Here is a 72,089-nt window from a genome sequence, read left to right as displayed (position 1 = left end):
GCATGCCTGAGATGAAGCCTACTTGGTCATGGTGGATGATATCTTTGATGTGTTCTTGGATTCGGTTTGCAAGTATTTTATTGAGTATTTTTGCATCAATGTTCATAAGAGAGATTGGTCTGAAGTTCTCTTTTTTTGTTGGATCTTTGTGTGGTTTAGGTATCAAGGTGACTGTGGCTTCATAGAATGAGTTTGGTAGTGTTCCTTCTGTTTCTATTTTTTGGAAGAGTTTGAGGAGAATTGGTGTTAGCACTTCTTTGAAGGTCTGGTAGAATTCTGCGCTGAAGCCATCTGGTCCAGGGCTTTTTTTGGAGGGGAGACTGTGAATGACTGCTTCAATTTCCTTGGAGATATAGGGCTATTCAGTCTTTCTACCTGATCTTGGCTTAATTTTGGTAGATGGAATCTGTCAAGAAAATTATCCATTTCATTTAGATTTTCAAATTTTGTGCCATATAGGTTTTTGTAGTATGACCTAATAATTGTTTGGATTTTCACAGTATCTGTAGTTATGTCCCCATTTTCATTTCTGATTTTGCTGATTGGGATAGTTTCTCTTTGCTTTTTAATTAGTTTGGCTAGGGGTTTGTCTCTCTTGTTGATTTTCTCAAAGAACCAGCTTTTTGTTTCATTGATTCTTTGGATAGTTTTATTTGTTTCTAATTGATTGATTTCAGCCCTGAGTTTGATTATTTCCAGCCTTCTGCTCCTCTTGGGTGTATCTGCTTCTTTTTTTTTCTAGGTTTTTCAGTTGGGCCATTAAGTTGTTTGTATGTGATGTTACAAATTTCTTCTTGCAGGCATTTAGTGGTATAAATTTTCCTCTGAGCACTGCTTTCAATGTGTCCCATAAATTTGGGTATGGTGTGCCTTCATTTTCATTGAATTCTAGGAAGTCTTTAATTTCTTTCTTTATTTCTTCCTTGGCCCAGCTGTCATTGAGTAGTAAGTTGTTCAGTTTTCATGTCTGTGTCGTTTTTTTTGTTGTTTCTGTTGTTGTTGATGTCCAGCTTTAGTCCATGGTGGTCGGATAGTATACAGGGGATTATTTCAATCCTTTTGTATCTGTTGAGGCTTGCTTTGTGACCCACTATATTGTCTATTTTGGAGAAGGTTTTATGTGGTGCTGAAAAGAAGGTGTACTCTTTTGAGTTTGGGTGAAAAGATCTGTAGACGTCTATTAGGTCCATTCGATTTAGGGATTCTGTGAGTGCTTTTATTTCCCTATTTGGTGTCTGTCTGGTTGACCTGTCCCTTGATGAGAGTGGGGTGTTGAAGTCTCCCACTATTAAGGTATTAGGATCAATGTATGATTTAAGCTTTAATAAAGTTTCATTTACGAATGTAGGTGCTCTTGTATTTGGGGCATAGATATTCAAGATTGTGATGTCCTCTTGGTGGATTTTTTCCTTTGATGAGAATATAGTGGCCCTCCTTATCTTTTTTGATTAACTTTGGATGAAAGTCTATTTTATTAGATATTAGGATGGCTACTCCAGCTTGTTTTCTGGATCCATTTGCTTGAAAAACATTTTTCTAGCCCTTTACTCTGAGGTGGTGTTTATCTTTGTTGCATAGGTGTGTTTCTCGGATGCAACAGAATGTTGGATCCTGTTTCTGCAACCATTCTGTTAGTCTGTGTCTTTTTATTGGGGAGTTGAGTCCATTGATATTGATAGATAGTAGTGACCAATGCATGTTAGTTCCTTTTGTAATGGTTTCAGTGATCTTACCCTGTTTCATTGCTTGTTTTCCTTTCGTTTTTGTTGGGATATTATCTGTATGCCCTGTTTTCTTGGGTGAAGTTGTTTTCGTTGGATTGGAATTTTCCTTCTAGTATCTTCTGTAGGGTTGGTTTGCTGTATAGATATTGAGTAAATTTAGTTTTGCCATGGAATATTTTGTTTTCTCCATCAATGTTGATTGAAAGCTTTTCAGGGTATAGTAGTCTGGGTTGACATTTGTGATCTCTTAGAGTCTCCATGATACTTGCCCAGGCCCTTCTGGCTTTCATAGTTTCTGATGAGAAGTCCGGTGTGATTCTCATAGGTCTACCTTCATATGTACTTGGCCTTTTTCCCTGGCTGCTTTTAATATCTTTTCTTTGTTCTGTAGATTTAGTGTTTTGACTATGATGTGACGTGATGTGTTTCTTTTCTGGTCTAGTCTATTTGGAGTTCTGTAGGCTTCTTGTATATTTATAAACATCTCTTTCTTTAAGTTGGGAAAATTTTCTTCTGTGATTTTCTTGAAAATATTTTCTGGACCTTGGAGCCTGGAGTCTTCTTTTTCATCAATTCCAATTATTCTTAGATTTTGTCTTTTCATAGTGTCCTTGATTTCTTGAATATTTTGTGATTGGAACTTTTCTGATTTTACTTTTTCTTTGATAGAAGTATCAATTTCTGCAAGTGTGTCTTCAGCTCCAGAGATTCTCTCTTCCATCTCTTGTATTCTGTTGGTGATGCTTACTTTTGTGGTTTCTGATCTTTTCTCCAAGTTCTCCAGCTCAAGGGTTTTCTCATTTTGTGTTTTCTTTATTGATTCTAATTCTGTTTTCATGCCTTGCACCATTTCTTTCATCTGTTTGAATTTGAATTTCTCTCTCTCTACGATGGTCTCTATTTCCTTGTTCATTTCCTTTTTATATGCCACTAATTTTATCTCTACCTGTGCCTCTATTTGTTTGGCTATGTTTGCCTGTGTTTCTTTAAGGCTTTTGTCTATTTCTTCTTTCTTTACCTCTAATTGACTGGCCAACTCTTTGAAAGATTTGTTCATTTCCTCCTCATGAGCCTCAAATAATTGGGTAAGCATGGCTTTAAGGTCATTTTCCTGTGCTTCTGATGAATTGGAGTAGCCATCTATTTTGGGGTTTCCTGGTGAAGTCAGGATGTCCTGATTTATGTTGGAAGTGTTCTTTCGCCTACCCCTGGCCATTGGCTTATCTGAAACCTTCCCTGTTTGTTTTTGGATTCTGCAAATCAGACTGGTGCTGTCTCTCTCTGGCGTCTGGAGAGTTCTTCAGCAAGCTGAGAGCGGTCCCTTGTCATTAGTGTGTGCTGAGTACTAGCTGTACCTGTGGGAGAAAAGTACGCAGGCGCAGACAGGGCAAATGCAAGTGTGTGTGTGTGTGTGTGTGTGTGTGTGTGTGTGTGTGTGTAGGTGTGCGTGGACGTGTATCTCGAGGGACAGAGTGATGGCTAATGTTGAACCCTTGAGTGTGTGGGAGATGCTCTGCACTGTATATGTCGCAGGCGCTAGTGATGATCACAGCGCAATTTCTGGCATTAACTGCCTTAACTCCTCAATTAGACCCACAGAGCAGGAACTTCAATGTCCCAAGTGCCCCTCTGTTTCCCAAAGTGGATATATGGGTGGGAGGGGGTTTGATGCCTGGCTTCTGTTTTAGAAGGACCCAGGATCTGGGGATTTGCAGATTCTCAAGGGTGCACTCACTTACAGGCAGGTCACTTGGCAGAGATCAGGGTATCTGGGCTCTCTGCTCTCTGGTTTGGCCCTGCTTCTTTGATGTGCTCAGCCAGCTCCATGCTGCTGTCACTGCCAGGTTATGAGGTCTTGCTGCAACTAGAGATTTCAAGGTGGTCATGTCAGTAGGAATTGGGGTAAACAGACTTTCTGTTTTCTGGTTTGGCCCTGGTTAGACTTAAACTGGAGGGCTGATGTGCCCCGCCAGCTCAGTGTTGCTCCGCCGCCAGGTTATTAAAGTCCTGCTGTAACTGGAGACTGGGTTGCTAGTCCAGATGCTTTCTGGGAAGTCCTGGGGTCTCTTCACTGTGCTCTCCCAGCCCCTGGTGTGCCTAGCTTGTATGGCATTTCTGCCTGGTTTTGGTCAGTATATAGCATATTCTCTGTCACTGTGGGATTGGGCGGGGCATACCGTCAGTGATTGCGATCCTGTGGAGCTAGTATGGCATCTAGCAGACTTGGCCCTGGGACAATGGTGCAGCCACCGCACGGATCTGGGACTCCGAGACGGGTACTGCTGGCACCTGCCGCTAAAGGGCTCAGAGCTCTGCCACAGCTGCTGCAGATCCCAGGCAGTTAAGTCTGCACAGAGAGAGATGATTCTGCTGTGCCGAGGAGGAAGGCAGTCTGGGGGAGGGGAGTGCCGCGAGATCAAAGGGTCCTTTCTCACCTTCCCCAAACAAGTCTCCGGGTGACCCAAAACCAAAGTTTTCACCTCCTGTGATGTTCTCTGTTGTTTAGGAAGTCTCACCGTTGTTTTCCTGGGTTAGAGGTCCTTCCACACAGCAACTCAGATGGTTAGCAATTCCACAGCTCAGAAACTGTGTGTGCTAGTCGCCATCTTGGCTCCGCCTCCTTAAATTTTTTATTAATTACACTTTATTCATTTTGTATCCCCCCTCCGGATCCCACCCTCCCTCCCCTTTCTGCATGCATGCCACTCCCCAAGTCCACTGATAGGGGAGGTTCTCCTCTCCTTTCTGATCTTAGCCTATCAGTTCTCATCAAAAGTGGCTGCATTGTCCTCTACCATGGCCTGGTAAGGCTGCTCCCCCCTCAGGGGGAGGTGATCAACGAGCAGGCCAATCAGATTATGTCAGAGGCAGTCCCTCTTCCCATTACTATGTAACTCACTTGGACACTGACCTGCCATTGGCTACATCTGTGCAGGGGTTCTAGGTTATCTCCACCAATAGTCTTTGGTTGGAGTATGAGTCTCTGGGAAGTTCCCTGTGTTCAAATTATCTTGTTCTGTTGCTCTCCTTGTGGAGTTCCCGTCCCCTCCAGCTCTTACTATTTCCCACTTCTTACATAAAATTCCATTCACTCTGCCCATCAGTTGGCCATCAGGCTCAGCATCTGCTTTGACAGTCTATACTGCAGAGGCTTTCAGAGGCCCTCTGTGGCAGGTTTCAAGGTTGTTTCCTGTTTTCTTCTGGCTTTTCAGAGGCCCTCTGTAGTGGGTTCTGAGGTTGTTTCCTATTTTCTTTTTCTTCTGATGTCCATCCTCTTTGCCTTTCAGGATGGGGATTGAACATTTTAGTTAGGGTCCTCTCTTTTGCTTAGTTTGTTTGGATGTACAGATTTTAGTGGGTTTATTCTATGTTGTATGATTATATGAGTGAGTATATACCATGCGTGTCTTAAGAAACTGTGTTACTTTTACACAATGAAATACTACTTAGCCATTAAAAACAAGGAAATCAAGAAATTTTCAGGCAAATAGATGGAACTAGAAAAGATCATGCTGAGTAAGGTAACACAGAATCAGAATGACACACATGGTATATACTCACTTATCACTTATAAGTGGATTTTAGTCATATATTGCAGGATAGATAATGCACAGAGCCCAAAAAGATAAGTCCGATGGGCGTATTAGGCTTCATGTTGGCCTACTAGTTAGGGGAGTGAGGAATATATCTGATATGTTCTATGTTGCTTGCTTTCTGATCACTTCTTCCTGATGGTACTGACTTACAGGCAACAGGGGAGGAAAATAAACTAAGTCACAAACTCATGTGAATAAATGAGCTGGGGTCTCTGGGCAGGGTGCTCCCCTCTTCTGAAGAATGGGGAAGAATGGATGCAGAAGAAAGGGTGGGACTGGGAGGAGAAGAGGGAGGAGCCTATTACTAAGATGTAAACTGAATTAATTAATAAAAAAGAAGATTTAAATGATGAATGATTTTATAATACTTTCATTTAAAGATCACCACGAAAAGGATATTCTAATATTTGCACTCAGATTTCAAATAAATGTGACAACATAATAGTTGATTGTGCATAACAATATAGAGGAGAAAAAACTACAGTGAAGGCTTCAAAAGTAGCTTAAAATCAAGGTCGCCACGATTCTGTCCTGAGAGAAAATATGTTTTCTGCAATTTGTGTAGCTTCTTCCAATTTTGTCCTTTTTGATATAAAAGAATAACTATAACCAGTTCTTATGTTGTCCTTTATAGACTGATGCTACACTCATCCCTCCTCATAGAAGTTTACTCTTGCTGTAGTGAAGCTTAACACAAAGAACCATGATTAGCAATTCACATGTAGTAAGGAACTTGGGAGCTCCCACTCATAAATGTGATGTTTTGATTTCAAATGCCTTCAGGGATCTATGAGAAGAAAAGGCAGGAAGACTGTAAAAAAGAGAGCTGATGGCTGACTCTAGGAAGTGTCGAGCAGACTCTGGGACTGATGCACATAGGAACTCATGGAAACTGTGATTGCATGAATTGGACCCTCACAGATTCAAGCCAAAAGACGTCTTAATACTGAGAGAGTAAAGCGAACAGAGGTCCTATTCCTAAACAAGAATTTTTTATTTTCATCTGATTCCTGCAGGTAAATGCAAAAGCTGTTTTCTCTAATGTGGTATCATTTTTTGTATCAAACACTATCCAGGACAAGCCCCGTGCTTGGAAGTATTTGGTCAGCTCAAAAATAATTTATTTTTACTGTTGTTGTTTTAGTTTTTTTTCTTTCTTTTTTGTTTTGTTTTCTTTTGTTTGTTTGTTTGCTTGCTTGTTTCGAGGCTCTGGGATAGAAGGAGCTGTTTAATTTTGTTTGTATTTTTTTTTTTTTACTTATTGTGATTTTGTTGTTCTTGCTTTTGATTCTTTTTGATGTGGTTATTATATCTTTTATTTTTTTAAGAGTGAGAGAACATAACGTTAGATTAGGAAAGTGGGGAAGAGTTAGAGGAGGATAAGAATATTTAAAAAGGGGGGCAAAGCCAAGATGGCGACTAGCACACAAAGCGTCTGAGCTGTGGAAGAGCTGACTGCCTGAGTTAGTGAGTGGAAGGACCTCTGAAGCCAGGAAAACAACTGTGAGGCTTCCTAACAACAGGGACCATCGCATGAGACAAGAACTTTGGTCTGGGGTCACCCAGGGAATTGTTTGGGGAAGGAGAGAAATGATCCTTTGATCTCCCTGCCCTCCCCTTTCTTGGACCTCCCTCCTCCTCAGCACAGTGGACTCACTGAGATTCTCAGCTCAGACCTAACTGCCTGGGGTCTGAAGTGGCTGAGGCGGAGCTCCTAGTCCTTTAGCGGCAACTGCCAGCAGTAACTGTCTTTGAGTCTCAGACCCGCACGGCATCATCTTCCCAGGGTCCCAACTCTGCTAGCCACAATACTGGTTCCACATGGTCATTCAGCCACTGACTGAACAACCTGCCCAATCCCTCAGTGACAGATAATATGCTATATACTCACCAAAGCCAGGCAGAAACAATATAGAAACTAGGCACACGAGGCACTGGGCCTCCTAAGCTTGTAGAGTACAGTGGAGAGCCCCCAGGACTTCCCAGAAGGCATGTGGACTGGCAATCCAGTCTCCAGCTACAGCAGGACTTCCTAACCTGGCAGCTGCAGCAACACTGAGCTGGGGGAGCACATAAGTCCTCCAGCATAAACCAACCAGGGCCAAACCAGAGAGCAGAGAGCCCAGATACCCTGATCCCTGCTGATGTGACCTGCTTGAGAGTGAGTGTGCCCTGAGGGTCTACAGAGCCCCAGATCCATGCCCCTTCAAAAATAGAAGCCAGGCATCGGACCCCTCCCACCCACATAGCCACTGTGGGAAACAGAGGGTCACTTGGGACATTGAAGACCCTACTCTGTGGGTCCAGGGTCCAATTGAGGAGTTAAGGCACTTAATGCCAGAAATTTTGCTGCGACCATCACTAGAGCCTGCTACATATACAGTGCAGAGCCCCTCCCACACACTCAAGAGTTCAACTTTATCCATCACTCTGTCCCTCTAGACACACCTCCACGCACACATATACACACACACACACACAAAAATACACACACACACACACATGCGCACACCTGTATTTGCCCCTTTTGCTCCTTCGTACTTTTCTCCCACAGGTACAGCTAGTCCACCAATGCACATGCTGAGGACACAGGACCTCACTTAGCTTCCTGAAGTACTCTCCAGACTCCAGAGAGAGACAGTATCAGTCTGAACTGCAGAATCCAAAAACAAACAGGAAAGGTTTCAGATAAGCCAAAGATCAGGGGTAGGTGAAAGAACACATACAACATAAATCAGGACATTATGACTTCACTAGCAACCCCCAAAATTGATGGATACTCCAATTCATCAGAAGCACAGGAAAATGACTTTAAAACTATGCTTACCCAATTATTTGAGACTCATAAAGAGGAAACAGACAATTTTCTCAGAGCAATAACCATGCAAATTCAGACAGTTAAAGAGGAAATGAACAAATCTATCAAAGATTTGGCCAGTCAATTGGAGGTAAAGAAAGAGGAAATGGACAAAATTCTTAAAGAAACACAGGCAAACATAGCCAAACAAATAGAGGCACAAGTAAAGATAAAATTATTAGCATATAGAGATAAAATGAACAAAAAAATAGACACCATCATAGAGAGACAGGAATCCACATTCAAACAGATGAAGGAAATGGTGCAAGGCATAAAAACAGAATTAGAATCAATGAAGAAAACACAAAATGAGAAAACCCTTGAGCTGGAGAACTTGGAGAAAAGATCAGGAACCACAAAGGTAAGCATCACCAACAGAATACAAGAGATGGAAGAGAGAATCTCTAGAGCTGAAGATATACTCGAAGAAATTGATAATTCTCTCAAAGAAAAAGTAAAGTCAGAAAAGTCCCAAACACAAACTATCCAAGAAATCAAGGACACTGTGAAAGGACAAAATCTAAGAATAACAGGAAATAATGAAAAAGAAGACTCCAAGCTCCAAGGTCCAGAAAATATTTTCAAGAAAATCATAGAAGAAAATTTTTCCAACTTAAAGAAATAGATGCTCATAAATATACAAGAGGCCTACAGAATACCAAATAGACTAGACAAGAAAAGAAACACATCATTTCACATCATAGTCAAAACACTAAATCTACAGAACAGGAAAAAGATATTAAAAGCAGCAAAGGAAAAAGGCCAAGTAACTTATGAAGGTAGACCTATCAGAATCACATCCGACTTCTCATGAGAAACTATGAAGGCCAGAAGGGCCTGAGCAGGTCTCATAGAGACTGTAAGAGACCACAAATGTCAACCCAGACTACTATACCCTGCAAAGCTTTCAATCAACATAGATGGAGAAAACAAAATATTCCATGACAAAACTAAATTTATGCAATATCTACACAGCAAACCAGCTCTACAGAAGATACTAGAAGGAAAACTCCAATCCAAAGAAAACAACTTCACCCAAGAAAACATATAATACAGATAATATCGCAACAAAAATGAAAACAAGCAAAGAAACACATTAAGACCACCGACTCCAATATAAAAGGAACTAACATTCATTGACCACTATTAGCTATCAACATCAGTGGACTCAACTCTCCAATAAAAAGACACAGACTAACAGAATGGATACAGGAACAATATTCAACACTCTGTTGCATCCAAGAAACACCCCTCTGCAACAAATATAAATACTACCTCAGAGTAAAGGGCTGGAAAAATGTATTTCAAGCAAACAGACCCAGAAAACAAGCTGGGGTATCTAACCTAATATCTAAAAAAAAAATAGACTTTCAACCAAAATTAATCAAAAAATATGAGGAGGGACACTACATTCTAATCAAAGGAAAAATCCACCAAGAGGACATCACAATTCTGAACATCTATGCCCCAAACAAAAAAAGTGCCTACATTCATAAACAAAACATGCTAAAACTTAAATCACACATCGATCCCAGCACCTTGATAGTGGGAGACTTCAACACCCCACTTTCACCAAGGGAGAGATAATCTAGACAGAAGCCTAATAAGGAAATAAAGGCACTTAACAAAGGTCCTAAATCAAAAGGACCTAAATGATGTCTACTGAGCTTTCCACCCAAACTCAAATGAGTATACCTTCTTTTCAGCACCTCATGGAACCTTCTACAAAATAGACCATATAGTTGGTCACAAACCAAACCTCAACAGATACAAGAATATTGAAATAATCCCCTGTATTCTATCTGACCACCATGGACTAAAGGTGGACCTCAAAAACAATGGAATTAGAAAAAAGCCTACAAGCACATGGACATTGAACAACTTGCGGCTTAATGATAGCTGGGTTAAGGAAGAAATAAAGAAAGAAATTAAAGACTTCCTAGAATTCAATGAAAATGAAGGTAAAACATACTATAATTTATGGGACACAATGAAAGCAGTGCTCAGAGGAAAATTCATAGCACTAAGTGCCTTCAAGAAGAAATTTGTGACATCTCATACAAGCAACTTAATGGCCCAACTGAAAGCATTAGAGAAAAAAGAAGCAAATACACCCAAGAAGAGCAGACGACTATAAATATTCAAACTCAGGGCTGAAATCAATCAATTAGAAACAAATAAAACTATTCAAAGAATTAATGAAACCAAGATTCTGGTTTCTTTGAGAAAATCAACAAGATAGAAAAACCTTTAGCCAAACTAACTAAAAGGAAGAGAGAAACTATCCAAATCAACAAAATCAGAAATGAAAACGGGGACTTAACTACACACATTGAGGAAATACAAATAATCATTAGGTCGACTACAAAAGCCTATATGCCATATTATTTGAAAATCTAAAAGAAATGGACAAGTTTCTTGATAGATTCCATTTGTCAAAATTAAGATAAGATCAGGTAGAAAAATTGAATAGTCCTGTATCCCCTGAGAAATAGAAGTAGTCATTAACAGTCTCCCTTCCAAAAAAATTCCTGGTCCAGATGGACTGAGTGCAGGATTCTACCAGACCTTCAATAAAGTGCTAACTCCAATTCTTTCCAAACTATTCCACAAAATAGGAACAGAGGGAGCATTACCAAACTCAATTTATTAAGCCACAGTCACCTTAATACCTAAAACACATAAAGACCCAACAAAAAAAGATAATTTCAGACCTATTTCTCTTATGAACATTGATGCAAAAATACTCAATAAAATACTTGCAAACCAAATCCAAGAACACATCAAAGATATCATCCACCATGAGCAAGTAGACTTCATCCCAGGCATGCAAGGGTGGTTCAACATACGGAAATCCATCAATGTAATCCACCACATAAACAAAATGAAGGAGAAAAAACATATGATCACCTCCTTAGATCCCAAAAAAACATTTGATGAAGTCCAACACCCATTCATGTTTAAAATCTTGGAGAGATCAGGGATACAAGGCACATGCCTAAACTTAGTAAAGGCAATATACAGCAAGCATATAGCCAACATCAAACTCAATGGAGAGAAACTTAAATCAATCCCACTGAAATCAGGGACAAGACAAGGCCCTCTCTCTCCATATCTCTTCAACATAGTACTTGAAGTCCTAGCCAGAGCAATAAGACAACTAAAGGAGATCAAGGGGATACAAATCGGAAAGGAAGAGGTCAAAGTGTCACTATTCGCAGATGATAGAATTGTATACATGAGTGACGCCAAAAATTCAACCAGAGAACTCCTTCAGCTGATAAACACCTTCAGCAAAGTGGCAGGCTACAAAATCAACTCAAAAAAAAAAAATCAGTAGCCCGTTTGTATATCAAAGACAATAGGGCCGAGAAAGAAATTAGGGAAACAACACCCTTCACAATAGCCACTAATAACATAAAGCACCTTGGAGTGACTCTAACCAAGCAAGTGAAAGACCTGTTTGATAAAAACTTCAAGTCTCTGAAGAAAGAAATTGAAGATTTCATAAGATGGAAAGATCTCCTGTGCTCATGGATTGGTAGGATTAACATTGTGAAAATGGCCATCCTGCTAAAAGCAATCTACAGATTCAATGCAATTCCCATCAAAATACCTACTCAATTCTTTACAGACCTTAAAAAAAGATTCTCAACTTCATATGGAAAAAAACAAAAAAACAGAATCTCCAAAACGATCCTGTACAACAACAGATCATCTGGAGGTATCTCCATCCCCGATCTCAAGCTGTACTTAGAGCAATAGTAATAAAAACTCCAGGGTATTGACATAGAAACAGAAAGGAGGATCAATGGAACTGAATAGAAGACCCTGTTATAAACCCACACCCCCATGAATATTTGATTTTTGAATAAGAAACCAAAACAATTGATTAGAAAAAATACAGCATCTTCAACAAATGGTGCTGGTCCAACTGGATGTCTACATGCAGAAAAATGAAAATAGATCCGTATTTATAATCCTGCACAAAACTAAACTTCAAGTGGATCAAAGACCTCAACATTAAACCAGATACTCTAAATCAGTTAGAAGAAAAATTGGGGTAGAACATAGAACTCATTGTCACAGGAGACAACTTCCTGAACAGAACACCAACAACACAGGCTCTAAGAGCAACAATCAATAAATGGGTCCTCATTAAACTGAAAAACTTCTGTAAAGCAAAGGACACAGTCATCAAAACAGAATGAATGCCTACAGATTGGGAAACAATCTTCATCAACACTTTATCTGACAGAGGGTTAATATCCAGTATATATAAAGAACGAAAGAAGCTGAAAAGCAACAAACTAAGTAATCTAATTAAAAAATGGAGAACAGAGCTAAACAGAGAATTCTCGATAGAGTTATAATGGATGGTAGAGAAACACTTAAAGAAATGCTCAACCTCATTAGCCATTAGGGAAATGCAAATCAATACAACCATGAGATTTCACCTTACACCCATCAGAGTGGCCAAGATGAAAAACTCAAGAGACAAAACAAACTGGAGAGGTTGTGGAGAAAGGGGAACCCTCCTCCATTGCTGGTGGGAATGTAAACTGGTACAACCACTGTGGTTTTTGGAGCTTTCTCAGAGAATTACGAATAGTACTTCTTCATATACCCAGCTATACCACTGCTAGGTATATTTCCAAAATTTACTTATGTACACAACAAGGACATTTGCTCAACCATGTTTGTTTCAGCTTCATTTGTAACAGCCAGAACCTGGAAACAACCCAGATGTCCATCAATGGAGGAATGGATACAGAATTTGTGGTATTTTTACACAATGGAATACTACTCAGCAATCAAAAAGGAGGAAGTCACGAAATTTGCAGGCAAATGGTGGGATCTAGAAAAGATCATTCTGAGTAAAGTATCCCAGAAGGAGAAAGACAAACATAATATATACTCACTTATATAGACCTACAAGATATGATAAACATAATGAAATCTATATACCTAAAGAAGATAAGCAAAACAAAACAAAACAAAAAAGAAGATAAACAAGAAAGCAGACTTGGGTAAGATGATCAATCCTCACTTACAATGTCGTCATATGGGATGTGCATTGGCCTTATGACAGGAGTCTACCACAGAGAACATCTGAAAGACTCTACCTATCAGTGTTTCAAAACAGATAATAAGACACATAACAAAACCTTCAGCAGAAGGGAAGTTACTATGACTTTGAAAGGATAGGAGCCCCACAAGGACCAAATATATCTGGCCACAAGGTTTTTTTCTGAAAATTTTTCTCCAACCAAGGACCATGTATGGATATAACCTAGAACCTTTGCTTGGACGAAGCTTGTGGTAGCTCAATAACCAATTGGTTTCCCATAGTAAGGGGTAGAGGGACTATCTCTGACAGGAACTCAATGGCAGGCTCTTTGATCTCCCCACCCCCAAGGGATGAGCAGCCCTGCTAGCCTATAGAGGTGGACTTTGCATCCAATCCTGAAGATACCTGATAAAACAGGGTCAGATGAAAGGAAAGGAGGTCCTCCCCAATCAGTGGACTTGGAAAGGGTCAGGGAGGAGATGAGGGAGGAGAGTGGGATTCGGAGGGAATAAGGGAGCATGATACAGCTGGGATACAGAGTTAATAAAATGTAAGTAATAATAAAAAATTAAATTAAATTAAAAAGGATGCACAAACAATTAAAAAGAATATTAAAAAATAAACAAATATAATCAGTAAAAATTTCTTTTATTTCATTTCTTATTTTTTTTCACTTTATATCATTGTAGCCCCTTCCATCCTCCCCTCCAAACCCTACCCTTTCTACCTCCTCCCTTCCTGCTCCTCTTTTCCTCAGAAAAGCATAGTTCACTTTCCCATCCACCCCAACTCATCAAGTTGTATCAAGGGCATGTCCTCTCACCATGTCATCTGTTAATATGTTTGTTACAATTATGTGATTCTGTTTTTCTGAATAGGAAAATACTGCAGCAAGGCAGCAAGTATAAATTGGGCTGGAGAAGAAAAGGCTGACAACAGACAGTGGTCACACTTCTTTTAGCCTATGCAGAGAAGAAACATGTCAAGCAAGTCAACTAGTGTGTGAGTTCTAGGACACTCCCCACCGTGCGTGCACACACACATACACACACACACACACTTTTTTTTTAATAGTTTAATACTGTACTATCTGTTCCCAGTAATTCCTACATAAAAATTACTTCAAGTTAATTCAATAGTTTTCCTATCAACTTTCAAAAACACTTACTTGCAATTCCTTCCTTTCCCCATTGCAAAGAATGATATAAAGAATTGTTATGAAGAATCTCTATAATGAATAGACATTCGATAAAATATTAAATACATGCATGTGTACATATATATTTGAAATTTTTTCTGTCAATGATATACATGGTAGTACACTATGAAAATACATACACATATGTATATTCACAATTGGATAAAGTCAACATCTTGAAACATTAATATATTGATTAACATCAATTTACAGAAAGGAACTTGAATACAATCCAATAGAGCTTGTCTTGCTGTACATTTGTTCCTGAAATACAGATTCTATAATGAGGAATTTTTAAAAGTAAATCCAATTTAGGATATATTAGTAAGTAGATTAGGTTGACAGAATCAGGATGTGAGTATTGATGAGTTAGATGCTCATTTTACTTGCTTTACCAAAGCAAGTAAAATGAAATATGCTAAAACTAAATGTAAATGTAATGTATTAGGCTTATTTACAAAGAAATAATAGAAGAAACATGGATTAAAAGGCCACAGAGGAGGACAATGCAGCCATTCCTGATGAGACTTGATAGCTTAGGGTCAGATGGATGGGAGGAGGACCTCCCCTATCAGTGGACTTGGAGAGGGGTATGGGAGGAGATGAAGGAGAAAGGGATTAGGAGGGAATGAAGGAAGGGGATTTTGCTGGGATATAAAGTGAATAAACTGTAATTAATATAAAAAATAAAAATTAAAAAGAGATATATTGACCTTAGCATATGTTTCAACGATATATGAGTTGTCAGTGACTAAAATTCTTAAAATTCTTTGCATACTTGAAGAAAGCAAATTTGCTCTTAGATTTTATTAAGAAAATTACAGAATAAAGTGGGGAATTTAAGATCAAATCATAAAGTGCTAACTCATAGCACTTAGTGTAAAAGAAACCCAGATTACACACCGATTTTTAAAAAGATGTCATTTTTGGAAAATATGCTTATATGAATGTAGACATTCAGAGAATGCTTAATTTTAATAGCAAACAATACATATATACAAATATAATAAGAAAATATGAATTGTGACACAAATTTTAAATGTTTTGCTTTAGAATCATATGTATCAGGAATATTAAAAAATTCCAGAGTAGATAAATCTTTACAAACAAACTATATAGTATCATTATATAATGTTGCTTAATACTTTTGATAAGATGAATAAACAGGATAGATCATAAAAACAATCCATTTATGTAGATGGTAGACCGAGGTGTATATTCTATGTAATTATAGTAGTATTGGCCAGGAATTACTTAAAGAAACTTGGTGACTCAAAGACAGCAAGTTCTCACCTCATCATAGTGACAAGTCTTTAAAGCCATTATCACTGTAATTCTCTGCAAGAATTTCAGGCAACTCAACTCAGAACCTTCCTATTAATAACAGTTGTTAAAAACTTACATACCTTTGAATATTATAATTTTCTTAAGCTTTCTGAATCTTCTGGTTCTCTTTCTTTTCCACAAAAAGTAGGTTTACATTTGAAGAAATCAAAGACACAAACTTAACTCCACGTATTTCTAAATAATTTGCTTATTAGTTATCTTTGAATTTGTTTTCATAAAAAAACTACATAAAACATGGTAAATGTATTGTATGGTTTGTAAAACATTTTCTTGTTCTTTCAAATTTTATTAATACATACCCATCCCCTTCCCTACACACACACACACACACACACACACACACACACACACTTTGGTCAAATACAAATCCACAGTACAGTAAGTTTATCTAGGATCTCCACAAACACATTTCTCTCCCAACTTCATATTCTTTCTTTTAATTTAATAATTTCAAGGAACAGATATTTTGATCCTTATACACAATGCTTGCATTGATTGCATGGCACAAAGTATATGTTACAAAGCTGAGGTTTTTGAATGATAAGGGCCCACATATGCTCATATGTTTGAATACTTCTCCAGTATGTGGAACTGTATTGGAGGTATGACAATAGTGGAGGAGGTGTGTTCCTGAGGGAGGGCTTTGAGTTTTCTATAGGTTTGTGCCATTTCTAGTATGTTCTGTCTCAGCCTTCTTCTTGTGGATTAAGTTCTGAGCTGAGCTCTCAGCTATGTTTTCTTTTATGTCTTCATTTTGTCATCATGGCCTTTAACCACTTTAAATCATATGTTTAATTAAGTACTTTATTTTAGAAGTTCCTGGGATTTTGGACTTGCACCAATATACTTGGCCTAACAAAATATTTTAAAAACAAAATTCGTTATTTATAGAGCCTTGAATTTTTTTTTAAATGCTAATATACCTGTTTCTAAAGGGGACATAAAATACAATCTGGCTTTTCTTTTGGTGGTAACGCTACTGAAGAACTTAGCAATTATGTTAAAACACTTAAAAGTATATCCATAATGGCACTGATAAATTGTGTACACTCTGGACTTCCATTAGGTAGTCCTAATGGATTTTGTGGATTTCCAAAATATACTCACTCTAGCGTGCATACAACCATTTTTATATCTCAATCTCTACTATCTGTTGCAACAACCAAAATTTTTAAGATATACTCAGTCTAGAAATTTCTTCAGACTTCTGCTTCAGTCAGCCTACTTCAAATTTCAACCATACTTAAGCCAATCTGACAGGAAGTATGCATCTATCCCCAGAGTCCTTGGTAGGGCATTAAAATCTATACCCTGAAAGTGTTCTTTTGCAAATGAGCAAGGCAAAATTCAGAGACTAGGAGAATATAGCCAACAAAACTGTTCTCACTTTAGGTGACAGCTGTAATTTTGGGTGAGTTCCTAAGACTTCCTTCACCTCACACTATCTGGATACAAATTTACTGTTCCCAGTGGGCTCCTTCACATTCAATGATTCATTATAATGACTCATCTGGCACCCTGAGAGCTATTATACTCACAGTCAGGTTTATAACAGGAAAGAAATATACACATCAGAACCAAATAAAGAAATGAGGAGGGTGGGATTTGAGAGGGCTTCACATGTCAACATTTCATTGAGCTCTATAAGGAAAATAATTTTTCCAGCTAGAGAGCATTAATCAGTCCTTGCATTTGGGGAGCTTTTTTTTTAAATCACATATTATCTGTATGAATGGATTTGAGTATGTATCCCTTATAACCTCGCACAAGAGGTTAGATGTGTGTTTAATACTCACTTCCTCTGGAGGTCTAAATGGATACAAAATGTTTCAAAACTCCCCTTGTATGCCGCATTTCTAGAAAAAAAAAAAAAGATTTGTAGCCAGAGGATAAAAGATAAAAAGCCATTCCCATCCATCAGGCCCCCCTTTCCTTTATTTATTTATTTTTTTAAATTTATCTATCTATTTATTTACTTACTCACTTATTTATTTATCTATCTATTTATTTATTTTTATTAATTACAGTTTATTCACTTTGTATCCCAGCTGTAGCCCATCCCTTCCAAACCCACACTCCCTCTTTCCTTCTTCTCCTGAGCCCTTCCCTCAGTCCTATGATAGGTAGGTCCTCCTCCCATTCAATCTGACCCTAGTCTATCAGGGCTCATCAGGACTGACTGCATTGTTCTCCTCTGTGGCATTTTAAAGGAGAGTAGGTCAAAACATATTTGAGACAATACTTACTCTTCCTAAGAACTTCTGGAGATATCACCATCCCTGATTTCAAGCTGTACAAAAAAAAAAAAAAAATCAATAATAGTAATAAGAACCACATGATATTTGCATAAAACAGACAGAATCATCAATGGAATCAAATCAAAGATATAGAAATGAACCCACACACTTATCAAAACTTGTTTTTTGACAAGGAAGCCTTTAAACTATATAATGAAAAAAGAAACTATCTTCAACAAATTATGCTGGTCTAACTGGATGTCTGCATGTAGAAGAATGCAAATAGATCCATATTTACCACACTGCACAAAACTCAATTCTAAGTGGATCAAAGACCTCAAAATAAAACCAAATACACTTAAACTAACAGAGAAGAAGATGGTACAGGAACATGTTGGTTCAGGAAATCACATCCAGAACAGAACACCAACAGAACAGACACTAGGATGAGCAATTAATAAATGGGCGTCGACTCTGATGATGTGGCCTTGCCAGGACAGGAGGCAGAGGATCCTGATGAGACTTAGCACAAGCAATAGGGAGATGGTGTTTGTGGAGAACTCCCCCTTTCAGTGGACTAGGAGGAGATGGGGGGGAAGAAAAAGAGGGTGGGACTGGGGAAGGTTAAGCGAGGGGGCTTCAGCTGGGATATATAATAAATACATTGCGAAATAATAAAAACTAAAAAGAAGAAATTAAATACTAACAAACCAATAACCCAATTAAAAATCAGACTAGATGCCCTGTTTTGATATGGCTGATTGGCAGCTCAGTCTCCATGAGGATCACTGAGTAAGGGAGGGTTGACTATATCATGAACTCAGTTGACTGCTCTCTGATGCGTCCCCCCAGTTGATGCAGGCTTGCCAGTACATGGAGAAAGAGGATCCAAGCAATACCGATGAGAGTTAAGAAGCTATAAGCAAATGGCAATAGTGGAGAATTCCCCCTTTCATTGGACTAGGGGAAGTAGATGAAGGAAAGAAAAAGGGAGGGTGGAAATGGGGGAGTTGAGGGAAGGGACTTCAATTGGGATATATAATGAATAAATTGTGAAGAAAAAGTTTTAAAAATAGACTACAGAGCTAAACAAAAAATTCTCCATTGAGTAACCTCTAATGGCCAAGAAGCAGTTAAAGAAATGTTCAGTGTCTTGAGTCACCAGAAAAATGCAAGTCAAAAAAGCTCTGAGATTCCATCTTATACCTGTCAGAATATCTAATTAACCCAGACACCTACAGATGCTTGATTTTGGACAAAGAAGCCAAAACCATACAATGAAAAAAAAAAAAAAAAAAAAAAAAAAAGATAGCATCTCAAACAAATAGTGCTAGTCTCACTGGATGTCTACAGGTAGAAAATTCAAATAGATCCATATTTATCACCCTGCACAAACTAAAATCCAAATGTATTAAAGACCTCAACATAAAAGCAGATACACTAATTCAGTTAGAAATAAAAAAGTGGGCAAGAGCCTAAAACTCATTGGCAGAGGAGACAGCTTCCTGAACAGAACACCAACAGCACAGGCTCTAAGATCAAAAGTCAATAAATGGGACCTCATGAAACTGAAAAGTTTCTTGTAAAGCAAAGGACACCGTCATCAAAAGAAAACGACTGCCTACAGATTGGAAAAGGATCTTCATTAACCCTATACCTGATAGAGGGCTAATATCTAGAATATATAAAGAACTCAAGAAGTTAAAAAGCAACAAATCAAGTAATCCAATTAAAAAATGGGGTACAGAACTAAACAGAGAATTCTCTATAGAGAAATATAGAAAAACAGAGAAACACTTAAAGACATGTTCAGTGTCCTTAGTCATCAGGGAAATGCAAATCAAAACAACCCTGAGATTTCTTTTTTTAATTTTTTTTTAATTTTTCTTTTAGTTACAATTTGTTAACTCTGTGTCCCAGCTGTATCCCGCTCCCTCATTCCCTCCCTCTTTCCAACTCCCTCCCTGGTCTCCTCCCTGCCCCTTTCCAAGTCCACTGATAGGGGAGGACCTCCTCCCCTTTCATTTGACCCTATTTTATCATTTCATCTTACACCCATCAAAATGGCTAAGATCAAAACTTCAAGTGACAACACATGCTGGAGAGGATGGGGAGAAAAGGGAACCCATTTCCATTGCTGATGGGGAATGTAAGCTTGTATAACCACTTTGGAAATCAATCTGGCACTTTCTTAGACAATTAAGAATAGGACTTCCTCAAGATCCAGCTATAGTGCTAGTCTCACTGGATGTCTACAGGTAGAAAATTCAAATAGACCCATATTTATTACCCTGCACAAACTTAAGTCTACTCCTAGATATATATTCAAAATATGCTCAAGTACACAACAAAGACATTTGCTCAACCATGTTTTTTGATGTGTAATAGCCAGAATCTGGAGACAATCCAGATGCCCCTCAACTGAGGAATGGATACAGAAATTGTGGTATGTTTACACAATGGAAAATTAGTCAGCAATTAAAAACAAGGAAATCATGAAATTTGCAGGCAAATGATGGCAGAAAACATCATCCCGAGTGAGGTATCCGAGAAGCAGAAAGACACAAATGGTATGTACTCACTTATAAGTGGATATTAGCCATATAATATAGGATAAACATAGTAAAATCTATACACCTAAAGAATCTAAATAAGAAAGAGGACACTCGGTAAGATGATCAATCCTCACTCAGAAAGGCAAACGGGACAGACATTGGAGGAGGGAGAAAACAGGGAACAGGACAGGAGCCTACCACAGAGGGCCTCTAAAAGACTCTACACAGCAGTCTATCAAAGCAGATGATCAGGCTCATAACCAAATTTTGGGCAGGGAATCTTAGGAAAGAAGGGGAAGATAGAAAGGCCTAGAAGGGAAAGGAGCTTCACAAGGAGAGCAAGAGAACAAAAATATCTGGACACAGAAAAGTATCAGTCTTTTCTGAGACTTATACTCCAACCAAGGACCATTTATGGAGATAACCCAGAAATCCTGCTCAGATGTAGCCCACGATAGTTCAATATCCAAGTGGGTTCCCTAGTAGGGGGAGCAGAGTCTGTCTCTGACATGAACTCAGTATCTTTGATTACCTTTCCCTGAGAGGGGAGCAGCCTTGCTAGGTCACAGAGGAAGATAATACAGCCAATCCTGATGAAACCTGATAGGCTAGGGCTGCATGGAAGGGGAGGAGGACCTCCCTTATCAGTGGACTTGGAGAGGGGCATGCAAGGAAATGAGGGCAGGAGGTTGGGATTGGGAAGGAATGAGGGAGGAGGCTACAGCTCAGACACAAAGTGAATAAACTGTAATTAATATAAAAAATTAACATTAAAATTAAAAAAAAAACTCAAGTTATAGTACATACTGGCCAGGATGTGGAGCAAGAGTGATGTTCCTCCATTGCTACTGGAAATGCACTAATATAAAGCCGCTATAAAAATAAATCTGGAGGTTTCCCAGAAAACTAGAAATTATTCATAATAGCCAGAAAAGTCAGAGGAAAAAGAAAAGGTCCTGGAGGTGACAGGAGGTTAACAACAGAGTCAACTAACCAGGGCCTAGTGGGCTTTGCTGAGGATGAAGCATCAACCAAGGACCATGTATGAACAACCTCTTTCCCTCCCCACCTACAAAATGTAGCTGATAAATAGTTTAAGTCTTCAGAGGTCCTCAAGTAAGAAAAGAGGGAGCTGCATCTGACACAGACTTTCCTTCCAACTGTGTGATTACTTCTCTCCGATGGGACTGCCTTGACAGGCCACAAAGGAGAGGATGTGTTCAGTCCTGATGCAACTTGAAGAGCTAGGGTGGACTTGGACGGGAAGCGGAACTCCCATTTTCTGAGGAATAGAGGAGGATGGAATGGGGTGGGACGGAGGTTCAGACTGAGAGGTGAGGTAGGATGGGCTGTAACCAGCATGTAAAATAATTTATTTTTTTAAACTAGCCAGAAATTGGAAACAAAGATGTCTGTCAACTGAAGAATGGATATAGAAAATGTCGTATATTTACACAATAGAATACTACTCAGCTAGTAAAAGCAAAGACAATTTGAAATTTGAGGGCAAATGCATGGCAAATGATAAGATCATGTTGACTGAAGTAACCCAGACTCAGAAAAATGCACATGGTATGTACTCACTTATAAGTGGAATTATAAGTAGGACAGGATAAGCGAGCTACAATGCAATGACCCAAAGAAGTTAAGTAAAAGGAGGAGCCAGGGGAGCATGCTTGAATTTCACACATAAGGAGAAATAAAATAGATATCTGAAATATATGGAACTGGGTGGGAGAGGAGTTGGGGCTGAGAATGGTGGTGGGCAACAAGTCTGGGGAAACGGGAGGAAGAAAACTGATAGATAGAATGAAATTTGGTGGATTGGAAACTCTTGGAAGAGGGAGTCTCTTGGGAGTCTATGGAGGTGACACTAGATGAGACTTCTAGCAACAGGGAGGATTGGGGGGGATATGTAGCCTGAAGGCACTGCCACCTATAGCTAGGCAAGACTTCCAGTGGAAGGAGGATGACATAACCCACCTGTTAAACCTTCAACCCAAAATTTATCCTGCCTACAATTTTTCCAGAGATTAAGATAGAGCAGAGATTGAGGGAATAGCCAACCAATAACTGGCCTAACATGAGTCCCCCTACCCCACCCCATGGAATAGAGCCAACTCTGACACTATGCTTGAAAACAGGAGCCTAGCATAACTGTTTTCTGAAGGGCTTCATCCAGCAGCTGATGTAAACAGATGCAGAGACCCACAGCCAAACAACAGGCATTTTTTTCATGTATATTCTTTTGTTTCCTTAAAAGGAAAATATGTGTTCCATATCCAGTTAACATTATAAATAAACCTAGTCAATGACCAAGCACAGGAGTAGGTAATGTGTGTAGATATCACGGAAGAAGCTGCCTTTAATGAGAACCCTATGTTTCCCATTCTGTTGATGCGTGTCGGTATCAACAGAAAGAGGTCATTGTCAACTTAGATATTTTAAACACCTACTTAATTTAAGGTTCTTAAATGTTTTACCTCCCTTCTAATCTCATCAGTCCAGTCAAAGAGCAAAGCAGCACTAGCAGCAGCAACAGCAACAGCAGCAGCAGCAGCAGAAGCAGCAGCAGGAGCAGCAAACAGCAAACAACAGCAAGACTCACTCTACACAGCATGAGTTCCTGGGAATAGTAAAACTCCACCAAAGACATATGAAAAATTCTCCAGAGCATTTCTCTATGCAAAAACTAGAGATATGAACCATTACAAAGCATAGCAATGGAAATGCATGGTCTCACTCTCTGTGGACTTCTATTTATTTCTTATCAGAGTCCACCCAAAGATACTTTCTGGCTAGCAATAACTGTGCCCCTCACACAGTAGCTTCAGTTGACAAACTTCATGAGCCCTTTCATGGCAGTTTTTTTTTTCCATGTGGAGAGAACATTCTTCCTACATCTCTATCTTGAGACCAAAACAGAAAACATATTCACATGACACAATTGAGTTTCCAAAGAAACCAGAAACTTCCACTTCAGATCAGCCATTATGTAGTCTGTAAGACTGTAGCATCACAACACAATTATTATAGCTCTATTCCATTTATTTGCATATGTTGTATGGTTTTTCAAACATCTATATTATCATAATGATTTCTCTCCGGCCAAGTTTTTTTCTCAACTCAACACTAATGGGTAAGGTGGTCTCTAGGGCTCCAGTTTGTACTCAATGGACACAAGTGTTATAAAAAGGATTCTTAGCATCTTTTGTTCCCTGAGTAGGTAACTTACAACTCTAACTCTGCCAACTGTTCTTTCAAGTATCATGCTTGTTACCAGGTTTCCAGCTGTGTCCCCAGGGAATGAGTGGATTTTGAAATGAATTGGAAGTAGGAACACATTTTTTAGTGTTCTCACCTGCAGAAACAAAATACAGAATATATGTAAACATAGATTTAACTGAGCGTGCTATAGGAGTTATAAAGGGTCTATAAGCCTGCAGAGAATTTCAAATCTGACATAGCTTATGAGGGGAAGCACACACAAGAGTAAGGGGCTGCATACCTCTACAAAAATTACCTTCATTGTAGAGGACCATAAATGAATCATATAACATGTGTTAAAGGATAAAGACAACCATAAAGTATAAAGATCACTTAGCTTTTATAAGCCCAGTTGTTCCATTTCAGTAGTATCTGAGCTATGGACCACCATGTATCTTATGTTTTGACAAAGCATTTAAAGGCCACTTGGCTTCCCATTGTAATTTGCTGGACCTTTCCTTTTACTTTTTGAATTGTTATATGCTGAAATTTTACTTCTTTTTTTATAAAGGCAGTGATATTTTACAGTCTGGTAAATTCCACTCAGGAACTAAGAGATCATAAGAACAAAGTTATCTGTTTAACAAATTTTTTTTTAATAATGTTACATCTAAAACTTACAGAAGGTGCCCAGTAAAACAATGCCATAAAATGTGTGCTAGAGGTTGCTGGTACAGACCTACCCAATGTTGTTGTACTGAAAAGTTTTGTTATCAAGATCAAGATTTGCGGGAAACAGAGTTTTAAAGAATATTGGTAGAATCGTATATGGGTTGACTTACTGTTATGAACTGTCTCTGTATTGAACATACATATCTCACTAGTTTAAATTTTTTATCACACAACAACAAGACACAAAGTCTTGTTCAGGTGACAGGTGATTTTCTAGCACCCACAATAGAGCAAAGACAAATATAAGCATTTCTAATGAGTTCTGAAATTATATAGGTCCTGCAAGAAGACATCAAATTAAATAATTTTTTACATTGTGTATGAGCTGCCAGACACCAGAAAGGACAATGGGAATATCAGATATAGCCCATGGCAGCTCAGTCTCCAAGTGGGTTCCATAGTAAGGGGAACAGGGACTGTCTCTGACATGAACTCAGTGGCTGGCTCTTTGGTCACCTCCCTTGAGAGGGGAACAGCCTTACCATGCCACAGAGGAGGACATTGCAGTCAGTCTTGATGAGACCTGATAAGCTAGGGTCAAATGGAAGGGGAGGAGGACTTCCTCTATAAGTGGACTTGGAGAGGGGCATGGGAGGAGATGAGGGAGGAAGAGTGGGATTGGGAGGGAATGATGGAGAGGGTACAGCTGGGATACAAAGAGAATAAACATAATGAAATCTACACACCTAAAGAAGACAATCAAGAAAGCAGACATGGGCGAAGATGATCAATCTTCATTTAGAAAGACAAATGGGATGTGCATTGAACATATGACAGGAGTCTACCACAGAAGGCATCTGAAAGACTCTACCTAGCAGTGTTTCAAAGCAGACACCAACACTCATAACCAAATCCTTGGCAGAGTGCAGGGAATCATATGAAAGAAGGGGAGTTAGCATGATATGGAAAGGATAGGAGCTCTACAAGGACCAAATATATCTGGGCACAGGGTCTTTTCTGAGACTGACACTCAACCAAGGACCATCTATAGATATAACCTAGAACTTCTGCTTGGATATGGCCCGTAGTAGCTCAGTAACCAAGTAGTTTCCCAAAGTAAGGGGAACAAGGACTATTTCTAACAGGATCTCAAGGGCAGGCTCTTTGACCTCCCCCCCTCCAGGGGAGGAGCAGTCCTGTTAGGCCATAGAGGAGGACTTTGCAGCTAGCCCTGAAGATACCTGATAAAACAGGGTCAAATGAAAGGGGAGGAGGTCCTCCCCAATCAGTGGACTTGGAAAGGGTCAGGGAGGAGACCAGGGAGGGAGTGTGGAGTTGGGGAGAGAATGAGGGAACAGGATACAGCTGGGACACAGAGTTAACAAAATGTAACTAATAAGAAAAAAAAAGAGAATAAAATGTAATTCATGTAAAAACTTTAATTAAAAATGATAAGTCATGAGGGGGGAGCAGCCTTACCAGGCCACAGCAAGAGACAATGCAGCTACTTTTGATGAGAACTGATAGACTAAGATCAGAAAGGAGAGGAGAACCTCCCCTATCAGTGGACTTGGGGAGTGGCATGCATGCAGAAAGGGGAGGGAGGGTGGGATCGGGAGGGGAGGAGGGAGGGGCTTATGGGGGGATACAAAATGAATAAAGTGTAATTAATAAAAAATTTAAAAAAATGATAAGTTGATAATTCCTATATATTAATCTGAATTAACATAAGTGTGTGAGCCGCTTGGAATGGCCAACCAACATTTGCTTTAACTTCAGACTCAGTCTACAGGAAGAAACGTTGCCTGTATGTCTATGAACCAGAGACTGGAAGCTCAGAGACCTAGGACAGAAACAGACTTGACTCTAAAATTTTAAAAAATAAAATAAAATAAGTAAATAATAATAACAATAATAAAAATAATAAAAAATTCCTAATGTTATTCTGCTCTTCTCATATATCAGTGCCCTATCCATCATCAGAGAGTCTTCCTCAGGTAGCAGATCAGAGTGGATGCTGGAACCAAAAGCCAGAAATTATGCATAGAGAAAGCCTGAATTTAAGGTCTCCTTATGGTCCCTTCTCTCACTGAATATGGGGAGGAAGATTGTAGGATTCAGGGAGATAGAGGACACAAAAAGAACATGGCTCACCGAATCAATTAAGTAGGGCTATTATGGACTCGGAAATTAAGTGTCAAATATGTGGCCTGCATGGGTCTGCACAGACCTTTGCATATTGTTATTGCTGTTAGCTTGGCATTTTTGTGAGCCTCCCAGAGGTGGGTATTAATATATCTCTGATTCTTTGGCCTGCTCTTGGAATTCTTTTTTTTTTTTTTTAACTATTGGGAAGTGGATTACCCTGTCCAGTCTCCATATGAGGATTTTGACCTTTTCTTATTGTATCTTATTTTCTCTTGGTTTGCAGTCATCTCTTCAGTGGAAGTGGATCTTGGGGAGAAGGGAGATGATGGGGAGCTGGGAGGAGTGTAGGGAGAGGAAATGGAAGTTGAGATGTATTATATAAGAGAAGAAACTATTTTCAGTTTAAAAAAAGTGTGAGAGTGTGAATTTCCCAAAGAAGAGAGTAATGTACTTCCCGCCCATCTACTCTAGATGGTTTTCTCCTACTACAAAAGCTTCCCACAAGGAGGATAAGGGGAGAGTTGGAGAAGGTTCCCAAGACTGTAATTCTAACAACACTGACGAAACTTCAATATAGCTTGGTACTTTACTAAGAAAGGTTTCTTTATCAGGGAAGGTAACAACTGTATGTACAATTCTAAAAGATAATGTTGCACTTGAAAAGTACAAATAAAGCAGAACACTATGTGACAAGTTTATTTTAAACTACAATATGAAATCATTCATATGTGCATTCTCTGAATGCTTACACATTATCATTAGAGTAATTCTTTTTAAATCAAAATTAGATTTTCTCACATAATATATCTTGACTATAGTCACTACTCTTTCCAATCCTCCAAGTTCTTTTTTACTTCCACTCACTTACAGATCTACTTATTTCTGTCTTTCATTGGAAGTGAACAGACTTCTAAGTTATAACAACCAAATATCACAAAATAAAACTGTAATAAGATGAAGCCAAACCTTTGGTATTCATGATAGACACAGCAAGTCAAGAGAAGTAAGGAAGTCCCAAGAGGAGATGAATGAGTTAGAGACACACTCATTCTCATAGTCAGGTGTCTTTTAAAAGTAGTAAGATTCTAGTGAATATGTGTGTAGATGCCCTCTTGTGTTTTATATTACCCTAGGACTTTGGGTTCCTAGCCTCTGGTTCTTGATTACCAGAACAGTGTCAAATGTGAGTTGTTTATTGTGGAGTGGGTCTTGAATCAAATCAGACATTGGTTGATTGCTCCCACAATTTCTGTGCCAACGTTGCCCAGCTTATTTTACAGATCAAAGAATTTTTGGCTGGGGTGATTCCCACATTTCTTTTTTGATAGCATGCTAGGTATCGTCCTTCGCCAAAGACATTGGAACATAGGATGAAGGCTCTGTAGAGGCACCATCTCAACTTCTTTGGCAATAGAGCCTTTCTCTTGGTTTATAGAAAGCTGTCACTTTGTTTTAGCATCAGCCAAATACACGTTTGTTTTTTTTCAGTGAAACATGTAGAACTGTATTAAACACATCAAAATCTATGACTGAATAAGAATACACATGTACCTGAGCAATAATAGACATGCACATTTTTTTCTGGACTATATGAGAACATAAAGGTTTTTAAAAAAGTATTTTCATAGATGTGAAATAAAATATTTAATGTGAAGCTTTTATTTTTCAGTGAACTACATTTGGTTCACTTTAGTTTCCGATATTGAATATTCCTGTTGTTATTTGAGAAATTACATATAAACATAGTTTTTACTAATATGAATAAAATATTTCATGTTTCTAATTACTTCCAACATACTCAGTACTCATTGTTTTATTGTATCACATTTTGAAACCTCAATCAATTTCTTTAAGAATGGGCAAAATTTTCATAAAATAACGTATTTAAATAATATTGCCTCTAGATTTTCTAATATTTTTATCTCACCACTCAGGAATTCTAAGCAGAGGGATAATGACTCAAAGGCCACCTTGGGCTACATAGGTAGTCACAGGCCAACCTTATTTTTGTTAAGTGGCTATGATTTTGAAATCAGAGACAAAAAAAGAAAAGAACCCCAAAATTAGAAAAAAAAATCCAAAACAATAAAGGTAATGATTTTCTCTTAAAAAATAGAAAGTAATAAGTGAGAACAATGAACAGATGTATATTATTTATTTCACTTTGTATCTCAGGGTAGTCCCCTTCCTCATTCCCTCCCAATTCCACCCTCTGTCCCTCATCTCCTCCCAAGCCCCTCTCCAAGTCTGCTAGGGGAGGTCATCCACCCCTTCCATCTGAACCTAGTTTATCAGGTAACATCAGGACTGGATGCATTGTCCTCCTCTGTGGCCTGGCAAGGCTGCTCCCCCCTCAAGGGAGGTGGTCAAAGAGCCAGCCACTGAGTTCATGCTTTGTGTCTCTGTGTGTGTGTACACACACGTGCACGTGATAAAAAAAATCCATTGGTCTGTAAAATGAATGAGTGTTAACAAAAAGTTATTCTAAGATTATATCTATATTTTTACAGATATTCCATTTGAAATAACTAAAACATATATCCTTTTGTTCTCCAGAAAAATCAATGAACACTTTCTCCCCATTTTTTTTTAAACTGAGGAAAAAGTGTCAAGGTTTTCAAACTTTCTGAAGTATAAAATCAGAGAAACTTTGATCTAATTTTCAGTTTAAGATTTTTCATATTATTGCCTATCTCTTTTTTGTTCCAAAATATTCCAGTATTGAGAAACTAATTGAGTGGAGGCATTTCTCATCAACTCAGTCAGTGTAAAATGACCACATTACTTAACATTGGTATAAAGCCTATTAAAGTTAATGGAATAAAGAATTATACCACTGAACTAGAAGTGATTGTGATGGCTTCAACAGAAGCAAATGGGGAGAACGGGCAGGGAAGGTTACATTTCCCTACGTTTCTTTCCACATAGCCGTTATGTTGCATTGAAGTGGAAGTTAGGGAGGCACTCACATCTACAGAGAAGTGTGAATTATATTGCTTGTGTGTTTATTAGGTTCTGCAGATTTTTGTAGTCTCGGGTACTCAGTGAGATTATTACATAAGTTCATGGTATACATGTACTTTTCTTTTATAATATCATACTCATATCACTTTTGCATATTCCCTATTCCTTATTGCCTGCTTAATCTGTCATGAAGCAACAGGAGAATAATCTTGTCCTTGTCTTGCTACTCAGTCTAATGATAATCCACAGCAAATAAAGACAGAAATTATTTCTTCCAATCAATGTGGTAGCTTTTTTTCTTAGACATAGAGTAAATTTATCTTTTAAAGTAAAAGAAAAGATGTGAATGGGTGTCTGTGCACTACTTGCAATGTCTGGTGTCCCTACAAGCAAACTGAAGGCACTGGATCACATGGAAGTAGAGCTTCAGAAGGTTTTATGGGATCATGTGGGTGATGAGATAAACCTGGGTCTTACTTAAAAGCAGCCTGTTCCCCTACTGTTCCATCTCTTCAATTTCCACAATATAATTTTTCAGATCTCTCCATGTGAAATTACTCTAGATACTTGAGGCCTTTTGCCATAATATATACTTTTACTTCTTGAATATAAGACTTACATTTTAACCACCATTTTTTAACATATAGCATAAAATACTTTGTATGTATTTCTTTTTTCCTATTAACCACTTTCTTGTGAAAAGACTTCTGTGAAAGTTACACCTGAATATGTATATTATCCAGAGTTCTTCAGAGAACTGAAACTAACATAATATAACTAGCATGGTTAACGAGTTATATTCTGCATTGGTATCAATCTTTATTTAATATGCAAGACCTCCAAGCCAGAGAGCTCAAAGTCATGGAGATAAGAAGCGAATGTCAGGCTACAGAGATTTCTCAGTGGTTAACTGTGCAACCTACCTTTGGAAAAGACCTAAACTCAGTTTTATCACCCATGTCAAGGGGCTCACAATTGCCTGCAACTCCAGGCCATAGCATTTGAGGTCTCTGGCTTCCAGACTTCCAGAAACAGCAGCACACACATGCATGTAGTCACACACAGAAACCCCCACCCATACATAATTTAAAGCAATACAATATTCAAAAAGAATAGTAAAAATGATCAAAGGGTTCCCTGGTGTATTGGTAGGCACACTTGTGTATAATATAACTTTCATTTATCTTTGGGTTATGTGAAAAACTTAATAAGGAGTAAGATAGTATCACATGATGGATACTGACTAAAAAAAAAAAAAAATACAGAGTTTTGGGGACAACTCATTTTCCCTTATAGAAGCCGTACAAGGATGGCCTTTCAGGCCATAATAGTTCTCAATTCATGTGGAACCAAAGTGGAGAATTTACCATCTTCTGATATGTTTGTCCTAATTACACATTCAATACATGAAGAAAAATAAAAGAATGAGTTCAGGTGCTATTATACTTATTATGAGATGATTGTCAGCTAAAGTTTCATCAGCCACCTGCCTGCTATAATGCTCTACTATAGTGTCATACTTCTTAAATTAGTTTTAAAAACGTTGGCGCAGGCTGTTTGACACCCCCCCTCCCAGGGGAGGAGCAGTCTGTTAGGCCACAGAGGAGGACTTTGCAGCCAGCCTTGAAGATACCTGATAAAACAGGGTCAGATGAAAGGGGAGGAGGTCCTCCCCTATCAGTGGACTTGGAAAGGGGCAGGGAGGAGACCAGGGAGGGAGTGTGGGGTTGGGGAGGGAATGAGGGAGCGGGAGACAGCTGGGACACAGAGTTAACAAAATGTAACTAAAAAGATAAATAAAAAAAAAAAGTTGGCTTTTCTATGTGTGTGTGTTCGTATGTGTGTGTGCATGTGTGCGTGAGAGAGAGAGAACACATGCCATGACAAGCATGTGGAAGTCAGAAGACAACTTGAAGAGTCAGTGCATCTTGTGGGCTCTGAGTAACCCAGTCATGTGATCAGAGTTGTTTTTTTTTTTTTTTTAAATAATTGTATTCAAAATGAAACTACATAGTAGGATGAAAAAATACTATGGTCTGTGTATCTGGTATTAGTGTCAGCATAGGGTCATTGTCTAATCATAAATGGGACATGTGATTATTTTTTCAAATAAAGGGTTATTTTAAAAGCTGTCAGATACAGTCTCTGACATGAACTCAGTGGCTGGCTCTTTGATTACCTCCACCTGAGAGGGAAGCAGCCTTACCAGTCTACAGAGGAAGACAATGAAGCCAGTCCTGATGAGACCTGATAAACTAGGATCAGATGGAAGGGAAGGAAGACCTCCCCTATCATTGGACTTGGAGAGGGTCATAGGAGAAGAAGAGGGAAAGAGGATGAGTTTGGGAGGGGATGGGAAAGGGGCTACAGCTGGGATACAAAGTGAATAAACTGTAATTAATAAAAATAAAATGAAAATTTAAAAAAAGATTCAGGTGCCTTAAAAAAAGACTGGGAGAATGATTTAAAATATGCAGCTTTCTTTGTTTAGTATGCTACTTTATCAAAAAAAAAAAAAGCCCTTTTTCTCTTCTGTATTAAGATTGCTTTAAGCCTAAACATTCATTTGAAAGCCTACACTTGTATATTTAATTTAGGTCAGAGTTCTAACACTTCAAACACAACATCTCTGCTCTTATTTATGGATGGAAGTAGAAAAAAATAAGTTCCTCACCAAAAAGACAGCATTGTAGGACTGAGTAACTGAGCTTAACCCACTGCTGTTTTGATGGCACTGTCTATTATTGTAACAAAATGTGGGTGCCTTTGATGTTTAAATTTCATGCAAGATCTTGTAACTCACACTGCATTTCTTCCTGCAGACCTCAGTTCCTTGTTATATAATATATCCAAATATCAGGATTCAAAAAAATTTCCCCTGGGACAACTTTTTTTCCAATTATCTAACATAAACCAATATGAAATAAAAAAAAATAGGATGTTGAAAAATTAGTTACTATATGTGTTCTGAAAACACATGTAAATTTTTGGTATGTTTCTTTAAGAAATTAATAAAAAATGGATTAGGGGAAAAGGTCCGATTCTGTAGTTAAATGTGAGTTCAGAGGTGTCATTCATATACTTCATATTTTCTAATCAGGAATAAAAGTTTTGATTCTTGCTTGACTGAAAATTTTCCTATCGCTCAGAGAGGGCTTTGTGGAGCTTTATGTTATGAAATGAATTTGGGTAACTTAAGGCTAGCTATTATAAATCATAAAGAAATTCAGGTTTATTGAATATCAGATTTCCATTAAATCACATTCATACACAAAGAGACAGTTCAAATTGTAATTGAGGTTGTCAGCTTTCATTCATCTTACAGAGGATTATTCCAGCTATACATTACTCATTCCTTTGTACTCATACCCAATTTATCTGAGTCCCCATGATATAAGAAGATAAAAAAAGACAGGCCAAAGTTTTTCTGTTACTGGTAACAAAATAGTAGTGATAGTGATATTTGATCATAAAGAAAAACATCCCCTTATTTAAAACCAAATCATCAGCCCATGTTATTTTACCAATAAGCCATGTAAAAGAAAAGAACAAATGTGTGCATTTAAAAAATAAAATTAAATAACTTACCATTTCTCAAGAAATAGGGTCAAGATATATTAAATTTAATTAAGAAACTTCTAGCTAACATCATTAATTAAGAAACTTCTAGCTGAAATCCTAATTGGGAGAATGAAGCAGTAAGATGGTTGGCCCCTTACAGCATCCATGTCAGCCTGGTCTATATTGTGATATCCTGTGGTTAAAAATTAAAGAAATTATACATTAGAAATATTAAATTGTTCTAATTACCATTAATATTGCAAGTCAAGTTTTATTCTTATTATTGAGGTTTCTTGTGAAGTAAATATTAAGCCAATTCATTTTTTTAAAGTGATGCTTATAAATATTTGGATAAATACTTTTAAAAAGCACTTGAACAATCTCTCTTAATATCAAAGATACTCTTTCTGTCCTTTACATTTATTTATTTATTTATTATTTATTACAATTTATTCACTTTGTATCTAGCTGGAGCACCCTCTCTAGGCTCCTCCCAATTTCAGTCCTTCTTCTCTTCCCATGCCCCTTCCCTAGTTCACTGATAGTTGAGTACCTCCTCCCCTTCCATCTGACCCTAGCCTACCAGGTCTCATTGGGAATGGCTGCATTGTCTTCCTCTGTGGCCTGGTAAGGCTGCTCCTCCCTCAGGAGGAAGTGATCAAAGAGCCAAGCAGTGAGTTTATGCTGGAGACAGCACCTGTTCACCTTACTAGGAAACCCACTTGGCCACAGAGCTGCCTAACATACTAAAATTTGTACACCTAAAGAAGTTAAGCAATAAGGAGGACCCTGGATAAGATGAACAATCCTTATTCAGAAAGGCAAACAGGATAGACATTGGAGGAGGGAGAAAACAGGGAATAGGACAGCATCCCACCACAGAGGGCCTCTGAAAGACTCTACCCAGCAGTTATCAAAGCAGATACTGAGACTCATAACCAAACTTTGGGCAGAGTGCAGGGAATCTTTTGAAAGAAGGGGTAGATAAAAGAGTTAAAGGGGACAGGAGCTCCACAAGGAGAGCAACAGTTCAAAAATCTGGTCACAGGGTTTTTTTTTTTTTCCTGAGACTGACACTCCAGCCAAGGACTATGCATGCAGATAACCTGGACCCCCTACACAGAGGTAGGGGGTAGCCCAAAGATATTCTTGTGGAAATCATAAATACAGATATTATTCTACTTAATTGTTTTAATTCACTTTTTGCTATAAGACTTTAGAATAATGGGGATTAATATACATATTTAATGTAAAAGGTTAATGTACATACTTGGAATTTAAGCTTTTTTGTGCTGTTCAATTTAGGTATTTTCTAACTTAATTGTGATCTGTAGTGTGAACTCCTCCAGCCTTGGTTTCTATTTCAATATTCCTTGGACTCTGAACCACATTCTCATTGTCTCTCTTCTACAGTTTGTCATTAATTTGTTTAGGTTTTTATTGAATTAATTCATTGTTTTCATGTTTTGTAAATTTTTGTCAATTTTTACTATGTAACAGGCACTAATAGTGATCCCTGAGATTTCCGTTTATTTATAGGTAGTACATGCGTTAGTGGTTTATTTCCTGCTGTGAAGACTACAATCAAATACCCACTATGCACACAAAACACAAACTTATCCTCTATCAAGAATGTTAAGAAGAACCTCCAATACATGAAATTCTTCATTTTCCGAAAAAGAAAAATCAAGCATTAGTTTATATAATAGATCAGTCCGCCATAATTTTAATTAGTCCTTTATGGATTTTGGTCTACAGCATTGGTAAATTTTCACATAATACTAGATTCCTTTGAAATTTGTAAATACTTTGTGGTGGTTTGAATATGTTTGGCCCCCATAGATTCATGTGTTTGAATGCTTGGCCACAGGAAGTGACACTATTAGGAGGTGTAGTCAAACGGAAGGAAGTGTGTCACTTTATAGGTAGACTTCGAGGGCCCCTATACCCAGGTTTCACCCAGCAAGGAAGAAATTTCCCTTCTGCTGCCTGTAGATCAAGCTGTAGAACTCTCAGTTTGGCTCCTCCAGAACCATGTCTGCCTTCAAGCTGCCATGTTTCTAGCCATGATGATAATGGACCAAACCTCTGAAACTGTAAGCCAGCTCCAGTTAAATGTTTTCTTTTGTAAGAGTTGACTCGATCATGCTGTCTCTTCACAGCAATGGAAAATCCTAACTAAGACACATTTTCCGTATAATTACCAAAATGAGTTTTTGAGCTGAGTGTGATGGTGTATATTTGAATCTCTTGCTTTAAGACATAGGGTCAAGTTGTTCAGGAGTTCAAGCCCAGCCTCAATTATGTAGCTAATTCATGTCTAAAGTTCCCATTTATTTATTTATTTATTTACCTATTTATTTATTTATTTATTTATTTATTTATCCATTTATTTATCTATTTATCTATTTATTTATTTATTTATTAAGTAGAAAATATTTGTGATTTTTTTTCTACCATAGAGTAAGAGCTAAAATAGTGATACTTTCCCAAATTATCTATTAGATGGCATTTGTACTCTTTTAAAAACAATTGTAACAGTGATAAAAGTTACGGATAATTTTGTTGTGTTATTTTAGCTGAGAGTCCCAAAGCCCATAGCTTGGCTAATATTATTTAGACAAATGTTTACTGAATAGTCTATGTGCTAGGCTGAATTGAAATGGAAGACTAAGAGTATAACTGGTATCTAATAGGGTTTAGTTTTTAAATGAATTATGCATATTTGTTAAACACCGTGAGTATTTATAAGAACTTAAAAATGTATTAGATTCTTATCTGAAATTTTTGCAAAAGATAAAACTTCAAACATATATTAAATAAACACCTAAACTTAAAATTAAAAAACCTTAGCAATAGCTCATTGTTTCTCTTAACATTTATATGAAGGACAATAATCATCTTATTGCTGAAAATGTCATCAGTGCTTAATTTTTTTTTTTGTTATAAGCTTTATATTGTAGTTATAAGCTTTACATGGAAGCTCAAACATATTCACACACACAAGATAGGTATCATTTTTTTTATAATTATAGATTTATTATTGTTCTATACCCAGGCATAAATTTTATTGTATATTTTTAATCTCAGTATATTTCAAGCACAAATTAAATTATCCAAAACAATGTTTTGGTAACAAGTGAAATTATGTTTTACCTTTCTTTATCCTTGATATTCATTCAACTGAATTTTTTTCTTCTAAAAATTACCCGTGTTTATTTCATTTCTCAAGATAATGATTATTGACATGGAAATAGAGAGTAGTATTTATAATCTCATTGTCAGAGTAAATATAAATATTAAATATTTCAATAAATCAATAAATAACAGTATTCCTTTAATACAAGTTTAGAGAAGCACATTTAAAACTATCTTTTTTTGAGTATAAATCTTTTAAACACTATGCTAACAGGGTTAGTATTTTCACAGAACACAGTTCTTGGTTAATTTCACAGAATGAAACATCTCAATGAATGTTTGAAAATACAGCCTTACTGAAGAGTGTGGTGATAAATCTGCTATCTATAATATAAACAATATTCATGTTGTCTGTTAGGCAGCACTGTATTCTAGATCAAGTTTTCTTCAGAAATATTTAAGCATGTATTTATTTTGTGTGTTTATATATAATCAAATAAATTTCTTCAAGTATTCTGAAGTAGTAAGAGCTGCTTATGTGATAACTGAATTTTTTAAAATTTATTTTTATTGTTAATTATATTTTACTAACTCTGTATCCCAGCTGTATCCTGCTCCCTCATCCCCTGCCCCCAATCCTATCCTCCCTGCCTCATCTCCTCCCTGCCCCTTTCCAAGTCCACTGCTGAGGGAGGACCTCCTCCCCTTCCATCTGACCCTAGCTTATCAGGTCTCTTCAGGAATGGCTGCAAAGTCCTCCTCTGTGTTCTAGCAGGACTGCTCCACCCTTGGGGGGTGAGGAGTTCACAGAGCCTGCCATTGAGTTCATGTCAAAAATAGTCCCTGTTCCCCCTTGCTAGGGTACCCAGTTGGTTACTGAGCTACCACGGGCTACATTCAAGCAGAGGTTCCAGGTTATGGCCACACATGGTCCTTGGTTGGAGAAACAGTCTCATATAAGATCCCTGTGCCCAGGTATATTTGGTCTGTGTGGAGTCCTTTCCTCTCCAGGTCATATTACCTCCCTCCCCCTTCTTCATATGATTCCCTGCAGGAGCTGAGTGTTTGGTTCTGAGTCCCAGCACCTGTTTTAATACACTGCTAGGTAGAGTCTTTCAGAGGCCCTCTGCAGTAGGCTCCTGTCTTGTTTTTGTTTTCTCCTACATCCAATGTTCATCCCATTTGTCTAAGTGAGGATTGATAATCTTACCCCAGGTCTTCTTTCTGTTTATCTTCTTTAGCTGTATAGATTTCATTATGTTTATCATATCTTATAAGTCTAAATAAACAAGTATATACCATGCCTGTCTTTCTCCTTCTGGGATACCTCACTCAGAATGATCTTTTCTAGGTACCACCATTTGCCTGCAAATTTCATGATTTCCTCTTTTTTAATTGCTGAGTAGTATTCAAGTGTGAAAAAAATACCATAATTTCTGTATCCATTCTTCAGTTGAGGGGCATCTGGATTGTTTCCAGGTTCTGGCTATTACAAATAAAGCTCGACAAACATGGTTGAGCAAATGTCCTTGTTGTGTACTTGAGAAACATTTGGATATATGCCTAGCAGTGGTATAGCTGGGTCTTGAGGAAGCACTATTCCTAATTGTCTGAGAAAGCACCAGATTGACTTCCAAAGTAGTTGTACCAGTTTACATTCCCAGTAGCAATGGAGGAGGGTTCCCCTTTCTCCACAACCTCTCCAGCATGTGTTGTCATTTGAGTTTTTTATTTTAGCCATTTTGATGGGTGTAAGGTGAAATCTCAGGATCGTTTTGATTTGTATCTCTCTAATGGCTAAGGGTGTTGAGCATCTCTTTAAGTGTTTCTCTGCCATTCTATATTCCTCTACAGAGAATTCTCTGTTTAGCTATGTACCCCATTTTTTAATTGGATTGCTTTTTAACTTCTTTAGTTCTTTATATATGCTGGATATCAGCCCTCTGTCAGATATAGGGTTGGTGAAGATCATTTCCCAGTCTGTAGGCTGTTGTTTTGTTCGGATGACAGTCTTTTGTTTTACAGAGGCAAAAGAATTTTCAGTTTCATGAGTTCCCCTTTATTGATTGTTGCTCTTAGAGCCTGTGCTGTTGGTGTTCTGTGCAGGAAGCTGTCTGCTGTGTCCATGAGTTCAAGGCTGTTCCCCACGTTTTCTTCTAACTGATTTAGAGTATCTGGTTTTATGTTGTAGTGTTTGATCCACTTGGACTATAGTTTTGTGCAGGGTGATAAATATGGATCTATTTTCATTTTTCTGCATGTAGACATCCATTTGGCCCAGTGCCATTTGTTGAAGATGCTGTCTTTTTTCCATTGAATGGTTTTGGCTTCTTTGTCAAAAATCAAGTATTCATAGGTGTGTGGGTTTATTTCTAGGTCTTCTATTCAGATCCATTGATCCTCCTTTCTGTTTCTATGCTAATACCATGCAGCTTTTATTACTATTGCTCTGTATTACAGTTTGAGGGCAGGGATGGAGATACCTACTGATGATCTGTTGTTGTAAATGATCGTTTTGGAGATTCTGGGATTTTTGTTTCTTCATATGAAGCTGAGAATCTTTCTTTCAAGTTCTGTAAATAATTGAGTTGGTATTTTGATGGGAATTCATTGAATCTGTAGATTGCTTTTGTTAGTATAGCCATTTGCACTATGTTAATTCTACTAGTCCATGAGCACAGGAGATCAGAGATATTTCCATCTTCTAATATCTTCTTCAATTTCTTTCTTCAGAGACTTGAAGTTTTTTTTTTTGTTTTGTTTTGTTTTGTTTTGTTTTTTTTTTTTTTCCAAACAAGTCTTTTACTTGCTTGGTTAGAGTCACCCCAAGTTACTTTATGTTATTAGTGGCTTTTGTGAAGGGTGTTTTTTCCCTGATTTCTTTCTCAGCCCTTTTTTCTTTGGTTTATAGGAGGGCTTCTGATATTTTTGAGTTTATTTTGTATCCAGCCACTTTCCTGAAGGTGTTTATTGGTTTAAGGAGTTCTCTGGTTGAATTTTGGGGGTCGCTCATGTGTACTATAATATCCCTGATCTCTCCAAGACTTTAAACATGAATGTGTGTTGGAAATTGTCAAATGCTTTTTTGGCATCTAAGAAGATGATCATGTGGTTTTCCTCCTTCATTTTGTTTCTGTGGTAGATTACATTGATGGATTTTCGTATGTTGAACCACCCTTGCATGCCTGGGGTGAAGCCTACTTGGTCATGGTGGATGATATCTTTGATGTGTTCTTGCATTCAGTTCACAAGTATTTTATTGAGAATTTTTGCATCAATGTTCACAAGAGATATAGGTCTGAAGTTCTCTTTTTCATTGGGCATATATTAGGTTTAGATATCAAGGTAACTATGGCTTCGTAGAATGAGTTTGGTAATTTTTCTTCTGTTTCTATTTTGTGGAATACTTTGAAGAGATTTGGAGTTAGTACCTCTTTGAAGGTCTGCTAGAATTCTGCACTGAATCCAACTGGCCCAGGGATTTTTTTTTTTTTTTTTTTTTTTTGAAGGGAGATTGTTGATAACTGCTTCTGTGTCCTTGGGGGATATAGGTCTATTCAATCATTCTGCCTGATCTTGACTTAATTTTGGTAAATGGAATCTATCAAGAAAATTGTCCATTTCTTTTTAGATTTTTAAATTTTGTGGCATATAGGCTTTTGTAGTGCAACCAAATGATTGTTTGGATTTCCTCGGTGTCTGTAGTTATGTCCCCCTTTTCATTTCTGATTTTGCTGATTTGGATAGTTTCTCTCTTCCTTTTAGTTAGTTTGGCTAAAAGTTTGTCTATCTCATTAATTTTCTCAAAGAACCAGCTCTTGGTTTCATTGATTCTTTGAATAGTTTTGTTTCTTTTTATTTATTTATTTATTTATTTATTTATTTATTTATTCATTTATTTATTGTTTATTATTATTAGTTACATTTTATTAACTCTGTATCTCAGCTGTATCCCATTCCCCTATTCCCTCTCAATCCTACCCTCCTTCCCTCAGCTTCTCCCTGCCCCTTTCCAAGTCCATGGATTGGAGAGGACCTCCTCCATTTTCGTCTGGCCCTGTTTTATCAGGTATCTTCAGGGCTGGCTACGAAATCCTCCTCTGTGGCCTAGCATTACTGTTCCTCCCTTTGTGGGTGGGGAGTCAAAGAGCCTGCCATTGAGTTCCTGTCAGAGATAGTCCCTGTTCCCCTTAATATGGGAAACCAATTGGTTTTGTTTCTAATTGATTGATTTCAGTCCTGAGTTTGATTATTATTAGCCGTCTGCTTCTTTTGGGTGAATTTGCTTCTTTTTTTTTTTCTAGGGCTTTCATTTGGGCCATTAAGTTACTTGTATGAATTGTCACAAATTTCTTCTTGAAGGCACTGTGTGCTATGAATTTTCCTCTGAGCAATGCTTTATTTGTGTCCCATAAATTAGGATATGTTGTACCTTCATTTTCATTGAATTCTAGGAAGTCTTTAATTCCTTTCTTTATTTCTTCCTTAACCCAGCTGTCATTGAGTAGCAAGTTATTCAGTTTCTATTTGAGTGTAGGCTTTTTTTTTAATTCCATTGTTGTGGTCCAGCTTTAGTCCATGGTGGTCAGATAGAATACAGGGGATTATTTCAATATTCTTGTATCTGTTGAGGTTTGGTTTGTGACCAACTATAAGGTCTATTTTGGAGAAGGTTCCATGAGGTGCTGAAAAGAAGGTATACTCATTTGAGTTTGGGTGGAAATTTCTGTAGATATCTATTAGGTCCATTTGATTTAGGACCTCTGTAAGTGCTTTTATTTCTCTATTTGGCTTCTGTCTAGATGATCTGTCTCTTGGTGAAAGTGGGGTGTTGAAGTCTCCCACTATTAAGGCGTTGGGATCGATGTGTGATTTAAGTTTTAGCAATGTTTCGTTTATGAATGTAGGCGCTTTTTTTTTATTTGGGGCATAGATGTTCAGAATTGTGATATCCTCTTGGTCGATTTTTCCTTTGATGAGAATATAATGGCCGTCCTTATCTTTTTTGATTAACTTGGGTTGAAAGTCTATTTTATTAGATATTAGGATAGCTACCCCAGTTTGTTTTCTGTGTCCATTTGCTTGAAAAACGTTTTTCCAGCCCTTTACTTTTACTCTGAGGTAGTATTTATCTTTGCTGCATAGGTGCATTTCTTGGATGCAGCAGAATGTTGAATCCCGTTTCCGCACTCATTCTGTTAGTCTTTGTCTTTTTATTGGAGAGTTGAGTCCATTAATGTTGATACGTAATGGTGAACAATGAACGTTAATTCCTTTTATTGTGGAGTTGGTTGTTTTACTGTGATTCACTGCTTATTTTCTTTTAATTTTTTGGGGGGATATTATCTGTGTGTTACTTTTTCTTGTGTGAAGTTGTTTTCATTGGATTAGAGTTTTCCTTCTAGTATCTTCTGTAGAGCTGGTTTGCTGTGTAGATATTGCATAAATTTAGTTTTGTCATGGAATATTTTGTTTTCTCTATGTATATTAATTGAAAACTTTGCAAGGTATAGTAGTCTGGTTTGGCATCTGTGGTCTCTTAAAGTCTGGAGAACATTTACCCAGGCCTTTCTGGCTTCCATAGTTTCTGATGAGAAGTCCAGTGTGATTCTGATAGGTTTACCTTCATATGTTACTCAGTCTTTTTCCCTTGCTGCTTTTAATATCTTTTCTTTTTTCTGTAGATTTAGTGTTTTGACTATGATGTGATGTGGCATGATGTGTTTCTTTTCTGGTCTAGTCTATTTGTTGTTCTGCAGACCTCTTGTATATTTATGGACATTTCTTTCTTTAAGTTGGGAAAATTTTCTTCTATGATTTTCTTGAAAATATTTTCTAGACCTTGGAGCCTAGGGTCTTCTATTTCATCAAGTCCTATTATTCTTAGATTTTGTATTTTCATGGCCTTGATTTCTTGCATATTTTGTGTTTGGGACTTTTCTGATATTACTTTATTTGATAGCTTTGTTCATTTCCTCTTTAACTGTCTGAATTTATGTGGTTATTGCTCTGAGAGAATTGTCTGTTTCCTCTTTATGAGTCTCAAATAATTGGGTAAGCATAGCTTTAAAGTCATTTTCCTGTGTTTCCGATGAATTTAGAGTATCCATTAATTTTGGGGGTTGCTGGTGAAGCCATGATGTCCTGATTTATGTTGGATGCGTTCTTTCACCTACCCCTGGCCATTGGCTTATCTGTAACCTTTCCTGTTTGTTCCTGGATTTTGCAGTTCAGACTGGTACTGTCTCTCTCCCGTGTCTGGAGAATTCTTCAGGAAGCTGAGAGAGGTCCTGTGGACTCAGAGTGTGTGTTGGTGCTTTTGCTGTATCTGTGGGAGGAAATTTTGTGGGTGCAGAAGGGCAAATGTGTGTGTGTGTATGTGTATGTGTGTGTGTGTGTGTGTGTGTGTGTGTGTAAATGTGCATAGAAGTGTGCCTCGAGGGACAGAGAGATAGGGAATGTAGAAAGCTTGAGTGTGTGGGAGAGGCTCAGCCTTGCAGGAATCTAAGGGGTTACTTCTCCATGCACTGTAGATGTAGCAGGTGCTGGTGATAATCACTGTACAATTTCCTTATGCAAATTCCCTGAATACCTCAGTGGTCTACAGCCCCCTGGTATTCTGCTCTGTCTGAGCTCCCAGCATTATCCACCTTAATTCCACAGCTGGGCCCACAGAGCAGGGGCTTTGATGTCCCAAGAGTACCTCTGTTTCCCACAGTGGGTGTGTGGGTGGGAGGGGTCGGATGCCTGGCTTCTAGTTTAGAAGGACCCTGGATCTGGGGCTCTGTAGACACTCAGGGACACATGCACTCTCAAGCAGGTCACATTGGCAAGGATAGGGGTATCCAAACTCTCTACTCTCTGTTTTGCCCTGCTTGGTTATATGCAGGAAGACTGATGCACTCCACCAGCTCAATGCTGGTGCAGCCACCAGGTTAGAAAGTCCAGCTGCAACCGGAGACTAATTTGCCGATCCAGATGCCTTCTGGGAAGCCCTCGGGGCACTCCACTGTGCTTTCCAGGCCTTGGAGGCCCAGCGTCTGGTGTGCTTAGCTTGTTTGGTGGGACTTTGGTGGGTATATGGCCTGTTATCTGTCATGGAGGGTTTTGGTGGGCCATACAGTCAGTGGCTGAGAGACTCTGAGGAGTCAGAATGGCTGCTCACAGACCTGAGACACTGGGAGGATGGTGCCGTGGATCTGAGACTCCAAGGGAGGTAAGGCTGGCTGTTGTGGCTGAGGGGCCAGGAGTTCAGCCTCTCCTGCCTCTGTCCCCAAGCAGTGATCTCTGAGCTAAGAATCTTAGTGAGCTGCCTGTGCCAAGGAGGAGGGAGACCCAAAAGGGGAATGCAGGAGATCAAAGAATTGTTTTGTTCCTTCCGAAACATGTCCATAGGTGACCAAAGTTCTCACCTCGTGCAATCTTCCCTCTCGTTTAGAAAGCCTCACCATTGTTTTCCTGGCTTCAGTAGTCCTTCCACTCACCAACTCAGGTGGTTCAGCTCCTCTGCAACTCAGAAACTGTGAGTGCTTGTCGCCATCTTGGGTCTGTCCCCTGTATCATTCTTCTTCAAAGTACTATTTGAAGTCAATATTGGGGGATCTTAAACCTGTGCTCTACAGAGGTTGGTATGATGTTTTGGAAGACAGTAGGCAGAAACACCTTTGTGAAGAATTGTCTTTTTTTAATTTACAAATCTGTCACAGTGTTAGCGAGTTCTAGGAGATGACTTTCTTGAGGATGAACACCAATCAAAATGAAGTGCTTCCTTTCTCTATATCAGCATTCTGGTGCACCTGCAGTTTTGTTTAATTAATGCCATTTTTTTTTCTCATGTAAATGCCATTCTTGTTGAACAGAAGCTGAAATAACACAGTTGTCATCTACACTCAATCCATGGAAGCCCTGAACTAATTACTTATGCATAAAGTTCCATGAGTCCTAGGAGACATATGCTTTATATGAAACACAGGTAAACCGTTTTGAAGGTCCTCGGAGGTCTGTCAGGACACAGTAGCTTTGCTGGAATAAATCATGTTCTCTAAATGAACCCATTATATATCTTCACGGCTGACTTGATAGTATGCATTGTCTTGATGTTTCCCAGGTCCACTGGCTTCTTTAATCCCAATCATAGGCTGGGCTTTAAAGTGTTAAAATCTACTTGGTTACATAGGTTACAATAAGGCAAACACTATGCAGTGAGACACAAAAAAATTGCATGTTTCTCTTGTAGAATACTACCATACTGTATAAACATTTCCAAATGGATTAACATTTTCTGAACATCATCAATTTAATGAGCACGTGCTAAACATTGTACATATATTAAATGGATAATAATTTCATCCATACTTCTTTTATTTTATTTAACTGGAATAAAATAATACATTTTCCCTGTCTTTCCTTTCTCCAGCCTTTTTGATGCTCTCCTTTTAGGTTGGTAGCCTATTTTTTATATGTATGTATGCATATATGTACGTATGCATTCATTATGTTTGTGTGTATGGAGGCATAAATATATGTACATATTTTGTTGAGTATATTTTTATATTTTGTGTTTATATGGTTTTAGCACTGATTCTCTGCATTGGAAAACTAGTAAGGGTACTCATGCCTAGGAGAGGTTAATTCACCTTCTTTAAGTAATTTTTAGTTTCCTGTAGCACTTTGTCTATGAGTGAGGCCCATGAAATTCTCCTCAATCCAGGTTAACCCATGCTTTGATATTGGAATTGTTCTGGTTCTTGTTTATGCAGCCCATTTAAAAAATAAATAAATAATTTTTCAGTGCAGACTCGGTGCCCTTTTAGCTCTTACAACATTAAGTTCTTCTTTTTCAGTGTTCCCGAAAGCATAGATGCTGGAGATTTGTAAGCTATTTTATACTATCCAACTGCAATGCCTGTGGACCATGACAAGCAATGGCCAGCATGCCAAGATATCATTAAAAGTTCAGTAAGTGACACAAGTTGTTGGTAAACTAAAGCTGTCTAATCCACCAGTTCAACAGGAGAAAAATGCCTGGTACTTAAAAACTAAACACGTCCTAGAGCTGGTGAGGATATAGGCATTAGAAAACAATCAACTACCATCACTTTTAGAACAGCATGAATTATTATACATTCTAAATCATAGCCATACTCTCATAGATAAATTAGCTATCACCTCTCAAACAGAAGACTTTCAACATCCTTTACAGCATGTGTTGTCACTTGATGTATGTAAGATGGAATCTCAAAGTCGTTTTGATTTAGATTTCCCTGATGACTAAGGACATTGAGCATTTCTTTAAGTGTTTCTTTGCTATTCAGTATTTCTTGGTTGAGAATTCTCTGTTTACCTCTACAGCACATTTTTAAATTGGATTATTTGGTTTGTTGTTGTTTAGTTTCTTGAGTTCTTTATATATTCTGTATATTAGACTTCTGTCAGCTGTAGGGTTGATGACTTTCTTTTCCCAGTCTGTAGGCTGTGAATTTGTTCTGTTGACCATCACCTTTCCTTTATAGAAGATTTTCAGTTTCAGGAGGTCCCATTTGTTAATTGTTGATCTTAGAGCCTGTTCTGTTGGTGTTCAGGAAGATTTTCTCTTGTGCCAATGAGCTCAACGCTCTTCCCCATTTTTTCTTCTAAAAGATTTAGTATGTCTGGATTTATGTTGAGGTCTTTGATCCAATTGAATTTACTTTTGTGCTTGGTGATAAGTATTTATCTATTTTCAATTTTCTACATGTAGACATCCAGTTAGACCAGCACCATTGGAGAGGATGTGGAGAAAGGTGAACTCTCTTCCATACTGGTGGGAATGTAAACTTCTACAAGCACTTTGGAAATCAGTCTGCCACTTTTTCTGGAAATGGGAATAGTACTACCTCAAAACCCAGCTAAACCACTTTTGGGCATATATCTGAAGGATCTCAACCACACAACAAAGACATTTGCTCAACTATGTGCAGAGAAACTTTATTTTTAATAGCCAGAATGTGTAAACAACTTAGATTTCTGTCAACTGAAGAATGGATACAGAAATTGTGATACATTTACACAATAGAATGCTACTCAGCTGTTAAAAACAAGGATATCATGAAATCTGCAGGCAAATGGATGAAACTAGAAAATATATGATTGAGGTATCCCAGAAGCAGAGATACACACATATGGTATATATTCACTTATAAGTGGATAATAGCCATGAAATATAAGATAAACATACTAAAATCTGCAGACCTAAAGAAACTAAAAAACAAGGAGGAACTTCATTCAGAAGGGAAAATAGGATAGACAACAGAAGCAGTAGAAGAGAGGAAATAGGACTGGAGCCTACACATATGTCCTCTAAAAGATGCCAATCAGCAGGTGAAGAGACTCAAAACCAAACTTTTGCTAGAGTTCAGAGAGTCTTATAGAAAATGGAAATATAAAATGATACAGAGGGAATAAGAGACAACAAGGAGACAAACAACACCAAAAAAAAAAAAAAAAGCATGGCCCAGGGCTACTGCAAAAAGTGATTACTCAACCAAAAACCATATGTAGACTTCCTGCTCAGATATAGCCCATAGACATCTCAGTCACCATGTGAGTTCCCTAGAAAGAAAAGTACAGACAGACTCTGACATGATCTCTGTTGCCTGTTCCTTGATCACTTCTCCCTGGTAGGGCAACCTAGCCAACCCACAGAGGAAAAGGATCCAGACAATGCTGATGGGACATGATAACCTAGGGTCAGACAGTAGGGCAGGAGTGCTTCTGCTATAAGTAGACTGGGGCAGGGGGTAGTGGAGAAAGAGGAAGAGAGAGTAAGACTTAGAGGAGATGACATGACGGATGGGGCTATAACCGGGATACAAAGTGAATAAATTATTATTATTATTATTATTATTATTATTATTATTATTATTACAAGGAAGAGGATAAACAAGAAGAAAAAGAACAAAGAAAAAGAAGATGATGATGAAGAAAAATAAAAAGAAGGAGGAGGAGGAGGAGGAGGAGGAGAAGAAGAAGAAGAAGAAGAAGAAGAAGAAGAAGAAGAAGAAGAAGAAGAAGAAGAAATTATGTCCCTAAAAAGTGTAAGAGGAAGTCTCATCATGATGACTGGCTGCATTGTCCTTCTCTGTGGCCTGGCAAGGCTGTTACCCCATATGGAAGGGGAAGAGGATCTCTCCTATCAGTGGACTCAGAGAGGGGCATGGGAGGAAATGAGTGTAGGGGGGTGGGTTTGGGAGAGAATGAGGAAGGGAGCTACAGCTTGGATACAAAGTGAATAAACTGTAATTAATACAAAAAAAATAAAAATTTAATTTAAAAAATGTGTATGATCAAAGCTGAGAGTAAGGACAGTGAGGGAGATTAGAGAACATAGAATGACTCTGAATCATAATATCAGGAATGGAAGAGCAAAGAGACTTGGAAAACATCAGGTCACTGTCAGCAATCTTGATGACTTCTTGAGATGAAGTATGAAAGAAGAGACCATAAACTATAAAATTTATGCAGAGGATAAAGAGAATGGGGATATGAAAGACTTGAATTATATCAAAACACCAGAGGACCCATAGTCTATAGCCTACCATGGTGTCAGAATTCATAAAGCTGAGAGGGCTACAATTGGGATTCAAAGGGAAAAATTGTACATAATAATAATAATAGTAATAAAAAGAAGAAAAAAGGAAAAAAAAGGAGACTTTCTTGAAAGCAAATCGACACCATTCCAGAAAAGCAAATCTGCACAAAATGAAGAGGTCAATAGATCTTGAAGAGCTCAGCAGATCATAAACAGTCTACATCCTAGTTCCTCCTGTAAATTTCTTTTTATTTTTTATATTAATTACAGTTTATTCACTTTGTATCCCAGCTGTAGCCTCCTCCTTCATTCCCTCCCAATCTCACCCTCCCTCCCTCATCTCCTCCCATGCCTCTCTCCAGGTCTAATGGGAGGGAGGAGGATCTCATTCCCCTCCATCTGACACTAGCCTATCAGGTCTCTTCATGACTGGTTGCACTGTCTTCCTCTGTGGCCTGGTAAGGCTGTTCCCCAATCAAGGGGAGGTGATCAAAGAACCAGCCACTGAGTTTATATCAGAGACAGCCCTGCCCCCTTACTAGGGAACCCTCTTGGAGACTGAGTTGCCATGAGCTACATCTGTTCAGGGGTTCTAGGTTATCTCCATGCATGTTCCTGTGAATTTCTTAATGGAAGAACAAGGTCACAGATACTGGCTTTGTTTTCAAAAAAGTGCTCAAATTAGCTTCTTTAAGTTAGCAAGACTGAGATGTCACCTCTGGCTTACTCTTAAAGAAAATGGTGGGGGGCCAAGATGGCGATGCCGGGAGAACATTGTGTCTGAGAAGCTGGATAGCACTCTCTGTGCAGTGACCAGGAGACTGAACTCTGGGCCCTAAAACTACAGCGATTGTGTTTCCCTGGTGAGGGGAGGCTCCCACACTGTGGAAATCCGTCTGGTCCACTATAAGGCCGCACAGCCAGAACCAGGAAGAGATCCTGGGTAAAGGGGGCTTTGGATCTCCTCCCTGGAGCCACAAGCCTGTGTGTCCTGATGACTTTCCCAGGCTGATTGGTGGGCACAAGGGTGCCTGAGACTGAGAGACCCAGTTGCAAGAAAACCCCACTGGGAAGGAAAGTTGTTAGACTGATCACGGGTCACCCAGTCTTTTCCTGAAAGGTCTCCCTGATCTCAGGTACTCGCCACCATCACAACTGAGCTCCCGCTGCATGCAGAGAGCAGCTGCGCGCCCAGCTCAAAATCCCTACTACCTCTTGAAAGGAGGCAGGAGGCGTCCAGCAGAATCTGCCACAAACCACATTGTCTGTACCCCAACCCGAGATCGGGGCTGAGAAAACCCAATCCTTTCGGGCACTCCCCCAAACGCCGCCATAACCCTGCCGCAGCGGAGCAGAAGGATAAAGAGGCGCGCAGTGGCTTCACAGTGCTGGAACCCTAGTGCAGCAGCTGCTCCTAGCAAACAAAACTTCAGCTCAGGATCTGGGACTGTGGTCATTCAACATGTCCTGAGACTCTCCTGGGTCCAGCACAATAAGGTCTAGCACCAAGTCCTATCACCTGGGCCGCCACCCCGACCCCTGGCAGAGAAAACCCTGCTCAGGATCAGACTGAGAAGTCCCAATGTCTTCTAGCACTCCCCTGAGAGCACCTCCATAAGCTTGCCCTAGTGAAGGGGAAGGTCGGAGGGGAAGGTCAGAGGGGAAGGACAGAGAGGCAGCCTGCCACAGGACACAGCACCCCCTCTCCAGCACACCCAGCGACCCCTAGCAGAGAAACCCAAGATCTGGATCTGAGGACACTCAACCCTATCTAGTACTCTCTCGGGATCAGCAAACATAAGTTCTTCCGCCAGGCTGCTTCTGGCAGAGAGATCTTGGCCCGGGATCTGGGATTGAGAACACTCACCTAACTCTTTCCCGTGCTACCCCAGGACCAGTCAACATAACCCCTCCTGGCAGAAAGAAATGACAAAGAGGCAGCACACAGAAAAGGTGGACACCTAGTCTTGCGGCCACAGTGTCACAGAGCTGACTGTTAGCCTACCTACACATTTTCTGCAGCAGGAACAAATCAGAGAGTAGAGAGCAAGGGGAACCCCTGTGCATTCCAACTGGTCCTGCAAGAGAGTGAGTGAGCATTTTAGGGAGAGTTTGCCCCAGATCCAGGGCCTCTCCACAAAAACAACCAGACAAGATCCCTGCCACCCACACCCCTAGTGTGGGCATCATAGGGATTCTTGGATAGTGACCCCAACATTGAAGCTTCTGCCTTGTGGTTCCACCAGTGTAATCCAGGCAAACAATCCCTGGATCTCAGACAGAACTGCATAATAGTGGCCTGCAGGCCACTGCAATAGTCAGAGAACCTGCACATGCACACTGTGCCTGCTAAATGAGCAAGCAGATAGCGCCAGCATCACATTCCTTACTTAGGCAAAACTGAAACCACAGTACACTCCCAAAGCAGTGAACCTCTCTCATCTTCCTGAAAAAACAGTCCAGAAAACAGAAAGAGACGATCATAGCCCGAACTATAAACTCAAGGAACAAACAGTGAGGGCTATAAATAACCAGATGGCTAGAGGCAGACTTAAGAACACTCCCAACAAAAATCAGGACATAATGACCTCACCAGCAAACCCACAAAACGATGGACACTTCAATTCACTAGATATACAAGAAAATGACCTCAAAACTATGTTTCTCCAGCTATAAGAGGCCCATAAAGATGAAATGAACAAGGCCCTCAGAGAAATAGCCAAAGAAATCGAGACTAACCAAGAGGAAACAAATCGTGCTCTCAGAGAAATGACCACAAAAATTGAGGCAAACAAAGAAGAAATGCACAAAGCTCTCAAAGAAATGTCCACACAAATAAAGGCAAATAAAGAAGAAACAAACAAAGCTCTCATAGAAATACAGGCAACTATAGCCAAAGAAGTAGAGCCACAATTATTGATACATAGAGAGGAAACAGACAAAAAAATAAAAGCTGTCATTGAAAAGCAGGAGTCCACATTCAAAGAGATGAAGGAAATGGTGCAAGACATGAAAACAGAATTAGAACCAATAAAGAAAACACAAATGGAGAAAAACCAGGAGCTGGAGAACATAGAGAAAAGATCGGGAACTACAAAGGTAAGCATCACCAACAGAATACAAGATATGGAAGAAAGAATCTCAGGAGCCGTAGATACACTTGCGGAAATTGACAAGTCTCTCATAGAAAAAATAAAATGAGAAAAATTCAAAACACAAAACATCCAAGAAATCAAGGACACCATGAAAACACAAAATCTAAGAACAATAGGAATAGGAGAAAAAGAAGACATCAGGCTCAAAGGTCTGGAAAATATTTTCAAGAAAATTATAGAAGAAAACTTTCCCAACTTAAAGAAGGAGATGGCCATAAACATACAAGAGGCCTATAGAACAACAAGTAGACTAGACCAGAAAAGAAATTCTTCATGTCACATCATAGTCAAAACACTGAACCTACAGAACAAAGAAAAAATATTAAAAGCAGCAAGGGAAAAAGGCCAAGTAACATATGAGGGTAGTCTTATCAGAATCACACCAGATTTCTCAACAGAAACTATGAAAGCCAGACGGGCCTGGAAATCATACAGTCCTTAAGGAACCACAGATTCCAACCCAGACTACTATACCCAGCAAAACTTTCAATCAACATAGACAGAGAATTTAAAATATTCCATGACAAAACCAAATTTAAACAATAACTACATAGTAAACCAACTCTATAGAAGTTACTAGAAGGGAAACTCCAAACCAAAAAAAAAAACTACATCTAAGGAAACAGAGGAAATAGATAACTACACAATAAAAAAAAATCAAAAGAATACAAGCAATGAAAGTCAGTGACACCACCAACCCCACATCTAAAGCAAGTAACAATTGTTGGTCACTAGTTTCTATCAACATCAACGGACTCAACTCCCCAATAAAAAGACACAGACTAACAGAATGGTTGCGGAAACAGGATCCAACATTCTGTTGCATCCAAGAAACACACCTACGCAACAAAGATAAACACTACCTCAGAGTAAAGGGCTGGAAAAATGTCTTTCAAGCAAATGGTTCCAGAAAACAAGCGGGAGTAGCCATCCTAATATCTAATAAAATACACTTTCAACCCAAGTTAATCAAAAAAGATAAGGACGGCCACTATATTCTCATCAAAGGAAAAATCCACCAAGAGGACATCACAATTTTGAATATCTATGGCCCAAATACAAGAGCACCTACATTCGTAAATGAAACAATATTAAAGCTTAAATCACACATTGATCCTAATACCTTAATAGTGGGAGACTTCAACACTCCACTCTCACCAAGGGACAGATCAACTTGACAGAAAACAAATAGGGAAATAAAAACACTTACAGAGACCCTAAATCAAAAGGACCTAATAGATGTCTACAGATCTTTTCGTCCAAACTCAAAAGAGTATACCTTCTTTTTAGCACCGCATGGAACCTTCTCCAAAATAGACCTTATAGTTGGTCATAAAGCAAGCCTCAACAAATACAAAAAGATTGAAATAATCCCTTGTATTCTATCTGACCACCATGGACTTAAGCTGGACCTCAACAACAACAGAAATAACAAAAAGACTACAATGGAAAATGAACAACTTGTTACTCAATGATAGCTGGGTTAAGGAAGAAATAAAGAATGAAATTATAGACTTCCTAGAATTTAATGAAAATGAAGGCACAACATACCCAAATTTATGGGACACATTGAAAGCAGTGCTCAGAGGAAAATTTATAGCACTAAGTGCCTGCAAGAAGAAATTCGTAATATCACATACAAACAACTTAATGGCCGAACTGAAAACCCTAGAAATAAAAGAAGCAGATACACCCAAGAGGGGCAGATGGCTGGAAATAATCAAACTCAAGGCTGAAATCAATCAGTTAGAAACAAATTAAACTATTCAAAAAATCAATGAAACAAAAAGCTGGTTCTTTGAGAAAATCAACAAGATAGACAAATCCTTAGCCAAACTAACTAAAAAGCAGAGTGAATCTATCCAAAGCAACAAAATCAGAAATGAAAAGGGTGACATAACTGCAGACACTGAGGAAATTCAAACAACCATTAGGTCATACTACAAAAGCCTATATGCCACAAAATTTGAAAACCTAAATGAAATGTACAATTTTCTTGATAGATTCCATCTTCCAACATTAAGTCAAGAACAGGTAGAAAGACTGAATAGGCCTATATGCCTCAAGGATATTGAAGCAGTCTTTCACAGTCTCCCCTCCAATAAAAGCCCTGGGCCAAATGGTTTCAGTGCGGAATTCTACCAGACCTTCAAAGAAGTGCTCACACCAATTCTCCTCAAACTATTCCACAAAATAGAAACAGAACGTACATTACCAAACTCATTCTATGAAGCAACAGTCACCCTGATACCTAAACCACACAAAGACCCAACAAAAAAAGAGAACTTCAGACCTATCTCTCTTATGAACATTGATGCAAAAATACTCAATAAAATACTTGTAAACCGAATCCAAGAACACATCAAAGATATCATCCACCACGACCAAGTAGGCTTCATCCCAGGCATGCAAGGGTGGTTCAACATACGGAAATCCATCAATGTAATCCACCACATAAACAAACTGAAGGAGAAAAACCACATGATCATCTCCTTAGATGCTGAAAAAGCATTTGACAAAGTCCAACACCCATTCATGTTTAAAGCCTTGGAGAAATCAGGGATACAAGGCACATATCTAAACATAGTAAAGGCAATATACAGCAAGCCTATAGCCAACATCAAAATCAATGTCGTGAAATTTAAATCAATCCCACTGAAATCAGGGACAAGACAAGGCTGCCCACTCACTCCATACCTCTTCAACATAGTTCTTGAAGTCCTAGCCAGAGCAATAAGATAACTAAAGGAGATCAAGGGGATACAAATTGGGAAAGGAAGAGGTCAAAGTGTCATTATTTGCAGATGATATGATAGTATACATGAAGGACCCCAAAAATTCAACCAGAGATCTCCTACAGCTGATAAACAACTTCAGCAAAGTGGCAGGATACAAAATCAACTCAAAAAAATCAGAAGCCCTCCTCTATACTAAAGACAAAAGGGCTGAGAAAGAAATTATGGAAACAACACCCTTCACAATAGCCAATAATAACATAAAGTACCTTGGGGTGACACTAACCAAGCAAGTGAAAGACCTGTTTGAGAAAAACTTCAACTTTCTGAAGAAAGAAATTGAAGAAGATCTCAGAAGATGGAAAGATCTCCCGTGCTCTTGGAATGGTAGGATTAACATTGTGAAAATGGCCATCCTGCCAAAAGCCATCTACAGGTTCAATGCAATCCCCATCAAAATACCAACTCAATTCTTTACAGACCTTGAAAAAAAGATTCTCAGCTTTATATGGAGAAACAAAAAACCCAGAATCTCCAAAACAATACTGTACAACAACAGATCATCTGGATGTATCTCCATCCCCGATCTCAAGTTGTATTACAGCGCAATAGTAATAAAAACTGTATGGTACTGGCATAAAAAAAAAAGGAGGATCAATGGAACCGAATAGAAGACCCAGAAATAAACCCACACACCTATGAATACTCGATTTTTGACAAAGAAGCCAAAACCATTCAATGGAAAAAAGACAGCATCTTCAACAAATGGTGCTGGTCCACCCGGATGTCTACATGCAGAAAAAGGAAAACAGATCTATATTTATCACCCTGCACAAAACTAAAGTCCAAGTGGATCAAAGACCTCAACATAAAACCAGATACTCTAAATCTGTTAGAAGAAAATTGGGGGACAGCCTAGAACTCCTTGGCACAGGAGACAGCTTCCTGCACAGAACACCAACAGCACAGGCTCTAAGAGCAACAATCAATAAATGGGACCTCATGACATTGAAAAGCTTCTGTAAAGCAAAGGACACTGTCATCAAAACAAAACGACTGCCTACAGATTGGGAAATTCTTCACCAACGTTTTATCTGACAGAGGACTAATATCCAGTACATACAAAGAATGAAAGAAGCTGAAAAGCAGCAAACCAAGTAATCCAATTAAAAAATGGGTAACAGAGCTAAACAGAGAATTCTGGTCAGAGGAATATTGAATGGCATAGAAACACTTAAAGAAAAGCTCATCCTCATTAGCCATCAGGGAAATGCAAATCAAAATGACCCTGAGATTTCACCTTACACCCATCAGAATGGCCAAGATGAAAACCTCAAGGGACAACACATGCTGGAAAGGTTGTGGAGAAATCGGAACCCTCCTCCACTGCTGGTGGGAATGTAAACTGTTACCACCACTCTGGAAATCTATCTGGCGCTTTCTCAGACAATTAGGAATAGTGCTTCCTCAAGACCCAGCTATACCACTGCTAGGTATATACCCAAACTTTGCTCAAGTACACAAAAGGGATACTTGCTCAACCATGTTTATAGCAGCTTTATTTGTAATAGCCAGAATCTGGAAACAACCCAGATGTCCATCAACTGAGGAATGGATACAGAAATTGTGGTATTTTGCACAATGGAATACTACTCAGCAATCAAAAAGAAGGAAATCATGAAATTTACAGGCAAATGGTGGGATCTAGAAAAGATCATTCTGAGTGAAATATCCCAGAAGGAGAAAGACAAATATGGTATATACTCACTTATATAGACCTATAAGATATGACAAACATAATGAAATCTATACACCTAAAAAGATTATCAAGAGAGTGGACATGGGGTAAGATGATCAATCCTCATTTAGAAAGACAGATGGGATGTGCATTGAACATATGACAGGAATCTACTGATCACATATGAAAGATTCTAACTAGCAGTGTTTTCAAGCAGATACAAAGACTCATGACCAAACCTTCGGCAGAATACAGGGAATCATATGAATGAAGGGGAGTTAGTATGATGGGAAAGGATAGGAGCTCCACAAGAACCAAATATATCTGGGCACAGGGTCTTCTCAGAGACTGTCATTCAACCAAGGACCATATATAGATATAACCTAGAACCTCTGCTCAGATGTAGCCTGTGGTACCTCAGTAACCAATTGGTTTCCCATAGTGAGGGGAACAAGGACTATTTCTAACAGGAACTCAATGACTGGCTGTTTGACCTCCCCACCTCCCAAGGGAGGAGCAGTCCTGTTAGGCCACAGAGGAGGGCTTTGCAGCCAGTTCTGAAGATACCTGATAAAACAGGATTAGATGAATTGGGATGAGGTCCCCCCTCTCAGTGGACTTGGAAAGGGGCACGGTGGAGATGAGGGAGGGTGGGATTGGGAGGAAATGAGGGATCGGGACATGGCTGGGATACAGATTTAATAAAATGTAACAGATAAGAAAAAAATAAAATTAAAAAAAATAAAGGGGAAAAAAAGAAAGAAAATGGTGATGTATAGTTTGGTAATGCTAATTATACCATATGGGATCATTGTGGTATTCAGAAATCTGAATATTTGACTCATAAATTTATTTCTCTGTAAGACCACTACATTGAGTTCACAATCATGCTATCCTCAGTGATGAGCATCTGTTGATTAGAAGGAGTAGGACATAATACTTTAAATGACTGAAAAAATCATATGACATGTTCATGGTTTTCTATTAAAAATATTGAATGTTTGCTACCTTAAGCTGATTATCATAAAATATATAATTTGCTGAATTTTTTTTATTTATTCACTGACAGAATACAAGGAATGTTTTTGTCATTGGTATTTATATTAGTATTCTCACTCACTTTTTAGGCGAATATAATTGTTGTGAACATAGTATTATCTCACTATAATATAATTGTTTTATGACATTCTTGAGTCTTTTTTAATATTGTGTATATATATCTATACACATGTAAGTATATATATTATTCTGGAAAGATATTTTCCTTCATAGACATAAATAGATTTTCTGTATTTTTTTCATAGGCACATGCTTTATACTTATAAAATTTATATAATATATAACATGCATATACTTTTCTAGAACAAACTCCACAGAAATTATCTCTGGTTTTAATTACAGTAGTGTTTTTTTTTAATAAAATTTGTATTTTTTTATATTAGTTACAGTTTATTAACTTTCCATCCAAGCTCTATCCCGATCCCTCATTCCTTCCCAAACCTTCCCTCCCTCATCTTCTCCTTACCCCTTTCCAAGTCCACTGATAGGGGAGGACCGTCTTCCCTTTCATCTGATCCTACCTTATCAGGTATCTTCAGGCCTGGCTGTAAATCCTCCTCTGTGGCCTAGCAGGAATGCTCCTCCCTCTGGTGTGTGTGTGGATGGGGGGGTCAAAGAGACAGCCATTGAGTTCATGTCAGAAATAGTCCCTGTTCCTCTTACTAGAGGACCCACTTGGATACTGAGCTACAATGGACTACAACTGAGCAGGAGTTCTAGGTTATATTCATACATGGTCCTTGGTTGGAGGTACAGTCTCACAAAAGACCCTTGTGCCCCGATATATTTGGTCCTTGTGGAGCTCCTGTTCTCTCCAGGTCATACTAACTCCCTCTTCTTTCATATGATTCCCTGCACTCTGCAGAAGGTTTGGTTATGAGTCTCAGTATCTGCTTTGATACACTGCTAGGTAGAGACTTTCAGAGGCCCTCAGTGGTAAGCTACTCTCTTGTTACTTGTTTTCTCCTACATCCAATATCCATCCCCTTTGTCTTTCTAAGTGAGGGTTGATCATCTTACCCAGGGTCCTCTTTCTGATTTATTGTGTTTTTATTCTCAAAAGATAATTGTTTAGATAGACAATGTAAATACAGAGATGTTTAGTATTCTAAAACATATTTTACAGCTTTTCATTAGTACTTCTTATATTCATGCTTTGTTTGATCACTAAATATATAAATTACAATATTGAATTATATCATGAATTTAGAATAAAGATTTACTTTATTGGATACTTTAAAAGAAATTAACTTAATATGCACAATTAAATGAATATGTTGGACATATACCAACATTTTTGTTCATTTTCATTAAGATAGCTTATCCTTCAGTCATTCCATAGAACATTAGGAAGGTAATACAGAATTTAATCACATATTCTATACAATGAGCCATGTATATTTTTGTATGTAATAATCTTCAGATACAAAATTTAATTTGCTATTAGCTTCATTTACAATTAATATTTGTGAGTTCCCATTCTTTTAAATAGTAAAACTTTGTCTCTAATTGTTTATGCCACATGCACTATTCATTCAAAAAATAGTAATTATCTATGTAACAAATTAGGATAAGAATAGGTTTTTCTCAGACAAGATGTTGATATTATGACTCAAGACAGTAAATGTGTAGTATATTGACATTTTTAGCTACTCCAATAGGATCCCTTATTATATGTGTGTTACACTCTCTTCCACGTGTCCCCTAAATGTTACGTACACTGTTGTTCTTACTGAAAAGAAAAATGAGATTTTCCATCGACTCTTCACGATCAACATTCTCTTTCCATTATCTACCAATTTTAACAGACCTTTTATTCTCTGAATTGTCTCTCTTCTCTGTGATCTTTGAAATAATTTTTGTCTTGGTAATGCAAGACTACGTGCATTAGTACATACTTCTTGCAGTAGTATATTATTTTGCCAAATTTCAGGTGTGTTTCTCAACCATTAACTTGATATGTAATGACTTTTTATTTTCCTGTGCTTTACAATTTTGAACATTGGAGTGATAGTTCACGTGTTTTAGTAGGATTCTAAGTGTTTTCTTGCTGTGGAATGTATTCCTCAAAGTAATGCCTACATGGCTAAAGTGGAGAGTGTTCACATCTTGAAAACAAAATCTTTCTGATAAGATCAATAAATATAATTCAACCACAGCAGAATGTTCTGTGTTTGGGAAGCAAGTGTCAGAACACATAAAACAAATTACAGAACAAACTAATTTTAAAATGTTCCTGATATACCTCACAGTCTCATAAAATTTGATACATGGTAGAACTTTGACTACTTGTTCAGCCTCCATTAAGCAGAATATTATTATTTAACTAAGTACTTGAGATACTAAAAAATATTCATGAGTATTGTCCTAAACATAATTGTTTAGGCTACATGTGTGAAGTGCCCACATAGGTCAGGAAAGTGCATGGATCACCCAGACCTATATTACAGATGGTTGTGAGCTTGCATACAGATCCTGGGTCATGAGCCTAAGTCCTCTTAAAGAATAGTTGCTGTCCCATCTCTTTAGGCCCCTGCATAAAGTTTTAATGCATAAACAGGAAAGACAATTATCTTTTACAAAGAAACCATGTTGATGCTGTAAAAACAGAAGTTTAAAAAGCACAAAAAGAACAGTGCTAAACCTGCTAAGGAGAATGACCTAGAAATAGTTCCCCAGAAGAGATGACATTATATGCACTTTGCCAAATGTAAATGTTTTATTTCTGGAAAGATCACCATAGAAAGCAAGTCTAGAGACATGTGGAGGGAGCATGTTTGGAAGATGTGGCCCACTTAGAGATTTGGAATCATAGCAGCACAGAAGCATGGAGTCTATGTCATTCTGTCTGTGCTTATAGCAAAGATCTTTTATCCATAGCTTCACCTGTGAAATCAGTTCTTTTAATTTTTAACAATCTTTTTTGTAACATTATTTTGCTTATATACTATAGACTGAAAAATAATACCTGTCACAAAGAAGTTATCTTTCAAAACTCCTTTTCCCATATGGTATCACAGGATTTTGAAGGTCAATGAAAAAGAACAGATTTTAGGATATTCTTTTTTTTTTTAATTTTTTTTAATCTTTTATTTTTTTTATTAATTACACTTTATTCATTTTGTATCTCCCCATGAGCCCCTCCCTCCTCCGCTGCCCATCCCACCCTCCCTCCCCTTTCTGCATGCATGCCACTCCCCAAGTCCACTGATAGGGGAGGTCCTCCTCTCCTTCTTTCTGATCTTAGTCTATCAGTTCTCATCAAAAGTGGCTGCATTGTCCTCTACTGTGGCCTGGTAATATTCTTATATACTCAATTTGCTAATCAATCATAAAAATCTACTATTTTTGATGATTGTATATGTATTCATATTTTTAATATATTTTTATTTATTAAAATTTATTCACTTTGTATCCCAGCTGTAGCTCCCGCCCTCATTCCCTCCCAATCCCCCGTTTCTCCCTATTCTCCTCCTATACCGTTCCCCCAGTTTACTGATGGGGAGGTCCTCGTCCCATTCAGTCTGACCCTAGCTTATCAAGTCTCATCAGGACTGGCTGCAATGTCTTCCTCTGTTGCCCTGCATACCCTTGAGAATTAGCATTTCTATATGTAAGGCATACAATCAAGCAACCTAAAATAAAAGTTTTTTCTCCAGAGTGAAAGATATTTCAAAAGAAAGGAGAAAGACAAAACTGAGTAACTACTTGAAGGCTGTCACCTGATCCAGTGCTTTTGGAATATGGATCAGTGTGGGAAGCACTTAGACATCTGGAAAGAAAAGTGAAAGCAGATTGCAAAGAAAAAAATATTGTCATTCTGTCTCACATAGTCCATAGCTGGAATCTGAGTGATTTAAAATGTTATGTATTTAAAAACCTGTCAAGACTGGTAACTCAAAATATGTATTTGAAACAGGGCCAAAATAAAAGTTCAGGTTATATTCACTCATCATCCCAGGTACCATTGTCCCAGGTAACAAACATAGGTGGCTACACTAATGAAATACAGAACACTTTTCTGATTGATAGCTGCAGCTATATTGGCAAATGTGAGTTTACAAAGTTGTGAATTGTGTCCTGGTAGTAGCATTAAATAAAAGTTTGATTTAAGGACTCAAAGTAACACTTCACGAGCATTGTTAAAGCAATGCCCAATTCTACAAAAAGAAAAAAAAAAGTTTATTAAATGAGAATAAAAATTGTACTCACCAGAAGTGACAATTATATATAAAATACTTGACTTCAAAACATAATAGTCAAAAGGGAACAAAATCTTAAGGACATAAAGGGTCTATGAGTATTGACAAGCATAATTTTTTTGGTTTTATTTTTTTATTCTTTTACAATCTTGTGGTTGTGCACACGTGTAAGCCCAGCACATGGGGAGGCAGAGGCAGGCTGATCTCTGTGAGTTCAAGACCAGTCTGGTCACAAACTGTTTCCACCACAGCCAAGGCTACACAGAGACACCTGGTTTGAGACCAGGTGTGTGTGTGTGTGTGTGTGTGTGTGTGTGTGTGTGTGTGTGTATATACAATTACTAAATTACTAAAAATGATAACAAAGTTAGGGAAGAAGGATTAAGATCAACTTGAAAGAAAACAGTTTGTTAATGATATCTAGTAGATGAGAATATAGGTTTCTCATACTAGGATAACATCAACCTTGAACTTTTTCACCCTCTATGATACATCAGACATTATTTAAAATGTTATTGATAGTGGGAACAGGGACTGCCTCTTACATGAACTGATTGGCCTGCACTTTGATCACCTCACCCTGATGGGGGAGCAGCCTTACCAGGCCACAGAGGAAGACAATGCAGCCACTCCTGATGAGATCTGATAGACTAGGATCAGAAGGAAGGAGAGGAATATCAATGGACTTGGGGAGGGGCATGAGTGGAGAAGAGAGAAGGAAGGTGGGATTGGGAAGGGAGGACAGAGGGGTTTATGGGGGGATACAAAGTGAATAAAGTGTAATTAATAAAAATTAAAATGAAAAAATATTTTAAAATGTTATTGATTATTCTTTCTGAATGAGTAGAAAAAAATGATCTTAATAAAAAAATCATCATTCAAAATTGGTACAAAATATGAAATTTAATTAGGTTATATCTTTTAATTAAAAATTAATTTTTTGGAGCTTTCCAAATAATTAGTTTTCTATTTGACATTCCCTTATTTCTTATAATGTTTTTTTCAATTCAAACTTTTTATTACAATTTATTCATTTTGTACCCCAGCTGTAACTTCCTCTATCCTCCCCTTCCAATCCTGCCTTCCTCCCTCTTCTCCTCTCATGCCTCTCTTCTAGTCCACTAAACCTAGACTACCAAGTCTCATCAGGACAGTCTGCATTGTCCTCCTCTGTGGCCTTGCAAGGCTGCCACCACCCCCTCAGGGGTTGGTGATCAAAGAGCAAGCCACGAAGTTCATGTCATAGATATCCCTGGCTTCCCTTACTAGGGCACCCATTTGGACACTGAGCTGTCATGGTCCACAACTGTGCAGGGTTCTAAGATATCTCCATGGTTGGTCCTTGGTTGGAGTATCAGTCTCAGAAAAGACTCCTGGTGCCCAGATTTTTTTGGATCTGTTGCTTTCCTTGTAGTGCTCCTGTTCCCTCCAGGTCTTTCTATCTCCCACTTATTTCATAAGATCCCCTCCACTCTCTCCAAAGTCTGGCTATGAGTCTCAACATCTGCTTTCATACACTGCTGGGTAGAGAATTTCACAGGCTCTCTGTGGCAAGATCCTGTCCTGTTCCCTGTTTTCCTCCTTTTCTGATGTCTGTACCATTTGTGTTTCTGAATGAGGATCACAGATCTCAACATAAGACCAGACACACTAAACATGTTAAAAGAAAAAGAGAGCCTTGAACTCATTGGCACAGGAGACAACTTCCTGGAGAGAAAACCAACAGCACAGTCTGTAAGATAAAAAATCAAAAAATGGGACTCCATGAAACTGAAAAGCTTCTGTAAAGCAAAGGATACTGTCATCAGAACAAAACACCAGACTACAGACTGGGAAAAGAACTTCATCAACCCTCTATATGACAGAAGGCTAATATCCAGAATATATAAATACCAACAAACCAAATAATCCAGTTAAAAAATGGGGTACAGAGCTAAACAGAGAATTCTCAATAGGGAATCTGGAATGGCAGAGAAACACTTAAAGAAATGCTAAAAAAAAATGTTCAAAGTCCTTAGTCATCAGGGAAATGAAAATCAAAACGACCCTGAGATTTCACCTTATACCCATCAGAATGGCTAAGATCAAAACTCAAGTGACATGACATGCTGGAGAGAATGTGGAAAATGTAATGTAAACTTGTACAACCACTTTGGAAATCAATCTGGCACTTTCTTAGACAAGTAGGAATAGTGCTTGTGCTCAAGATCCAGCTATACTACTCCTCGACATACATCCAAAATATGCTCAAGTATACAACAAGGACATTTGCACAACCATGTGTATAGCAGCTTTATTTGTAATAGCAAGAATCTGGAAACAACCAAGATGGCCTTTCAACAGAGGAATGGATACAGAAATTGTGGTACATTTACACAATGAAATACTACTCAGTAATTAAAAACAAGGAAATCATGAAATTTGCAGGCAAATGGTGGGAACTAGAAAGATCATCCTGAGTGAGGTATCCCAGAATCAGAAAGACATACTTGTAGATGGATATTAGAAATATAATACAGGATAAACATACTAAAATCTGTACACCTATAAAGGCTAAGCAAGAAAGATGTCCTGGGGTGAGATGATCAATCCTCATTCAGAAAGGCAAATGGATGTACATCTGAAAAAGGAGAAAACAAGGAACTGAAGACATGATCCTACCACAGAGGGCCTCTGAAAGACTCTACCCAGCTGTTTATCAAAGCAGATGCTGATACTCATAGGCAAACTATGGGGAGAGTGCAGGGAATCTTATAAAAGAAGGGGGTGAGAAAAAGACCTGGAAAGGACAGGAGCTCCACAAGGAGAGCAACAGAACCAAAAAATCTGGGCCCAGGGGTCTTTTCTAAGACTGGTACTCCAACCAAGGACCATTCATAGAACTAACCTAGAAACCCTACTCAGATGTAGCTATGGCAGCTCAGTCTCTACGTGGGTTCGCTAGTAATGGGAGCAGGGGTTGTCTCTCACATGAACTCAGTGGGTGGCTCTTTGATCATCTTCTCATAAAGAATGCAGTCTTACCAAGCCATCCTGGAAGACAATGCAGGCAGTCCTGATGAGACCTGATAGGAGAGGGTCAGAGGGAAGTTAAGGAGGTCATCCCCTATCAATGGACTTGGGGAGGGGTATGGGAGGAGAGGGCAGGAGGAGCTATCATTGGGCTACATAGTGAACAAAATGTAATTAATAAAAAATAATTTAAAAAAGTAAAGAAAAAATAAATGGATATTAGACATATCATATAGCATAATCATACTAAAATCTGTACACCTAAAAAAGGCTAAGCAAGAATGAGGACCCTGTGTAAGATGCTCAATCCTCATTCAGAAAGGAAAATAATTTTATTTATCTTATACACACAAGATTAGTGTGCTATCACACACTAAAAAAATCAATTACAGCCCAGATACCCCTCAACTGAAGAATGGATGCAAAAATTGTGGTACATCTACACAATGGAGTATTACCCAGCAATGAAAAATAAGGAAATCATGAAATTTGTAGGTAAATGGTGGGACCTAGAAAGGATCATCCTGAGTGAGCTGTCCCAGAAGCAGAAAGACACACAGGGTATATATTCACTCATATAGACTTATAGGATAAACCTACTAAAATCTGTGCATCTAAAGAAAGTAAGCAAGAGAGAGGACCCTGACTAAAATGCTTAATCACCATCCTGAAAGGCAAAGAAGCTGTACATCAGAAGATGAAGAAAGCAGGAAACAACCTAGGAACCTGCCACAGAGGGCCTCTGAAAGACTCTGCCCTGTAGACTATCAAAGCAGATGCTAAGACTTTATGGCCAACTGTTGGGCAGAGTGCATGGAATCTTATGAAAGAAGTGGGAAATAGTAAGAGCTGGAGAGGACAGGAACCACACAAGGAGAGCAACAGAACAAGAAAACTTGAACATAGGGAACTTCCCAGAGACTCATACTCCAACCAAGGACTATTCATGGAGATAACCTAGAACCCCTGCACAGATGTAGCACATGATAGTTCAGTGTCCAAGTGGGTTACATAGTAAAGGGAAGAGGGACTGTCTCTGACATAATCAGATTGGCCTGCTCTTTGATCACCTCCCCCTGAGGTGGGAGCAGCCTTACCAGGCCACAGAAGATGACAATGCAGCCACTCCTGAGGTGATCTGATAGACTAAGATCAGAAGGAAGGAGAAGAGGACCTCCCCTATCAGTGGACTTAGGGAGGGGTATGCATGAGGAAGGGGGAGGGGAGGAGGGAGGGGCTTATGGGGGAATACAAAATGAATAAAGTGTAATTAATAGTAAAAAAAAATTAAAAAAATCAATTACATTTAAAGCGGTATATTTTTAGTATCCTTTAATGTATTTGAAAGTCTTAAAGACAGGAATATGCTTCTAATCCCTGTCTGCTGGTTTCTTGCTTCACCTCTTGGCCTAGGGTTAAATTAATTAAATCCTGTGTTCAGAAAGTTCTTAGTTGAAAGGTTTGTGCTAGAGATGGCTGAACCACACCATTATTACCGTTCACAGGAAAATAGAATATTCTTGGATAAGAGTTGTGTGATTAATCTCAACCACACAAACAAGAATCAGTTTTACTGTTCACAGTTTGGGGGTTCACAATGGGATCAAATATCCTGCAACACTCCTCTCCATATGGTCCCTTACCAAACTCATGTGGTTATTCTAACTGAAACACATATATGTGAATTTTAAGAGTTGACATTCATATATAGCAGAAAACATGCAACATTTCCTTATTGACTCTGACTTATCACACTCACGATTATTTTCTAGTTTCATCCATTATCTGCAAATGTCATATGTTTTCTCTTTTATTTTAGTAAATGCTTTTATTTTATTTTTATTACATTATACTTTCAATATAGTCTTTATAATTTTCACAATTCCTACCATATCCTTCCTGAATCATTGCTCACCCAAACCCCATATTACTTCTCTTTCAATTAGGAGAAAATGAAACAAAACTGATCCATATATATATATATATATATATATATATATATATATATCACATTATATATATATAACATATAAATATGTGTACCATACAAAAACACATATATGTACACAATCATATACATAAACTTTATATACATATAAATATACACATACACATACATGCATATATATATATATACATTCAGACATATATACACTTTTTTGTATATAGAGAAGAAACATACAGTCCATATTCTGTTGGAGAACTACTACTTTTCTTATGGTCATACAGGCATAAAGCCTGCTAATAAGTGTGGGGGATTTATCCAGTGCCAATCATTGGAGAACAATGATTTTCCTTTTCCTAGCTGGCATCAGTTAAGAATAGCCTGTTGTTTATGGGTAGAATTTTGTATCCACACTCCTGTGGAATGCTGAGATTTTTGTCTTGTTTTAAGTGTTGCAGGACTTCTTTAAGGTGCCCAGCAACTTGTGAGATTTTATGTTATAAACCCTTTAGTTTCTGGATGATACTATCTTTTTGGAGTCATTCATCATCTTCTGTGCTTAATCTGCCCTTCTAAGTTTCCATATAGATCTGCTAGCCTTGAGGGGAGGGTTTCTATAAAGAAATCACCTTTTGGGCTGAATATTCAAAAATCACCCATTTGTTGAATCTTGTCCAATTGTGGCTCTTTTTGTTAATTATGATCTATTTTAAGAGCCTGTTGTGATTAACATAGAACAATGCTCAATTCTATGGTTATAACAGATTTTGATTAGCTTTTATTTTATTGTCATATTCTGCTGGCAAAATAATGTCAGTATGATGTCCCTTAGGATCCCTGATTTACCTAATTTCAACCCTTTGACCAGTTTATTAGTGGGTGTCTTTCAGATATGGGTTCCACTGTAGTATTAGATCAATTTAAAGGAGTAAGTTACTCCAATATCATTATGACAATCAGTGGGTATCTTAAAAGAATTAAAATTTCCAGAAAATTGTGTTCACCAATGTTTCTTGGCATAGCTACTTTTTTTTAAAAAGTACTGTTTTAGTAAAACTATCAAAGTATAACACACGTTAATGTAAGTAATCATAAAAGTAACATTGAATAATTACAAAGACCTACACTTTTGTGACTTGCGTCTTCTACCCAGATGTACCTACCACAGTGATATTTCTCCAGATGTATTTTTCATGTTTTATACCTAGATCTTAGAGATCCAGGAACCTGGAGTATACATTTTTCTATTTGCCTGCCATGTGTTGTAGTCAGAAAACACGTAATTCTCATTGAGCCTTCAGTGAACATAGAATTGGTAGAGATGTTGTTATCATATTCCAGCGAGTTTTTTTTTTTTAGCAAGTACAAAACATAAACCTTTCAAATGTAACTCTAGTTTAAAGATAAAATTTAAATATAACATGATCTTTTCTAAGATAATACCAAGATCTTCTAATATAACTTCATCATTGAACTTGGGAACATAAGTAATATAGTAATTGAAAGAAAAATGTGAGAGAGGACTTATCAGAGACCAACTCAACCTGTGCTATCATCTTTATCTTACAGCCTACAATGCATTAGGAGACAAAATTTGCCTCTGAAATAATTTAGTCTTTATAATTCTATAATACCCATTCTAGAAACCATATTATAATATACAAAATATTTATACATTGTTCATATTAGGGATCCATATACGTAATTTATGTGCATTGATCAAAAACATAAAATAAATTTTCATTTGTCCTATACATAAATATCTATTTGTCCTATTAACCTGAAATAATTATATAGATAATGTGTTCAAAACACTTCACAAATACCTCATTAGAACTTTGTAAAAAATGGCTCTTTTTAACTGTGCCTTCCTAATATGCCAATCAAGCTTTAAAGTATTTCTAGATTAAATACTATATTAAAACATATACCCAGCCCATCTCATCAGACAAAGTGTCGCAATTCTCAAAGTATCCATTTTGGAGGTCCATCTCTTCAAAGAGAATAGAATTAGAAAAAGCAAAGCTGGGAAAGGAGCCTACCCTCATCTGAATAGGAACAGCCACAGGAACTTTCATCAGGGGCTGATGCAGTACTGGGCTAAGTTGTGCTATTTACAGCAGTCCTCAGTAGACTACTGTGGGCAAGGGATACAGCAATCTCTCATTGATGGTTCAGTTTAAATGAACACTTTTACTCATACAAGACATCCTTGATAGGTAAGGGATTTTTGGTTCTGTGATTTTTAAATTAGTGCCAAATCATAATTAAATCCTTAGCTAAAGAAAAGGTTTTCAGAATGAATATTCTCAAAAGCAGTAATTGTTCAATTTTGAGTCTCCATACAAAATTCATGACTTTTCAGCAGGTTAAATGCCTTATTAAGCATAAAAATTAATCAAACATACATGTTTGATTAATTTCACGACTATATCTTCAGGCTACCTATCTCTGCAATGACCATTCTAGAAATTGTACCTATCACCACACTGTCCTTTAATGCTTTCTGCTCTATGATCTATGTGGCCTTTTGTGGAGTTTGAAACAGCAGCACTGTTGCCCAAGGACTCTAGAATAACAAGATATTCCCTCCACAGTGCATGTGCTTTTATTTACTTCAAAAAATTGTCAGTATAACTCACTATTTTTTCAATGTGCAATTTCTGTCCTAATATTAAAATGTGTTTAAATGTATAGAACTTTAATTTACATAATAAATTATATAAAGAAAACTTGAAAAATAACTTTTTGCTCCTTTTTGAAATACTGACTTGGTGTGAAAAGTTGTGGTTTAAATGTTTTTATTTTCTTATATTCAAAATATTGTTATTTTATTCAGGTCATTTAATGGCATCTTATATTTATCTGACAAAAATCTCTGTTTTTTGAATACCACTAATTTTTACCCTCATTTCTGCCAGAATTTCATTGTTTACTTCTGTGTTTTCTGTTTATTAGTCCTTGCATATATATATATATATATATATATATATAGTCCTTGCATATATATATATATATATATATATATATATATATATGCAAGAACTACATAAGGATCTAAGCATATTCAGATGCTTAATTTTGTATTTCTGATATATAAACCATAAGATAATGCATCTGGACTGTTCAAAAAGCTGAATAGTATTTTATTATAATGTCAATTGAAAAATAATACAGAGATGAAATATGTTTTTTTTCTGAGCAATAACTACACTGTTCTTATAGAAAGAATTGGCAAATAAATGAATGGCACAGTTAAAGTCAAAGAGGTCTTGAGTGTGAGATACCTTTGTATATTTTCTGTATTTTCATGGGCTAAACAGAGATTACAATTTGAATTTCTCCTAGTGAGAAGAAGTTTAAAATGTTAAAAGAACATGCTAGAAGTGGAATAGGGTGGGTGTGGGGAGATGTCTCACTGGACACCAACTTACTATGAAGGCGTAAAAATTAGAGTGAAATCTACAGAATCTGGATAAGCCTCACATGGTCATGGAAGTCCACCTAAAATTCCAGCACCAAGAAAGAGACAGAGAATTTCTGTAACAAGTTGTCTTGTTTCACTATGTACCATCCAGTATAATGTTACATTGAAAAACTATATCAGTGAATAAAATGGGAAGTGATCAATTATACTCCTGTTATTAAGCTCCGACCTCTGTTATTCATGCCATGCATCCACATGAACCTTCATAAGCATGTATCCATATGCACATAAATATAACTCACATACATTTAAATGTAAAAGATGTAGAAGCGGCATCCCTTGATTAACCAAATGTATATCTGAACTATTAACGCATTACTTTTACATTACTTTAAAGCATTATTTTATATGAAAAAGAAAAACATGTAGAGACAATGAATATTTGAGTAAATATTTATATGTTACGAATGAAAATTATTTCATTGATCATACAACTTATTTATTTGATGTATATTGTGAAATATTTTACTTAATAAAGAAGACTGGGATATAGACTGAATCCAAACCACTCTCTTAAAATATCAATATATGATTGGCCTGCTCTTTGATCATGTCCCCCTGAGGGGGAGCAGCCTTACTAGGCCACAGAAGATGACAATGCAGCCACTCCTGATGTGATCTGATGGACTAAGATCAGAAGGAAGGAGAAGAGAACCTCCCCTATCAGTGGACTTGGGGAGGGGCATGCGTGAAGAAAGGGGAGGGAAGGTGGAATAAGGAAGGAAGGAGGGAGGGGCTTATGGGGAGGATACAAAGTGAATAAGGTGTAATTAATAAAAATTAAAAAATCAATAAATGGCATTACTGGGTTTTATTTTACCAACTTCTCACACTTTTCACTGTATAAAATCAGATCTTTGTCTCCTGCTGATAGGTGAAACTTAAAAACAATCAAAATAATACTTTAATAATGACTTGAGAACATTGTTGTGTTCTTTGTCGATTGATGGAGAACAAATTGTATTCAAAAGAGTAATTGCTTCCATTTGGAAGACAAAGCAAAGGCTACAAGGTATTTTGTAGGGTGATGATAATTCTGTATCATTCATTGTTGAAATGATAGTTAATTTTATCCAGTTACATGTAAAATGATTAATAATGTTCATACCTATTTTCTCTTTTCCCCATTTATGTATTTATTTATTCATTTATTTAATTTATTTAATTGCTTTACAGCCTGATCCCAGCTCCCACCTTCCTCTCCTCCCAGTTCCATCCTTACACCTTCTTCCCTAATCCCCTATCATCTTCTTCTCAGAGAAGAGGAGGTCGCCATGAGGTAACAACCCACCCAGCACCTCAAGTAGCAGAAAGATTAAGCTTAGACATTTCCTCTCCCACTGAGATCAGGCAGCCCAGCTAGGAGAAAGAAATCCAGAGACAGGCATCAGAGTCAGAGACAACGCCTACTCCCATTGTTAGGGAACACACATGATGACCAAGCTGGACATCCAGTACATGTGTGTGGGAGGTCTGGGTGCAGCCATGCATGCTTTTTCTTTGGTGGTTCAGTCTCTGTAAGCCCCAATGTGCTCATGTTTACTCTGTAGGTCATCTTGTAGTGTCCTTGACCCCTCCAGCTCCCATAATCCTTTTCACTTTGACTACTGTTTGGCTGTGGGTCTATGCATGCGTTTCCATCAGTTGATGGAGAAAGCCTCTCAGAAGACAGTTATTTGAGGCTCCTATCTGCAAGCATTGCAGAGTATAATTAAAACTGTCAGGGGCTGTTTCTCTCCTATGGGGTGGGTCCCAAGATGGGCTAGTCATTGTTTTGCCATTCCCTCAGTTAAATCATAGGCTTGTAGATTCATTATTTTTGATACAGTAGTGGAATCTATTTGTTATGTATTCCATTTAATCAAATTAACATTCATTATTTTGTGTTTACAATGGAACTTATAAAACCTACATATCTGCTTATAGTAAAAACTAATGATCTTGTAAATTTACTTAAATTATTGGATAAATCAGTCATAGGTTCAAACATATTATGAATTTTTACTACTATTATTACATGAAAGATAATACATATTTGCCTAATACACATGTATAGGACATACATAAAATCGTTAGCACTTTATTGTAACATTTAAATATATTTAATTTCAACAACAACAAAAAAACTTACTATGATAACATTCCACACATATGTTCACAAGGGAACTGGGCTTAAATTATGAGATCATTTTGTTAGGAGAATATTTCTGCTGCCAGTTTTGTTAGCTGACTGCTGTACTGGAGTCCAGCCTTTTAAAGCCCTTCTTCGGTCATCTGTGATCTGACCGCGGCTCTCCGAAAGGACATGTGTCTCCTGTTACCCGCATACAGAGCCTGATCATTATTGGAGAGAGACGCTTTCAGCAGGCATTGAGTTAGTGGAAAGACTCTGACACTTTGCTGGCTTTACTCAAAGTTTGATTTGGCAGGAGACTCTTGGAAAGTAGACAAGCTCTACTGGGGATGTCTGAGCTCAGGTTTCAAATCCAAATTAAATCAATTCATGATTGCTATCAAGGGGAGACGGACAAAGATCAGAGGGACAGAAGAATCTGGATTTGAACTGGTATTTTAAAACTTTTCCAAAATGGTGCCTAACATCTTATAAATCCCAATATAACCACTGTCTGTTATTTTGAGAAATCAGTTTGGCTCCTTCACATAGCAATAGCTAGAGGGGTTAAGTGTTCTGCACTTCCAAACAGCACCACCTTATGGTAGTATTATGAATTACACAGGGATTTCTTAGTGATAAAAATCTGGGCACAGGAGTCTTTTGTGAGACTGATACTCCAAACAAGGAACATGCATGGAGATAACCTAGAACCCCATGTAGCCCATGTCTACATGGGCTCAGTGTCTAAGAGTGTCCCCTAGTAATAGGAACAAGGACCGTCTCTGACATGAACTCA

The sequence above is a fragment of the Psammomys obesus genome, unplaced genomic scaffold (assembly GCF_907164565.1).
Source record: "Psammomys obesus unplaced genomic scaffold, mPsaObe1.curated_primary_1811, whole genome shotgun sequence".
In the NCBI taxonomy this organism is placed as follows: domain Eukaryota; kingdom Metazoa; phylum Chordata; class Mammalia; order Rodentia; family Muridae; genus Psammomys; species Psammomys obesus.
Note: the sequence above shows the minus strand (reverse complement) of the source record.